The sequence below is a fragment of the Arachis stenosperma genome, chromosome 3, assembly GCF_014773155.1.
Source record: "Arachis stenosperma cultivar V10309 chromosome 3, arast.V10309.gnm1.PFL2, whole genome shotgun sequence".
Taxonomy (NCBI): domain Eukaryota; kingdom Viridiplantae; phylum Streptophyta; class Magnoliopsida; order Fabales; family Fabaceae; genus Arachis; species Arachis stenosperma.
The window spans coordinates 52,053,772-52,117,851 of record NC_080379.1 but is presented as its reverse complement, the minus strand read 5'-3'; the positions used below and the strand labels follow the sequence as shown (position 1 = coordinate 52,117,851).

At 39.8% G+C, this 64,080-nt stretch overlaps 1 protein-coding gene across 1 annotated transcript; it reads left to right on the top strand.

The window, feature by feature from the left end:
• The first annotated feature begins 28,511 nt into the window (after positions 1-28,511).
• On the top strand, positions 28,512-41,133 carry LOC130966104 (uncharacterized). Its single transcript, XM_057890870.1, has 2 exons — positions 28,512-28,823; positions 40,783-41,133. Exons 1-2 carry the CDS (start codon positions 28,512-28,514, stop codon positions 41,131-41,133), a joined length of 663 nt encoding a protein of 220 aa, XP_057746853.1.
• Positions 41,134-64,080: the final 22,947 nt, after the last annotated feature.

The following is a 64,080-nucleotide window of genomic DNA, read 5'->3' as shown; positions in this document are numbered from 1 at the left end:
GAAACTTTTGCTTACGTAAAGGACAAGGTCACTAAAAAACTGAACTATTGGAAAAAAAATCTACTGTCTGTCAGCGGAAGAGAAATCCTAATCAAAGCAATTAGCAATGCTATTCCTATATACTCGCTAAGTTGTTTTAAGCTTCCTGAGACATTAATTGAAGACCTACATAGGTTGATGATGAACTTTTGGTGGGGATAGAAACATAATGAAAGGAAGATGCACTGGATTAGCTGGGATACGGTAAGCAGAGATAAACAGAAAGGTGGTTTGGGATTCAAAGACCTAAAAGCTTTCAATCTAGCAATGTTGGCAAAACAGGGGTGGGGATTATTAACCAAGCCACATTCTCTATTCTACAAAATCTTTAAAAATAAATACTACAGACTAACCTCCTTCCTTGAAGTAAAAAAAAAAGAGAGTAGACCATCTTGGGCATGACAGAGTCTCTTGGAAAGAAGAAATGTCCTCGAAAAGGGCGTAAAATAGGTAGTCTCTCGGCAAGGGATAGTAAAGATATAGGAAGACCCTTGGTTTGGAGATGAACCCCCCTTTCAAATTCCACCAAATGAGCCGAGCAACCAACAATTGCTATGGGTTAAACAACTGATGGATGCCTCAGGAAAATGAAACCTGGACAAAATTAACGCAATTTTCAAATAGTGGAATCAGTTCCAAATTATGCTAAACAAATATTGAAGAGGATAAAGACAAATTAATCTGGATACATACTAGCTTCGGTGAGTACTCTGCAAAATTTGGATACAACATTGCATATCTCATTTTCCATCCAACTTTAGTGATACTTCATGAACGATTTGGAGAAAAAAGGATCTAGAAAGCCATCTGGAAGACTAATTGTTAGCCAAAAATTAGAATTTTCATCTGGATATTAATTCACAACGACCTACCGGTGAAAGAAAAGCTTCATGAGCGTATATCTCAGGCAAATCCGAGTTGTCCTCGATGTTCCACCGCTTCGGAATCAGCCCTGCATATGCTGGTTTTTTGTCCACAAATTGCAAAAATATGGAACAACTCCCCAATGGCAAGTGTAATTCCCAGGAAAAATCTTCTTCAACCTTGGCAACGCTGGATTGATGTTGTGGAAGCGGTGAGAAATGGAAGTGAGGCCAGATTCAATATGACTAGAATAGCTTACCTTCTTTGGGGCATTTGGTTGGATAGAAACTCTTTGGTATTCGAAGGAAGCAGAAAAGAACCTGGGGAAATTCTGGCCCAGGCAATGAATCTCGCGGTAGAATTCAGAAGGAGTAGAAATCAGCAGCACTGAATTGATTCTTGAGTTTTGATACCCAGGAATCAGAAACTGCACCCTTGGAAATGGTGGGTTCGGCGAAGCACAAAGAAGAAAGGATTCAAGAGCTTGACTAAGTCAAGTGGGTTTCCATAGCCATAGAAGACGAAGATGCAAGAAGACTTTCTGTTTCTCTTTTATTTGAAGACCTAATCTCTTAAGCTTGCTATTATTAATTTTTTGGGAGTGACCCTAATTTATGTTTTATTGCTTCTGTACCCCTAATTGTGGTAATTGTAATAGAACTCCTTTTATTGCAATAAAAGTACTACCTCAGAAAAAACAAAACAACCCATGTAAAGCGACTAAAATCATCAACGATAGTTAAGAAATATTTATGATTATGAATAGAATTTTGTCGAAATGGGCCCCAAATATCAAAATATAATAAATAAAAAATTGCATTATCTTTATTAAAGTTTTGAGAAAATGAAAGTTTCTTTAGCTTAGAAAAATGACAAATATCACAAGTTTTATTATGATGCACATAAATAAAAGGAAATTGCTTATGTAAATAATTAAGTCTTTGTTCAGAAAAATGGCCCAAACAAAAATTCCATAGGTCGGATGATGTAATGGCTGATTTTGTTTTGATAGTATGAATGGAATGTAAAGTTGATGGAGTGTGAGTGAGAGTACTTTCAACAACATACAAGCCTTCTCTCATTCTACCCAAACCAATCGTCCTCAAAGTGTTGGCCTGTAAAGTACAAGAAGAAGATGAAAAAGTGAGTTGAGATTGAAGATTGGAAGTAATTTTGGATATGAAGATAATGTTAAAATTGAAGTAAGGCAGAAAAAGAACATCATGAAGGATTAAGGATGAAGAAAATTGCACAACATCCTTATAGGAAGCAATGACTTTAGTGTTATTTGGTAAGTGAATGATAATGGAAGAGACTTTGTAATATGAAATAAACCAAGATAAATTTGACGCAATATGATCTGTGGCATCAGAATTAATAATCCAAGAATTGAAAAAGGTATTTTTGTTGGAAAAATCATTTAAAACCCATTTTGATTTAAAGAACAAAGATAATGAGTACTCAGACTAGGCAAAAACCCATTTTGATTTGATGAACCATTATCTCTATATTCTCAAGAGGGAGACTCAACTTTTTTAAGAAGTGCTATGAGAGCTTGTTGTTGGGCTAGTGAGAGGTCCAAAATTGAGTTTGAATTGGTTTGCTGGGTATGCCCTTCAACATGACCTAGGGATGCCCTCTCATCATGAACTGGAGGGGCGATAGAAGGAGGAGTGGCGGCGATAGCTTTGGCGGAGGCAGCGGAGTGATACATGGTGACGTGGATGCCCTGGTGGGTACCAATGTTTCGAATAGCAGACTTCAATCGTGTGGCCACTACGACCACAATGCGTACAGAACTTAGACGAACCACCACATCCTGCGCCAAAGGGGAAACCACCACGACTCTTGCTGGACTACGACTGCGACCTTGTGAGGGGTGCCACAAATTGACGGCAGCAGTGATGGAACGTGGATCGTCTAGAATCCAGCGGTGACTTGTAGCTATCATTCATGTTGGATGACCAATTTAAAAACTCTGGTTACTGAAGGTAATGGGTCTAGGAGAAGTACTTGAGATCCCACCAGCAAAAACTATTCATCCAATCCCTTAAGAAAGCAAATTATGAAATCTTGTGATCTGTATGATGTTGCTGGACATGAACAGACCGGGAGAGCACGAGAACTGACGAGTTCCACCCAAAGAGACTTCAGTGATGTGTAGAACTCGGTAACAGACAGAGTGCCCTACTTGAGTGCATAGATTTCTTCTTACAACTCAGCAATTTGGAGAAGATCATTCTGAGCAAATCGTTCTTTCAAATCAGTCCAAACAGAGGAGGTAGTGGCAAAATAGATGACACTTTGGGTGATAGAAGGGGACAAAGAATGGAACAACTAAGATAGGACCAAGTTGTTGCAACTTTTCCAAGCCGAGAAAAGAGGATCATTAGGTAGAGGAGAGGAGATAAAACCGGTAAGAAATCCATATTTGTTTTTGAAAATCATAGCCATAGTGAAGGATCTGTTCCATGAATGGTAGTTGTTTTCTGTGAGTACAGGGGTAACCAAGACTGAGGTAGGATTTTCGCTTGGATGAATATAATAGGGATTGGTTGTATCCTGAGCTAAATTGGAAGGTTGATTAGTCATGGTAGGGGGGAGAGTTGAAGGGGTTTTAGGATCTGAATTGGTTGGTTTATCCATGGATGTCAGTAGAGCTCAAGAGGAGCTATGATATCATAATAAAATTGAAAGAGTACATAAAGAGCATGCAAAGATAAAGAACACTTTGTTATGTATTCTTGGTTGAATGAATTATAAAAGTAAAACTAAATATATATAGAGTATTGCCTACGAAAGATAAAAGCAAAGATAAGATAAGAAGGTAACATAAAGATAAGATAAGATGATAAAGGCTAAAACTAAAATTGAATTTATGTATTTTTTTGGAATGAATTTATGAGCCGTGAGACTTCTTTATTGTTGTCATGGGCTAAGGTAGAAGAATGGTTTAATACCAACTTCAATGAAACAATGAGAAAAGAACAGCAAAAATAGCAAAAACTCATATCGAAAAAAACAAAAAGGAATCACCTTTTCATCTATATAAGTGGCCCAAAAGCGAGCAATTGCTCTGTTATAAGGATCAGAAGGAAGGATTGAAGGGGCGTTATTATTGGACCAAATTTGATCAATGTATTCAAATATGATGAGAGACTCAGAGATGGGTTTGCCTTGTGGATTAGAACAGGGACCATGGCATACACATGATTAGACCACTCTTCAAAGTCTTCAAGTTCAATGGACTTGATTCTAGCTACGCCTCAACAGATATGCCAAAGTATTCAAAATTGAAAACACCTATGCAAATATAAAAATATGAACACAAAAAGGTTTTTGTCAAATAGAAAGTTAACATAACATTCGATTTACAAACTGTACTTATACCATTTCTGAAAGAAATAATACATTCTTTTGCCAAAAATGATTTCTCAAAGAAAAAATATACCTACCGAGGGTCTATGCTTCTTCGGCCTTGGCCGACTCTTTTTTCCTTCCGCAAGAAGACTTGTAATTGAAGAAGCAGCTGAACTCAATATAGCTATTAAAATGTTTCCTTTCTCTTTATTCTGAAAAATAAAGAAAAAATATGTAGCTGTAGAAAAATATCTAATAAGAACAGCAAAACACAATTTCTTGGAACTCTACTCTATGCTTTGTTCGTCACTATAAACAGCAAAACATAAAGTTTAATAAGAATACGTGTCCATAAACATTGTTAAAAAATGTAAATACTTCAGAAATTAAAAATTACCATGAGTTTAGCAAGATATAGCACTCTGTTTTTAATTTACTGCTCCTTGAGGCAAAAAAAAAAAAAAAAAAAACAAAATACATACATTAGCATAACTCAAAGAAACATAACTCAGAAATAGTTCAAGCAATTGTACCCCAAAATATAAGAAATAAATATATTTCCAATAAGAACATAATTTAATCTCTTTAAAAAAATCACATCATGAATATAAAAAAATCGTTATCTTCACAATTTTCAGATCTCAGATCTGGAGAATTCAAATGACTAGAAAATTATGATAATCATAAGCTCGAGACTCCCAAAAAATGACTTCAACCCACTATTCTATATTATCATCTTCAGCACCACCGCTTATCCTCCGAAGAACCGAAAAAATGTCAAAAAGGGGGAAAAATCATAGGTTCGCAATAAAATCGAAATAGGAGAAGGGCAACCAAGATCCAAATCACAATGAAAAATATGGCACCTCACCTGGAAAAACTGGTCGAAATCCTCGCTTGTGACCAGACAGCTACAGAAAAGGAGCCTGATAAATGTTGAACCCGAATTCTCCGTAACCGTCACCATCTATCGGACCAAACTCTTCGCCGGAGCTGATTGCACCGACCTAGACCAGAGAAACTGCAAACGGTAGTTGGCCAGAGATTGAGAGAGAGCAGACCAGCGAGAGTAGGGAATACCATAAAATGAAAGAAAGAGAACAAGAAGGAGAATATGAGTGAGAGAGATTAGTATTATGGAGAAAAGAAGAATAGAAGAGAAACCATGGGAGCTAGGGTTCGAAGTAACCATCACCTATGGAACCAAATCCCCAAAAGCAGCGACATGTGGGAGGAAATTCGGAGTAGTATCCCCAAAAGCAGCGACATGCTGGAGGAAATTCGGAGAAGTGACATTGGAGCGGCAGAATCAGAAGCGAACACGTGAATTGTTGAAGAGGAGATGCCATGAAGGAAGGGAACTTCCACATCGGATGCGAACCGGCCTAAAACGCGGGGAGCTCTCTAACTCGAAGATGAATCCACGCAAATTCTATTGTTTGTATATATATATATATATATATATATATATATATTTCAAGTGGATGTTGAACCAAGGATCTCTTACTAAATGCAAAAGATTCTTAGTCACTAGGAGAAGATCATTAATTGATAATTTAATTTTTTTACATAAAAATCAGTTCTATTTTAAATTATTATCAAGTTGTATAATAATGTTGCATCTTTTTAGTAACCCACGGGTTAAGAACGGATAGAGTTAAAGTTGGGATATTTTCAACCCGCGAATAGAGTAGGGTTGAGTTATATAAAAATCTCAACCCGCGAATAGGGTTAAGGTTGGATCCAAACCCTGCCCTACCCATTGTCACTCCTAGCAAGAAGGAGCCGTGTTTGCCGCCATCCATCGCAGTCAAAGGCTTGTCTCCTCGAGTCTTCATGCATCGCAGTCAGGGGAATTGTCCAAGTCTTCGATTTGTTCGCAGTCACTAGTCGCAGGCGCGCTGCTTCTTCTTCGAGCTCGGTGGTTGTCGTCTGTCGCCATCCCTCCGTCCTCCTCTGTGGTTGAAGATCAGTGACTCAGAGCTCACTTGTCCAATATTTCTATTTACATTTTGTTAAGTAAAGAGGCAAGGCTGCGAAGTTCCTTAAATTCATGCATTTTTTCTGCATCAAATCCTCCTGGAAACTGCATAAATGATTAATAGTTATACCTCTACCATGTTTAATAACGATTCTACAGAAAGTTATTGGGATATGTATGAACTAAAAACCTCAAAAGGATAGATAAAGGTGCTAAATTATAAATTATAAAATTGGACAAACCTGATGGATCCTAAAAGAAAATCTCACTCCTTGGAGAAGTATGTAATCCATTGTTGAATCTTTTTCTAGTGATGAATTTGCTTGCAGTTCCATAGCCACCCTTTTCATATACTTTTTCCCAATTTAACCGATCCTAGCTTTATCTGCAAATGTATTTGTTGGATCAAAGATCTTATGAAAGTATACGGCTTGCTGGATGATTACATTGCTCTGTTATTGTACCTTGCCAATGATTCCATTATCAAGCATCCATTCTAAAGGAATTTGAAACTCCTTGCAATTACGCATCAAAGAGTCCTTTGTGCGATGAAGGTTGTAAACGTTACGCTCCATCCTAACAATGAATTCGAACACAAACATAGGAATTTAGAATTTTTTCTCCTCTATAATCAAACTATTCTATCCTACTAGAACTCTATCAATTTCTATAGAATTCTTTTCTAGTTCATCTTGCTTATTCTTCTGTATATGTTAACTGATAAAGTAGTAAATGTTTAAATTTGTTTAAAACATATCAGATATCAAATTAGTTGGTTCTAAAATTTTTAACATTGAGGTGGTTTTTTGTAGAACAAAATAATCATCAATTTAGAGACCAACTAATATTTAAATATAGATTAGACTAAAGGACTGAAGGACTTAATTAGTGCCATTTTAAATAGAGAGGCTAAATTGATGTACAAAATATTTAGAGTGTAAAGAACCAATTTGATGGTGCTAAAATCTTTGGAGAATTAAATTGAGCTTTTACTTTCATTTTATATCATTTTATATGTAAATTTGTGCAAATTTTGATGATTGATGACAATTTTATGTTGGAATTTTATATTTAGATTTAAGTTTGTACTTATTTTAAAGATCTTAAGACTTTAATTGATGATATTTTACGTATTACTTTAAATTTAGAAGATATTTTTAAAGTTTATATTAGATTATAATTATATTTTAGAGTGTTTATTTATAAATTATTTATTATTTTATTATAAAAGTTTTTTTAATTGGAATACGATTGAATTAGTTGGACTAGTAAATTAATGAATCAGTAACTAGAGCGGTTCGATGACCGATCCAGTTTTCAAAATCTTAGTTAAAATACACATATGTATAATTTTTTATAATTAAAAATTATTAAATATTTTAAATTTATTATTTTTATTATACATACTTTTACATATTTTTAAATGCTTTGAAAGTTTAATTATTCTTGTAAACACTAAATTTCGTATATTATAACTAAATATATTTTTATTAAAGAAAAGTTTTTAAATAATATTTTTTAAGTTTTATTTTTGTAAAAATAATTATCAAAATTTTACTAATCTAGTATGGTACTGAGCTCAATTTAAGAGTTTGTTGCTGGCCATTGGGTTGCTACATATGCATAAGGCGGGATTTGAACTCCCGACACTTGCTTAAGCAGATTAGAGAGCTAACCACTAGACCAACCCAATTTGGTTGGGTGTTATCGTTGATGATGATAGATAGTGTTGTGCTGGTAGAATGAGTTGAGGGGACTGCGATGATAATGGTAAGATGAAGTGAAGGTGCGACTTTGATCGGGGTGGTAGGGTGGGATTGTAAAGATTGAAGGGTTGGATCTTTAAAAAATTAGGGTTTGGGATAAAATTAAAAGAATAAAATAAAAATATTATTGCTATGGTGGGTAACCGGAGATTAATGGGCTGGACTTGTTAGGATGGCCCAACTGTCTGAAGGAGGTAGTCTCCGACTTTGTGTGCATCCGGGAGCCGCAGTTCGACTTGTGTGTATGAAGGAATAGGGGGTGATACCTGCAAAGACACTCCGATGCCTAAGTCAGCAAGGGATTTTAGCAGGTTTAGAGAGTATTGGAACTTAAAGATACCTGAGGGGCGTCAGTGTATTTATAGTGGTGAACCAATAATCACCGTTGGAGTAGCTCCACCTTTTAAGGTGGATAACCGTCCCTTTATCTTAGGGAAGTTGAGATATGGTTCCTGGAAGTAGGTTGAGAGATTTTAGGGACAGTTACTTATTTGAATAAGTGTTATCTTCCAGCTAATTATTAATCCCGACTTCCTTAAAACGGAGTTTGTGTCGAGTTCTGACCTCGTCTGAGGAGGTTGGTGATAAACCCATATTTTATGATATATTCTGTACTTAATTTGAGTGATTTATTCAATTCTTCACCCACTTATTCATGTAAATTGCATGGTTTTACTTTCCCTTCGTTATTATGTAAAAAATGTTTCCTATGCTTTGAAATTAATTATTTTAATTACCCTTTATTATCATTCGATGCCGTGATTGGTGTGTTGAGTTGTTCTAGATCTCCTAAGGCAAGAATGGCTTAAAGGATGGAAAGGAAACATACAAAAATGGAAGGAAAGCATAAAACGGAGTTTGTGAAGAAACGGGCAGTGACGCGACCGCATGGACGACGCGGCCGCATGCCAAGCACGAAGAAGCAGCGACGTGGCCGCATGACTGACGAGACCGCGCGCCTAAAGAAGAACACCTATGACGCGGCCGCATGACTGACGCAACCGCGTGACAAGAAAAATTCCAATTGATGCAACCGCGTGACCTACGCGGACGCGTGACAGAGGCCACTGATGAGCGGATAATTTATACGCTTTTTGGCATTGTTTTTAGTATGTTTTTAGTATGTTTTAGTTAGTTTTTATTATATTTTTATTAGTTTTTAGTTAAAATTTACTTTTCTGGACTCTACTATGCGTTTGTGTATTTTTTTGTGATTTCAGGTATTTTCTGGCTGAAATTGAGGGACCTGAGCAAAAATCTGATTCAGAGGCTGAAAAGGACTGCAGATGCTGTTGGATTCTGACTTCCCTGCACTCGAAGTGGATTTTCTGGAGCTACAGAAGCTCAATTGGCGTGCTCTCAAATGCGTTGGAAATTAGACATCTTGGGCTTTCCAGAAATATATAATAGTTCATACTTTGCTTGAGATTTGATGGCCCAAACCGGCGTTCCAAATCAGCTCAAGACTGCCCGGTGTTAAACGCCAGAACTGGCACAAAAGTGGGAGTTAAACGCCCAAACTGGCACAAAAACTGGCGTTTAACTCCAAGAAAAGTCTCTACACATGAAAGCTTCAATGCTCAGCCCAAGCACACACCAAGTGGGCTCGGAAGTGGATTTTTATGTCATTTACTCATCTTTGTAAACCCTAAGCTACTAGTTCTCTACAAATAGGACCTTTTGCTATTGTATTTTCATCTTTGGATCACTTTAGATCCTTTGATCATCTTTGATCAGTCCTATGCTATCTTAGATCACATTTTGGGGGCTGGCCTCTCGGCCATGCCTAGACCTTGTTCTTATGTATTTTCAACGGTGGAGTTTCTACACACCATAGATTAAGGTGTGGAGCTCTGCTGTACCTCGAGTATTAATGCAATTACAATTGTTCTTCTATTCAATTCAGCTTATTCTTGTTCTAAGATATCACTTGTTCCTCAACTTGATGAATGTGATGATCCGTGACACTCATCATCATTCTCACCTATGAACGTGTGCCTGACAACCACCTCCGTGCTACCTTAGATTGAGTGGATATCTCTTGGATTCCTTAATCAGAATCTTCGTGGTATAAGCTAGAATTGATGGCGGTATTCAAGAGAATCCGGAAGGTCTAAACCTTGTCTGTGGTATTCTGAGTAGGATTCAAGGATTGAATGACTGTGACGAGCTTCAAACTCGCGATTGTGGGGCGTTAGTGATAGACACAAAAGAATCACTGGATTCTATTCCGACATGATCGAGAACCGACAGTTGATTAGCCGTGCTGTGACAGAGCGCGTTGAACATTTTCACTGAGAGGACGGGACTGTAGCCATTGACAACGGTGATGCCCAACATACAGCTTGCCATGGAAAGGAGTAAGAAGGATTGGATGAAGACAGTAGGAAAGTAGAGAGACAGAAGGGACAAAGCATCTCCATACGCTTATCTGAAATTCTCACCAATGAATTACATAAGTATCTCTATCTTTATTTTATGTTTTATTTATCTTTTAAATAATTAATCCTCCGTAACCATTTGAATCCACCTGACTGAGATTTACAAGATGACCATAGCTTGCTTCATACCAACAATCTCCGTGGGATCGACCCTTACTCGCGTAAGGTTTATTACTTGGACGACCCAGTGCACTTGCTGGTTAGTTGTGCGAAGTTGTGATAAAGAGTTGAGATTACAATTGAGCGTACCATGTTGATGGCGTGATTGATGATCACAATTTTGTGCACCATGTTTTTGGCGTCGTTGCTGGGGATTGTTTGAGTTTGGACAACTGACGGTTCATCTTGTTGCTTAGATTAGGTATTTTTCTTCAGAATTTTTGAGAATGAATTCTAGAGTTTCAAGGTGATATTTTCATCATCACCAAAGCTGATTGATTCTCATCAATTTAGCTCTTGAATGTAATGTCCTGCTGAAGCTTGGCTAGCCATGTCTAATTTCTTTAGACTAACATTGCATGATTCTTGGAATTCTTATTAAAAATTTTGAATCTCTTTATTTTCTTTTCCATATAATTTTCGAAAAATACAAAAAAATTATAAAATCATAAAAACCAAAAATATTTTATGTTTCTTGTTGAGTCTAGTGTCTCATTTTAAGTTTGGTGTCAATTGCATGTTTCTATTCTTCTTGCATTTTTTTGAATTCAATCATGTGTCTTCATTGATCTTCAAGTTGTTCTTGATGATTTCCTTACTCTGATCTTTAAATTCCCTTGTCTTGAGTGTTTTGTTGTTTCTCATATGCATTCTCAATTTGTTAGTGTCAATAGTATACAAACTTCTAAGTTTGGTGTCTTGCATGCATTGTTTATTTTATTTTAGTTGCATTTTGATTATTTCTCATCATAAAAAATTCAAAAAAAAATTTTTCTTTGTGTCTTTTCAAGTCAATAATACAGAGAATTGAAGATTCAGAACATACAGCAGAGTAATTACACAGAAAAAGCTGGGCGTTCAAAACGCCCAGTGAAGAAGGAAAACTGGCGTTTGAACGCCAGCCAGGGTACCTGGCTGGGCATTTAACGCCCAAAAAGGTAGAGTTTTGGGCGTTAAACGCCAGAATGGATACCATTCTGGGCGTTTAATGCCAGGATGGCACAAGAGGGAAGATTTTGTTTTTAATTCAGATTTTTTTTTCAAGTTTTCATAATTTTTCAAAATCAAATCTTTTTCAAATCATATCTTTTCAATCATATATTTTCAAAATCAATTTCTTTCCATTTTCAAAAATACTTGCTAACAATTAATGATTTGATTCAAACATTTCAAGTATGTTGCCTTTTCTGTTGAGAAAGGTTTAATGTCTGAATCATATCTTTTAAGGAAGGTGCTTGGTGACTTTACTGCACCTACTCCCGACTTCTATGGGAGAAGCATCTCTATCCCTGCCATTGGAGCAAACAACTTTGAGCTTAAGCCTCAATTAGTTTCTCTAATGCAACAGAATTGCAAGTTCCATGGACTTCCATTGGAAGATCCTCATCAGTTTTTAGCTGAATTCTTGCAAATCTGTGACACTGTCAAGACTAATGGGGTTGACCCTGAGGTCTACAGACTTATGCTATTCCCTTTTGCTGTAAGAGACAGAGCTAGGATATGGTTGGACTCACAACCTAAAGAAAGCCTGAACTCTTGGGAAAAGCTAGTCAATGCCTTATTGGCAAAGTTCTTTCCACCTCAAAAATTGAGTAAGCTTAGAGTGGAAGTCCAAACCTTCAGACAGAAGGAAGGTGAATCCCTCTATGAAGCTTAGAAAAGATACAAACAATTGATCAGAAAGTGTCCTTCTGACATGCTTTTTGAATGGAGCATCATAGGTATCTTCTATGATGGTCTGTCTGAACTGTCTAAGATGTCATTAGACAGCTCTGCTGGAGGATCTCTTCATCTGAAGAAGACGCATGCAGAAGCTCAAGAACTCATTGAAATGGTTGCAAATAACCAATTCATGTACACTTTTGAAAGGAATCCTATGAACAATGGGACGAATCAGAAGAAAGGGGTTCTTGAGATTGATACTCTGAATGCCATATTGGCTTAGAACAAAATATTGACTCAACAAGTCAATATGATTTCTCAAAGTCTGTTTGGAATGCAAGCTGCACCAGGCAGTACTAAGGACGCTTCATTTGAAGAAGAAGCTTATGATCCTGAAAACCCTTCAATGGAAGAGGTGAATTACATGGGAGAACCCTATGGAAACACCTATAATCCTTCATGGAGAAATTATCCAAATCTCTCATGGAAGGATCAACAGAGACCTCAACAAGGTTTCAACAACAATAATGGTAGAAGAAACAGGTTTAGCAATGGCAAGCCTTTTCCATCATCTTCTCAGCAACAGACAGAGAATTCTAAGCAGAGCCACTCTGACTTAGCAACCATGGTCTCTGATCTAATCAAAACCACTCAAAGTTTCATAACTGAAACAAGGTCCTCCATTAGAAACTTGGAGGCACAAGTAGGTCAGCTGAGTAAGAAAGTTACTGAACTCCCTCCTAACACTCTTCCAAGCAATACAGAAGAAAATCCAAAAGGAGAGTGTAAGGCCATCAACATGGCCGAATTTGGAGAAGAGGAAGAGGCAGTGAGCGCCACTGAGAAAGACCTCAATGGATGTCCACTGGCCTCCAATGAGTTCCCTAATGAGGAACCATGGGAATCTGAGGCTCACACTGAGACCATAGAGATTCCATTGGATTTACTTCTGCCATTCATGATCTCTGATGAGTATTCTTCCGCCGAAGAGGACGAAGATGTCACTGAAGAGCAAGTTGCTAAGTACCGTGGAGCAATCATGAAGATAAATGACAAGTTATTTGGTAATGAGACTTGGGAGGATGAACCCCCTTTCCTCACCAAAGAACTGGATGACTTGACTAGGCAGAGATTACCTCAAAAGAAACAGGACCCTGGGAAGTTCTCAATACCTTGTACCATAGGCACCATGACCTTTGAGAAGGCTCTGTGTGACCTAGGGTCAAGCATAAACCTCATGCCTCTCTCTGTAATGGAGAAGCTAGGGATCTTTGAGGTGCAAGCTGTAAGAATCTCACTAGAGATGGCAGACAATTCAAGAAAACAAGCTTATAGACTTGTAGAGGATGTTCTGGTAAAGATTGAAGACCATTACATCCCTGCTGATTTCATAATCCTAGAGACTGGGAAGTGCATGGATGAATCCATCATCCTTGGCAAACCCTTCCTAGTCACAGCAAAGGTTGTGATTGATGTTGACAGAGGAGAATTGATCATCCATATGAATGAAGAATCCTTTGTGTTTAAGGCTCAAGGATATCCTTCTGTAACCATGGAAAGGAAGCATGAAGAGCTTCTCTCAAACCAGAGTCAAACAGAGCCCCTACAGTCAAACTCTAAGTTTGGTGTTGGGAGGCCACAACCAAATTCTAAGTTTGGTGTTGAACCCCCACATTCAAACTCTAAGTTTGGTGTTGGGAGGTTCCAACATTACTCTGAACATCTGTGAGGCTCCATGAGAGCCTACTGTCAAGCTATTGCAACCCAATGTTATATTTATCTATTTTCCATTGTTATTTTATGTTTTCTATAGATTGATGATCATATGAAGTCACAAAAACAGTTGAAAAAGCAAAAACAGAATGAAAAACAGAAAGAAAAATAGCACACCCTGGAGGAAAAGCTTGCTGGCGTTTAAACGCCAGTAAGGGCAGCAAATGGGCGTTTAACGCCCAGTCTGGCACCATTCTGGGCGTTTAACGCCAGAAAGGGGCACCAGACTAGCGTTTAACGCCAGAAAGGGGCACCAGACTGGCGTTTAACGCCAGAAAAGGGCACCAGCCCGGCGTTTAACGCTAGGATTGGCACAAGGAGCATTTTTGCTCGCCACTTGGTGCAGGATGAATTATCCTTGACACCTCAGGATCTGTGGACCCCACAGGATCCCCACCTACCCCACCACTCTCTCTTCTTTACCCATTCACCAATCACCTCAACACCTCTTCCCCAAAAACCCCTCACCTATCAAATCCCACCATTCTCTTCACCACTCACATCCATCCTTCATAAACCCCCACCTACCTCACCATTCAAATTCAAACCACTTTCCCTCCCAAACCCACCCATAATGGCCGAACCATACACCCCCTCTCCACTCCTATATAAACCCATCTTCACTCCTTCATTTTCACACAACCTAAACACTACTTCTCCCCCTTGGCCGAAACACAAAGCCCCCCTCCATCTCCTCTATTTCTTCTTCTTCTACTCTTCTTTCTTCTTTTTGCTCGAGGACGAGCAAACCTTCTAAGTTTGGTGTGGTAAAAGCATTGCTTTTTATTTTTTCATAACCATTTATGGCACCAAAGGCCGGAGAAACCTCTAGAAAGAGGAAAAGAAAGGCAAAAGCTTCCACCTCCGAGTCATGGGAGATGGAGAGATTCATCTCAAGGGTGCATCAAGACCACTTCTATGAAGTTGTGGCCATGAAGAAGGTGATCCCTGAGGTCCCTTTCAAACTCAAAAAGAGTGAATATCTGGAGATCCGACATGATATCCAAAGAAGAGGTTGGGAAGTTCTTACCAACCCCATTCAACAAGTCGAAATCTTAAGGGTTCAAGAGTTCTATGCCAATGCATGGATCACCAAGAACCATGATCAAAGTGTGAACCCGGACCCAAAGAATTGGCTTACAATGGTTCGGGGGAAATGCTTAGATTTTAGTCCGGAAAATGTAAGGTTGGCATTCAACTTGCCCATGATGCAAGGAGATGAACACCCCTACACTAGAAGGGTCAACTTTGATCAAAGGTTGGACTAAGTTCTCATAGACATTTGTGAAGAGGGCACTCAATGGAAGAGAGATTCAAGAGGGAAGCCGGTTCAACTAAGAAGGCATGACCTCAAGCCCGTGGCTAGGGGATGGTTGGAGTTTATCCAACGCTCAATCATTCCCACTAGCAACCGATCCGAAGTTACTATAGACCGGGCTATCATGATTCATAGCATCATGATTGGAGAGGAAGTAGAAGTTCATGAGGTTATATCCCAAGAACTTTATAAGGTGGTAGACAAGTCCTCTACCTTGGCAAGGTTAGCCTTCCCTCATCTCATTTGTCACCTCTGTAATTCAGTTGGAATTGACATAGAGGGAGACATCCTCATTGATGAGGACAAGCCCATCACTAAGAAAAGGATGGGGCAAACAAGAGATCCCACTCATGGACATGAGGAAATTCCTCATCATGAAATCCCTGAGATACCTCAAGGGATGCACTTTCCTCCACAAAATTATTGGGAGCAAATCAACACCTCCCTAGGAGAATTGAGTTCCAACATGGGACAACTAAGGGTGGAGCACCAAGAACATTCCATCCTCCTCCATGAAATTAGAAAAGATCAAAGAATCATGAGAGAGGAGCAACAAAGGCAAGGAAGAGACATTGAGGAGCTCAAGCACTCCATAAGATCTTCAAGAGGAAGAACAAGCCGCCATCACTAAGGTGGACCCGTTCTTTAATCTCCTTGTTCTTTATTTTTCTGTTTTTCAAATTTTCATGCTTATGTTTATCTATGTTTGTGTCTTATGATCATTAGTGTCTTAGTGTCTATGCCTTAAAGTTATGAATGTCCTATGAATCCATCACCTTTCTTAAATGAAAAATGTTCTTAATTGAAAAAGAGAAGAATTGCATGAATTTTGAATTTTATAACAAATTAATTATTTTGATGTGGTGGCAATACTTTGACTTCTGAATGTATGCTTGAACAGTGCATATGTATTTTGAATTTGTTGTTCATGAATGTTGGCTCTTGAAAGAATGATGAAAAAAGGAGACATGTTACTGAGGATCTGAAAAATCATAAAAATGATTCTTGAAGCAAGAAAAAGCAATGAATACAAAAAAAAGAGAGATTATGTTCGAGAAAAAAAAAAGAGAGAGAAAGCAAGCAGAAAAAGCCAATAGCCCTTTAAACCAAAAGGCAAACCAAAAGGCAAGGGTAAAAATAAAGTCGTGATCCAAGGCAAAAAGAGTGTGCTTAAGAACCCTGGACACCTCTAATTGGGAACTCTAGCAAAGCTGAGTCACAATCTGAAAAGGTTCACCCAATTATGTGGCTGTGGCATGTATGTATCCGGTGGTAATATTGGAAGACAGAGTGCTTTGGGCCACGGCCAAGACTCATAAAGTAGTTGTGTTCAAGAATCATCATACTTAACTAGGAGAATCAATAACACTATCTGGATTCTGAGTTTCTATAGAAGCCAATCATTCTGAATTTCAAAGGATAGAGTGAGATGCCAAAACTGTTCAGAGGTAAAAAGCTAAAAGCCCCGCTCATCTAATTAATACTGATCTTCATAGATGTTTTTGGAATTCATTGCATATTCTCTTCTTTTTATCTTATTTGATTTTCAGTTGCTTGGGGACAAGCAACAATTTAAGTTTGGTGTTGTGATGAGCGGATAATTTATACGCTTTTTGGCATTGTTTTTAGTATGTTTTTAGTATGTTTTAGTTAGTTTTTATTATATTTTTTTTAGTTTTTAGTTAAAATTCACTTTTCTGGACTCTACTATGAGTTTGTGTATTTTTCTGTGATTTCAGGAATTTTCTGGCTGAAATTGAGGGACCTGAGCAAAAATCTGATTCAGAGGCTGAAAAGGACTGCAGATGCTGTTGGATTCTGACCTCCCTACACTCGAAGTGGATTTTCTGGAGCTACAGAAGCCCAATTGGTGCACTCTTAATTGCGTTAGAAAGTAGACATCCTGGGCTTTCCATCAATATATAATAGTCTATACTTTGCCCGAGATTTGATAGCTCAAACCGGCATTTCAAATCAGCTCAAGACTGCCCGGCGTTAAACGCCGGAACTAGCACAAAAGTGGGAGTTAAACGCCCAAACTGGCACAAAAGCTGGCGTTTAACTCCAAGAAAAGTCTCTACACATGAAAGCTTCAATGCTCAGCCCAAGCACACACCAAGTGGGCCCGGAAGTGGATTTTTATGTCATTTACTCATCTTTGTAAACCCTAAGCTACTAGTTCTCTACAAATAGGACCTTTTGCTATTGTATTTTCATCTTTGGATCACTTTAGATCCTTTGATCATATTTGATCAGTCCTATGCTATCTTAGATCACATTTTGGGGGCTGGCCTCTTGGCCATGCCTAGACCTTGTTCTTATGTATTTTCAACGGTGGAGTTTCTACACACCATAGATTAAGGTGTGGAGCTCTGCTGTACCTCGAGTATTAATGCAATTACTATTGTTCTTCTATTCAATTCAGCTTATTCTTGTTCTAAGATATCACTTGTTCCTCAACTTGATGAATGTGATGATCCGTGACTCATCATCATTCTCACCTATGAACGTGTGCCTGACAACCACCTCCGTTCTACCTTAGATTGAGTGGATATCTCTTGGATTCCTTAATCAGAATCTTCGTGGTATAAGCTAGAATTGATGGCGGCATTCAAGAGAATCCGGAAGGTCTAAACCTTGTCTGTGGTATTTTGAGTAGGATTCAAGGATTGAATGAATGTGACAAGCTTCAAACTCGCGATTGTAGGGCGTTAGTGACAGACGCAAAAGAATCACTGGATTCTATTCCGACATGATCGAGAACCGACAGCTGATTAGTCGTGCTGTGACAGAGCGCGTTGAACATTTTCACTGAGAGGACGGGACTGTAGCCATTGACAACGGTAATGCCCAACATACAGCTTGCCATGGAAAGGAGTAAGAAGGATTGGATGAAGACAGTAGGAAAGCAGAGAGACGGAAGGGACAAAGCATCTCCATACGCTTATCTGAAATTCTCACCAATGAATTACATAAGTATCTCTATCTTTATTTTATGTTTTATTTATCTTTTAAATCATTAATCCTCCATAACCATTTGAATCCGCCTGACTGAGATTTACAAGATGACTATAGCTTGCTTCATACCAACAATCTCCATGGGATCGACCCTTACTCGCGTAAGGTTTATTACTTGGACGACCCAGTGCACTTGCTGGTTAGTTGTGCGAAGTTGTGATAAAGAGTTGAGATTACAATTGAGCGTACCATGTTGATGGCGCCATTGATGATCACAATTTTGTGCACCAGCCACGCACCAGAAATTGCAGAAAATGCTCATAGCGAATTCTGAAGTCTTTTTTTACCCAAATCCAAGTCTAGAAGGCATAGACCAGAGGTTATGAAGTGAGGGAATGCATCCATTCAGGGGACTCTCGAATTTTAGTCACTTTCCATGATTTAGATTTAGTTTTGGAGAGAGGTTCTCTCCTCTCTCTCTTAGGATTAGGATTTAGGATTTCTCTTAGGTTTTAGGAGTGACTCTCAATCCCAGGTTCAATATTCTTTTACTTTATATTTATCTCTTATTTTCAGATACTTTAATGCTTATATTAGTTATGTTGCCTATTTGGCTTATGCAACATTCATGTTATGATTTTCTTTGAATTAATATTATTTGAGGTATTTCAGTTATTATTGCTTTCTTTTATTTACATGATTATTGCTTCCCATCTGAAGGCATTTTTATTCCAGTAGATTTACTTTTCCCCTTTTGGTCTTGGTTAAGAAATCAGTAACTCAGGAGTTATCCAATTCAACACAATTGACAATTGTTATCTTTGCTAATTTTATTGAACTTCAATAATCCCAATCTTTTTTTTTAGAAAATAAATAGGATTCGAAGATCAGACTAATTAATCCCTTGACCTTCCCTTGCCTTAGTAAGGGTTAACAAAATGGAATTAAGATTCAATTTTCATTATCATTGATAAGGATAACTAAGACTGGACTTCCAATTTCTCATACCTTGCCAAAAGTTTACTTTACAGTTATTTATTTATTTTACCTGCCATTTAAATTACTTGTTCCTCATCATTAAAAACCCCGATTTACAATCTTCATAACCAATAATAAGAACATACCTCCCTGCAATTCCTTGAGAAGACGACCCGAGGTTTAAATACTTTGGTTATCAATTTATTTAGGGGTTTGTTACTTGTGACAACCAAAATGTTTGCACGAAGGGATTTTTGTTGGTTTAGAAATTATATCTACAACACGACTTTATAAAATTCTTTACTAGCGAAAATCCTAACCTCAAAATGGCGCCGTTGCCGGAGAATTGCAAACGTGTGCCTTATTATTGGTTATTGTAAATATTTTTCAAAAAAAAATATTTTTCTTTTACTTGTTTATTTGTTTTCTGTCTTCCCTCTTATTTCTGATAGCTACTATGAATTCTCACCTCTCTCACTTTGAGTTTGGTTCTAATTTTGTTGCAAGGAATGGAAGCTAAACAAGACTATGCATCAAGGTCTAAGCAATCAAAGATGGATGGAGCCATGAGGATCTGATCAACCCTTTAGGCAACAACATCCTCCTAGATATTATGGACAGAGACCATTTTACAATGCATGCCCAACTGATAGATTTGGTGGACCGCCTTGTAACCACCAACAAGCCCCACCCTGTGCTCAGAGACCATCCTCTCGACACAATTTCGAACCACCACACTCACAAGCTTCCTTTCACCATTCGCCACCATATGATCCTTATCCGCCCCAACGCCAATCCAATTACTCCCAAGAACCACCACTCTCCTACGCATCATGTCCATATCCATCAAGCCAAAAATCACAGGTTCGCTTTGAGGAATCAGTAAACCAGTTCAATGCAACCCTTCACCAACTGGAGCAAGCAATAAATCAATTATCTTCCAGATGTTCAGACACTCAACAGACTCCCATGGCTTCATGTGGAGAATCTAATAAAGAACGCAACACGAAGAAGACACTAGAGACTCCAGTGGACATCATAGAGCATAACTTCGTACTGGAACAAGTAGAGGACGCTGTCATTGTAGAAGAAGAAGAGTTGGTTGAAGATTTAGGAGATGCTGAACCTCCTAGGAAATACAGAGTCATGGAAGACCCCGTCAAGGATGTTACAATTGACGCTAAAGAGGAGGTTGCACAGCCTCCAATGCAGATATATTATGAAGAACTGGACGAAGTAACTCAAGACGCATGTTTCCTTGATGATGATAGTCACCAGTCAAGTCCTCCTAGTGATGAACTTGCACCCGCAAGTGAATTCTTTGAGACAGAAGAATCTTTCCCAAGTAAATACGAAGATGATACAGAGGTCGACTTTTCTCAACCTCCTAATTATGACTCAAGTGATGAGGAAGATATGGAAGACTTTGACCAGGACATGGCTGGAATGGAAAAGGTTTGCATAGAAGTGGAGGAATTCACTGAAGAACACAAGGGAGTAGAGCTTGCAGAATCACTAAAAACACTGATTCCAAGGCCACTGCCAACCAACACAGACTTCAAGTGGGTAAAATCCTTGACGCTTATCTTTACTTTTCCACTTGAATATGGTTTGCTTGAAACAGATGGCCAGCTTAGAGCTCTTTGCTGCTTTAAGAGAAAAAGGAAAATGACTCGCATTCAGAGCTGGTGCGCAAGACTCAACAAGGTTTCACACTTCAATTTGAGGTGCAAGGATTGGTGTCAAGCTCAGTTAAACGGATCTCGGAAGCTGTTTGGTCATTACAGTGAGAATTCAGATCACTTACCACCCGGTTGGAAAAATACAGATCAAGACAGAAACGGGTGTAAAAGTAGAAATTGGGATCCTGGAATCTATTCCGACAGTCGTCACCCCGGGAGCCTGAGCATATGTCTGAAGCTGCTTAGAAGCTTTACATGCCTAATTTGGGACCCCGGAGGATGCTGGCATTCCAAACACTGGTGGAGATTTCTGGACGAATTCAAGCATAAGCCACCATAGCAGGAAGCTCATCTAATGTCCAACTTAAGGACTTTAACTAAAAGTGCTAGGTGGGAGACAACCCACCATGGTATGATCGCTCCTGTTTCCATTTTCTTTCGTTTTGTTTATTTTATATTGTTTATTTCTATTGAACCTGGATGTTATTCATAACAATTGCATTTAGCACTGCATACTGCATAATTACATACCTGTATATCAGATAAAAAAAAGAAGAAGGCGTGCGACGCGACCGCATCGATCATGCGATCGCGTCAGTTGCGACAAAACACCTTCCACGCGTCCGCGTCATCCACGCGGTCGCGTGACCTGGAAATCGGCGTAAAAATCCAACACTCAGAAAGTTGGGCTGGAATCGTGTGGCCATTGTGCGTTTCACACAAAATGAACCACGCGGTCGCGTCCCTGACGTGATCGTGTCACATGCACAAACAATAATCCCACGCAACAGCGTGAGCGACGCGATCGCGTCGCGTGGATAGCACACCACCCCAAAGGAGACAGAGAGTTGCGCTGAAGCGACGCTGGAATTGTGCGTTTCGCACGACTTCCAGTGACGTGATCGCGTCACCTATGCGATCGCGCCATTCATTATTTACCAATTCCATGCGATCACGTCATCCAAGCGATCGTGTCAACCCCCATTTCACCCCAGCCACGCGACCGCGTGCCCTACGCGATCGCGTGGATTCAAATTTACTAACCCCCCAGTCACGCGAACTCTACCCATTCGCGTCACCCCCCAAACCCCTCTCCTCCCTCTCTCCTTCTCCGATCACACCACCACCACCCAGCTACCATCACCGAACGGCCGCTACCCCGTGATGAGCGGATAATTTATACGCTTTTTGGCATTATTTTTAGGTAGTTTTTAGTAAGTTCAAGCTACTTTTAGGGATGTTTTCCTTAGTTTTTATGTTAAATTCACATTTCTGGACTTTACTATGAGTTTGTGTGTTTTTCTGTGATTTCAGGTAAATTCTGACTGAAATTGAGGGACTTGAGCAAAACTCTGAAAAAGGCTGACAAAAGGACTGCTGATGCTGTTGGAATCTGACCTCCCTGCACTCAAAATGGATTTTCTGGAGCTACAAAACTCCAAATGGCGCGCTCTCAACGGCGTTGGAAAGTAGACATCCAGAGCTTTCCAGCAATATATAATAGTCCATACTTTATTCGGAAACTGCCGACATAACTTGGCGTTGAACGCCAAGTACATGCTACTGTCTGGAGTTAAACGCCAGAAAAACGTCATGATCCGGAGTTGAACGCCCAAAACACGTCATAACTCGGAGTTCAACTCCAAGAGAAGCCTCAGCTCGTGGATTGATCAAGCTCAGCCCAAGCATACACCAAGTGGGCCCCGGAAGTGGATTTGTGCATCAATTACTTACTCATGTAAACCCTAGGAGCTAGTTTATTATAAATAGGATGATTTACTAATGTATTAGACATCTTTGGTCTCAGTTTTGTTTTATTCTTCATCCTAAGAGGCTATTGATCACGTTTTAGGGGGCTGGCCATTCGGCCATGCCTGAACCTTTTACTTATGTATTTTCAACGGTGGAGTTTCTGCACACCATAGATTAAGGGTGTGGAGCTCTGCTATACCTCAAGTTTCAATACAAATTACTATTACTTTTTATTCAATTCTCTCTTATTCTTATTCCAAGATATTCATTCGCACCCAAGAACATGATGAATGTGATGATTATGTGACGCTCATCATCATTCTCACCTATGAACGCACGTGATTGACAACCACCTTCGTTCTACATGCAACCGAGCTTGAATGTGTATCTCTTAGATTCTCCAACAGAATCTTCGTGGTATAAGCTAGATAGATGGCGGCATTCATGAGGATCCGGAAAGTCTCACCTTGTCTGTGGTATTCCGAGTAGGATCCTGGGAATCCGGAAAGTCTAACCTTGTCTGTGGTATTCCGAGTAGGATTCCGGTAATGAATGACTGTGACGTGCTTCAGACTTGCAAGTGCTGGGCGTTAGTGACAGACGCAAAAGAATCAAGGGATTCTATTCCAGCAGGAGCGGGAACCAACCAGTGATTAGCCGTGCTGTGACAGAGCGCGTGAGCGTAGTTTTCACTGCGAGGATGGGATGTAGCCTTCGGCCAGTGTGATGCCTCCAGACGATTAGCCATGCGAGTGACAGCGCAGAGGACCATTTTCCAGAGAGGATACAAAGTAGCCATCGTCGAACGGTGAACCCCTATACACAGCTTGCCATGAAAAGGAGTAAGAAGGATTGAGTTGAAGCAATAGGAAAGTAGGCGTTCTTGAGCCATACAGTATCTCCATTCGCTTATCTGAAATTCCCACCAATGAATCTGCATAAGTATCCCTTTTATTATTTCTTCTTATTATTTCTATTTTCGAAACCATAAACCAATTTAATCTGCCTAACTGAGATTTACAAGGTGACCATAGCTTGCTTCATACCAACAATCTCTGTGGGATCGACCCTTACTCACGTAAGGTTTATTACTTGGACGACCCAGTACACTTGCTGGTTAGTTGAACGGAGTTGTGTTCACTCGTGCCAATTTCAAATTCCATAAAAGTACAAGGAGTACAACTTAAAGAATATGGATCACAATTTCGTCCACCAAGTTTTTGGCGCCGTTGCCGGGGATTGTTCGAGTATGGACAACTGACGGTTCATCTTGTTGCTCAGATTAGGTAATTTTCTTTTCAAAAATCTTTTTCAAAATTTTTCTTTTATTTTTCGTTTTTCTAAACTTTATTTTCGAAAAAATTAATAAAAAGTCAAAAAAATTCATAAAATCATAAAAATAAAAAAATTATTTTGTGTTTCTTGTTTGAGTTTTGAGTCAATTTTTAAGTTTGGTGTCAATTGCATGCTTTAAAAATTTTTCTTGCATTTTTTCGAAAATCCCATGCATTCATGGTGTTCTTCATGATCTTCAAGTTGTTCTTGACAAGTCTTCTTGTTTGATCTTGATGTTTTCTTGCTTTGTGTTGTTTGTTATTTTTCATATGCATTTTTCGTTTGTTAGAGTCCATACATTAAAGATTTCTAAGTTTGGTGTCTTGCATGTTTTCTTTGCATTAAAAATTTTTCAAAAATATGTTCTTGATGTTCATCATGATCTTCAAAGTGTTCTTGGTGTTCATCTTGACATTCATAGTGTTCTTGCATGCATCATGTGTTTTGATCCAAAATTTTCATGTTTTGGGTCATTTTTATGTTTTTCTCTCTCATCATTAAAAATTCAAAAAAATTCAAAAAAATATCTTTTCCTTAATTTTCTCCAAATTTTCGAAAATTTGGATTGACTTGGTAAAAAAATTTTAAAAATTAGTTGTTTCTTACAAGTCAAGTCAAATTTTCAATTTTAAAAATCTTATCTTTTCAAAATCTTTTTCAAAAATCACATCTTTTTCATTTTTTTATAATTTTCGAAATTTTTTATTTTAAAATATTTTTCAAAATCTTTTTCTTATCTTTTACATCATATTTTCGAAAATATAATCAATAATTAATGTTTTGATTCAAAAATTTGAAGTTTGTTACTTTCTTGCTAAGAAAGGTTCAATCTTTAAGTTCTAGAATCTTATCTTGTAGTTTCTTGTTAGTGAAGTAAATAATTTCAAATTTTTAAATTAAATCTTTTTTATCTCTTATCTTATCTTTTTCAAAAAAAAAATAAAAATTTTTTTTTATCTTTTTATCTTATCTTTTTTTGATTTCAAAATATCTTATCTAAACTTCTTATCTTCTTATCTTTTCAAATTTGATTTCAAATCTTTTTCAATCAACTAACTAACTTGTTGTTTATTTCTTATCTTTTTCAAAACCACCTAACTACTTTTCCCTCTCTAATTTTCGAAAATATCTCACCTCTTTTTCAAAAATTCTTTTTGTTTTAAATTTTAATTTTAATCTTATCTTATCTTTAATTTTCAAAAATTACTAACTCCTTTTCAAAAATATTTTCGAAAATCCCTCTCTCATCTTCTTCTATTTATTTATTTATTTACTAACACTTCTCTTCATCTCTTATCACCTCCCCTATTCTTACTCTTTATACAGACTATTCATCCCTCTCCTTCCATTATCCCCTTTCTTCTTCTACTAATAATAAGGATCCTCTTTACTATGACATAGAGGATTCCTCTTCCTTTTCTTTTCCTCCTCTCTTTCATATGAGCAGGAACAAGGAAAAAGACATTCTTGTTGAAGCTGATCCAGAACCTGAAAAGACTCTGAAGAGGAAACTAAGAGAAACTGAATTACAACAATTCAGAGATATAGAAGAGCTCAAGGACATTAATGGTCCTTCAAGAAGGCGCCACCCTCACTAAAGGTGGATTCATTCCTTGTTCTTTATTTCTTTCTATTTTCGGTTTTTAATGTTGTGTTTATCTATGTTTTGTGTCTTTACTTCATGATCATTAGTATGTAACCATGCCTTAAAGCTATGAATAAAATCCATTAACCCTTCACCTCTCTTAAATGAAAAATGTTTTAATTCAAAAGAACAAGAAGTACATGAATTTCGAATTTATCCTTGAATTTAATTTAATTATATTGATGTGGTGACAATACTTTTTGTTTTCTGAATGAATGCTTGAACAGTGCATATGTCTTTTGATCTTGTTGTTTATGAATGTTAAAACTGTTGGCTCTTGAAAGAATGATGAACAAAGAGAAATGTTATTAATGATCTGAAAAATCATGAAATTGATTCTTGAAGCAAGAAAAAGCAGTGAATGGCGAAAAAAAAAAAAGAAAGAGCAGTAGAAAAAGCCAATAGCCCTTAAAACCAAAAGGCAAGGGTAAAAAGGATCCAAGGCTTTGAGCATCAATGGATAGGAGGGCCCAAGGAAATTAAATCCAGGCCTAAGCGGCTAAATCAAGCTGTCCCTAACCATATGCTTGTGTCATGAAGGTCCAAGTGAAAAGCTTGAGACTGAGTGGTTAAAGTCGTGATCCAAAGCAAAAGAGTGTGCTTAAGAGCTCTGGACACCTCTAACTGGGGACTTTAGCAAAGCTAAGTCACAATCTGAAAAGGTTCACCCAGTCATGTGTCTGTGGCATTTATGTATCCGGTGGTAATACTGGAAAACAAAATGCTTAGGGCCACGGCCAAGACTCATAAGTAGCTGTGTTCAAGAATCAACATGCTTAACTAGGAAAGTCAATAACACTATCCAAAATTCTAAGTTCCTAGAGAAGCCAATCATTCTAAACTTCAAAGGAAAAAGTGAGATGCCAAAACTGTTCAGAAGCAAAAAGCTACAAGTCCCGCTCATCTAATTATAATTAATATTCATTGATATTCTGGAATTTATAGTATATTCTCTTCTTTTATCCTATTTGATTTTCAGTTGCTTGGGGACAAGCAACAATTTAAGTTTGGTGTTGTGATGAGCGGATAATTTATACGCTTTTTGGCATTGTTTTTAGGTAGTTTTTAGTAAGTTGAAGCTACTTTTAGGGATGTTTTCCTTAGTTTTTATGTTAAATTCACATTTCTGGACTTTACTATGAGTTTGTGTGTTTTTTTGTGATTTCAGGTAAATTCTGACTGAAATTGAGGGACTTGAGCAAAACTCTGAAAAAGGCTGACAAAAGGACTGCTGATGCTGTTGGAATCTGACCTTCCTGCACTCAAAATGGATTTTCTGGAGCTACAGAACTCCAAATGGCGCGCTCTCAACGGCGTTGGAAAGTAGACATCCAGAGCTTTCCAGAAATATATAATAGTCCATACTTTATTCGGAAACTGACGACGTAACTTGGCGTTGAACGCCAAGTACATGCTGCTGTCTGGAGTTAAACGCCAGAAAAACGTCATGATCCGGAGTTGAACGCCCAAAACACGTCATAACTCGGAGTTCAACTCCAAGAGAAGCCTCAGCTCGTGGATTGATCAAGCTCAGCACAAGCATACACCAAGTGGGCCCCGGAAGTGGATTTATGCATCAATTATTTACTCATGTAAACCCTAGGAGCTAGTTTATTATAAATAGGATGATTTACTAATGTATTAGACATCTTTGGTCTCAGTTTTGTTTTATTCTTCATCCTAAGAGGCTATTGATCACGTTTTAGGGGGCTGGCCATTCGGCCATGCCTGAACCTTTTACTTATGTATTTTCAACGGTGGAGTTTCTGCACACCATAGATTAAGGGTGTGGTGCTCTGCTGTACCTCAAGTTTCAATACAAATTACTATTACTTTTTATTCAATTCTCTCTTATTCTTATTCCAAGATATTCATTCGCACTCAAGAACATGATGAATGTGATGATTATGTGACGCTCATCATCATTCTCACCTATGAACGCACGTGATTGACAACCCCCTTCGTTCTACATGCAACCGAGCTTGAATGTGTATCTCTTAGATTCCCCAACAGAATCTTCGTGGTATAAGCTAGATAGATGGCGGCATTCATGAGGATCCGGAAAGTCTCACCTTGTCTGTGGTATTCCGAGTAGGATCCTGGGAATCCGGAAAGTCTAACCTTGTCTGTGGTATTCCGAGTAGGATTCCGGTAATGAATGACTGTGACGTGCTTCAGACTTGCAAGTGCTGGGCGTTAGTGACAGACGCAAAAGAATCAAGGGATTCTATTCCAGCAGGAGCGGGAACCAACCAGTGATTAGCCGTGCTGTGACAGAGCGCGTGAGCGTAGTTTTCACTGCGAGGATGGGATGTAGCCTTCGGCCAGTGTGATGCCTCCAGACGATTAGCCATGCGAGTGACAGCGCAGAGGACCATTTTCCAGAGAGGATACAAAGTAGCCATCGTCGAACGGTGAACCCCTATACACAGCTTGCCATGAAAAGGAGTAAGAAGGATTGAGTTGAAGCAATAGGAAAGTAGGCGTTCTTGAGCCATACAGTATCTCCATTCGCTTATCTGAAATTCCCACCAATGAATCTGCATAAGTATCCCTTTTATTATTTCTTCTTATTATTTCTATTTTCGAAACCATAAACCAATTTAATCTGCCTAACTGAGATTTACAAGGTGACCATAGCTTGCTTCATACCAACAATCTCTGTGGGATCGACCCTTACTCACGTAAGGTTTATTACTTGGACGACCCAGTACACTTGCTGGTTAGTTGAACGGAGTTGTGTTCACTCGTGCCAATTTTAAATTCCATAAAAGTACAAGGAGTACAACTTAAAGAATATGGATCACAATTTCGTCCACCACCCCGCCGACCACCCAGACCCCGTCGCCACCCATCCCCCTTCCTTCCCCCTTCTTTCTTCTTCTTCCTCCTTCTTCCACCCTCCACCGCCACTGCCCCCCTCCACAATCACCACCACCGCGCCGCCGTCACCGCCTAGCGCCACCCACGCCCCCTTCCTTCCCCTATCCCCCCCATACCCTCATTACACCTACCTTTCCCTCCCTGCTCCCAAACAGCAGCCACCGCCGCCGCGCCACCCTCCTTCGTCGCGCCAGACGCCACCACCACTATTATCCAATCACCTCTCTGTCCCACTCTCCTTAATTCCACCCTTCTCTCATTCATAGTTAATTTCATCTTTTTCTATTTATGTTCATCATTAGGTTAGTTAGATATGCATGTTGTAGTGGATTTTAGGTTGTTAGGTAGCCTAGGATGTGGTTAGTGGATTTAAGCCTGATAATTGCACTGTTCGTGTTTCTTGCTTTATGATTTTCGTAATTTTGATGTTTCTATGATGTTGCTATTGTTCATATGCTGTACTTTCTTGTTTCATGCTACTTTTTACATTGCCTTTTCATGTTCATACTCCTTATATGTGATTGCAGCTATGTTTTAATTTTCATTCATGTGAACTATTTTGTTGCTATTTATTTTCTGGGACAATCCAATTTTAGCCGGAATGCTGCCCAAATTTCTGTAAAATGTTTCCATTCTTGTCTTGGTTTTGGCATTTTCAACTGTGCTTTCCTTAGATTCCCCCAAACCAATTCATGAATGCCAGGGCACACATTCTTATTCTCTTTGATCTCCTGGTTCATAAATTGTATTTTTGATGTTTGATTCCAATTTTTGCTATTTCTATATCTATCTGAATCAACATCAACCTGTTTTCCTTGTTTGGTTATGAGTTACCTGTAGCTTCTAATTTGAATGCTTTTTACTTAGAAACTTATCCTTATGCCACTTACCTTAACAAGAACAACTTAAAAATCAAGGAAGAACCAAGAACACTAACACGAGATTTTCAAAGAAAATATAAAATATGCAATTAACACCAAACTTAGAATAAGACACTAAACTCACAAAAAATTAACACTTAATTAAGAAAAATAATATTTTTGAAAAGAAACTATCCTATCAAAGTTTGATGACTCTATAATAACAATAAATTATTCCTAATCTAAGAAATAAAATATGCCTTCAATTGTTCAAACTCAATAATCCCCGGCAACGGCGCCAAAAACTTGGTGCACGAAATTGTGATTCGCACAACTAACCAGCAAGTGCACTGGGTCGTCCAAGTAATACCTTACGTGAGTAAGGGTCGATCTCACGGAGATTATTGGCTTGAAGCAATCAATGTTTATTTTATTAATCTTAGTCAGGAGGCCAATAGGATTAAAAGTGAAATTACCAGATTTGATTATAAAAATAAAAGAGAATAACAGTGTTACTTGTTGTGCAGTAATGAGAAACATGTTGGAGTTTTAGAGATGCTTTGTCCTTTGAATTTCTACTTTTCCTTGAAATCCTCTTCCCACACGCAAGGTTCCTTCCATGGCAAGCTCTATGTAGGGTGTCACCGTTGTCAATGGCTACCTCCCATCCTCTCAGTGAAAACGTTCCTATGCTCTGTCACAGCACGACTAATCATCTGTCGGTTCTCAATCAGGTTGGAATAGAATCCATTGATTCTTTTGCGTCTGTCACTAACGCCCAGCCTTCAGGAGTTTGAAGCTCGTCACAGTCATTCAATCCCAGAATCCTACTCGGAATACCACAGACAAGGTTTAGACCTTCCGGATTCTCATGAATGCCGCCATCAATCCAGCTTATACCACGAAGATTCTGTGTAATGAATCTAAGAGATACTCATTCAGTCTGATGTAGAACGGAGGTGGTTGTCAGACACACGTTCATGGTTTGGGGAAGGTGATGAGTGTCACGGATCATCACCTTCTCCACAGTTAAGCGCGAATGAACATCTTAGATAAGAACAAGCGTGTTTGAATGGAAAATAACGGAATTGTATTAGTTCATCGAGACGCTGCAGAGCTCCTCACCCCCAACAATGGAGTTTAGAGACTCATGCCATCAAAAAGTATGTAATTCAGATCTGAAAATGTCATGAGGTACAGAATAATTCTCTAAAAGTTGTTTAAATAGTAAACTAGTAACCTAGGTTTACAGAATATGAGTAAACTAAGATAATTGGTGCAGAAATCCACTTCTGGGGCCCACTTGGTGTGTGCTGGGGCTGAGACTAAAGCTATCCACGAGTAGAGGCTTTTCTTGGAGTTAAACTCCAAGTTATGACGTGTTTTGGGCGTTCAACTCCGGATCATGACGTGTTTCTGGCGTTTAACTCCAGACAGCAGCATGTACTTGGCGTTCAACGCCAAGTTACGTCGTCTATCTTCGCGCAAAGTATAGACTATTATATATTGCTGGAAAGCCCTGGATGGCTACTTTCCAACGCCGTTGAGAGCGCGCCAATTGGACTCCTGTAGCTCCAGAAAATCCATTTCGAGTGCAGGGAGGTCAGGATCCAACAGCATCAGCAGTCCTTTTTCAGCCTAAGTCAGATTTTGCTCAGCTTCCTCAATTTCAGCCAGAAAATACCTGAAATCACAGAAAAATACACACACTCATAGTAAAGTCCAGAAATATGATTTTTGCCTAAAAACTAATAAAATTTAACTAAAAACTAATTAAAACATACTAAAATCTACATGAAATTATCCCCAAAAAGCGTATAAAATATCCGCTCATCACAACACCAAACTTAAACTGTTGCTTGTCCTCAAGCAACTAGATAAATAAAATAGGATGAAAAGAAATTAAGAAACAATAATATCTCAGAGTTTCAAGTGAAGCTCAGATTCTAATTAGATGAGCGGGGCTAGTAGCTTTTTGCTCCTGAACAGTTTTGGCATCTCACTTTATCCTTTGAAATTCAGAATGGTTGGCATCCATAGGAACTCAGAATTCAGATAGTATTATTGATTCTCCTAGTTTAGTATGTTGATTCTTGAACACAGCTACTTTATGAGTCTTGGCCGTGGCCCTAAGCACTTTGTTTTCCAGTATTACCACCGGATACATAAATGCCACAGACACATAATTGGGTGAACCTTTTCAGATTGTGACTCAGCTTTGCTAGAGTCCCCAATTAGAGGTGTCCAGAGTTCTTAAGCACACTCTTTTACTTTGGATCACGACTTTAACCACTCAGTCTCAAGCTCTTCACTTGGACCTGCATGCCACAAGCACATGGTTAGGGACAGCTTGATTTAGCCGCTTAGGCCTGGATTTATTTCCTTGGGCCCTCCTATCCATTAATGATCAAAGCCTTGGATCCTTTTCACCCTTGCCTTTTGGTTTTAAGGGCTGTTTGGCTTTTATTCCTTTTGATCCAAATATTATTTTTTTTTTCCGCAAGAAATTTTTTTTTTCACTGCTTTTTCTTGCTTCAAGAATCAATTTCATGATTTTTCAGATCATCAATAACATTTCTCTTGTTCATCATTCTTTCAGGAGCCAACAATTTTAACATTCATAAAATTCAATATAAAAAATATGCACTGTTCAAGCATTCATTCAGAAAACAAAAAGTATTGCCACCACATATAAATAATTAGAATTTGCCTTATTAAGAACTCGAAAAAATTAAATTGCCTCTTTATTCTACAAATCTACTATTTTATTCATGTTTGATGATGATGAGAAAAATAAGTTATAACTTAATTGGAAATAAAGCCAAAATAGATATGCTAATTACTACTACTCCTATATAACTTCTAAGGTAAAATCCTATAATAATACTATCACAGAGTTAAAGCTAGAATTAGAACTTAACAACCTGTATTTTGGGAAGTGGATGTTCCTCTAGTCTGTGGGGTGCCTTCAAGAATTAATTTCTGACGCTTCAGCTCCCTTAAGTTCACATCCTTGCTCTTCCTGTTCCCTTAGGTGCCATGATCTTGATGAGTTTTAGCTCAGTGATCATGGCAAATCACACCAAACTTAGAGGTTTGCTTGTCCTCAAGCAAAAGAAAGGAAAGGAGAGGAATAGAAGGAGAGGCAGTTTCGAAAAAAGATAAGATGAGTTTAAAAAGATATGAGAAGAAATTAAAAATATTTGAAAAAGAATTGGATTGGAAAAAGATTTGTGTTTATAAATTAAGATACATTTGATATTTTTGAAAAAGGGATTTTAGAAATTAGGGTTCTTAGAAAACTAATTTGATTTTGAAGAATGACATTTTGAAACATGTTTATGCAAGAAATCATGAATTGAAACATAAAAATTTAGAAAAATTGTAAAGAAAAACGAATTTTACCTCCTCCCCACCATCCTGGCGTTAAACGCCCAAACGATGCATGTTTTGGGCGTTTAACGCCCAAATGCTGCTTCTCCTGGGCGTTCAACGCCCAGCTGATGCTTCTTTATGGCGTTGAACGCCAGGAAGTCCTTTGTCACTGGGCGTTTTTCTGAACGCACAGGATGCTAACAATCTGGCGTTAAACGCCCAGAAGGTGCTTCTTTCTGGCGTTCAACGCCCAGAAGATGCTCCTTTCTGGCGTTTAACGCCCAGATGGCTACCCTTACTGGCGTTGAACGCCCAGTGGGTGCTTCTTTTGGGCGTTCAACGCCCAAAATGTTTCTTACTGGCTTTTTCACGCCAGTGAGCTTCCAAATTTCCCTGTAACTCTGTGAATTCAATCAATTGCTATTTTTACCCTTTGAAGATACTTGGACACATACCTGTAAAAAAAGGAAATTTATTTAATTAGTAAATAAACTTTGTAAATGGCTGGGTTGCCTCCCAGCAAGCGCTTCTTTATTGTCTTTAGCTGGACTACCACTGAGCTCTAATCAAGTCACAGTTTTGAGCATTCTTGCTCGAAGTTACTTTCAAGATAATGTTTAATTCTCTGTCCATTAACAATGAACTTTTTGTTAGAGTCATTATCCTGAAGCTCTACGTATCCATATGGTGATACACTTGTAATGACATATGGACCTCTCCACCGGGATTTTAATTTCCCGGGAAATAATTTGAGCCTAGAATTAAATAGCAGAACTTTCTGCCCCGGCTCGAAGACTCTGGATGACAATTTCTTATCATGCCATCTTTTCGCTTTCTCTTTATAAATCTTTGCATTCTCGAAAGCATTGAGTCTAAATTCCTCTAGCTCATTTAACTGAAGCAATCGTTTTTCTCCAGCTAATTTGGCATCAAGGTTTAGGAATCTGGTTGCCCAGTAGGCCTTATGTTCCAGTTCCACTGGCAAGTGACATGCCTTTCCATACACAAGCTGGTATGGAGAGGTCCCTATAGGGGTCTTGAATGCTGTTCTGTATGCCCACAGAGCATCATCCAAGCTCCTTGCCCAATCCTTTCTACGGTTAATTACAGTCCGTTCCAGGATTCTTTTGAGTTCTCTATTTGAGACTTCAGCTTGCCCATTAGTCTGTGGGTGATATGGAGTAGCTACCCTGTGGCTAACTCCATAACGCACCAGAGCAGAGTAAAGCTGTTTATTGCAGAAATGAGTGCCCCCATCACTGATTAACACTCTAGGGATACCAAATCTGCTGAAGATATATTTCTGGAGGAACTTTAACACTGTTTTAGTGTCATTAGTGGGTGTTGCAATAGCCTCCACCCACTTGGATACATAATCCACTGCCACCAGAATATAGGTGTTTGAGTATGATGGTGGGAAAGGTCCCATGAAGTCAATACCCCATACATCAAACAACTCAATCTCCAAGATTCCCTGTTGAGGCATGGCATAACTGTGGGGTAGGTTGCCTGATCTTTGGCAACTGTCACAATTGAGCACAAAAGCTCGGGAATCTTTGTAGAGAGTGGGCCAGTAGAAGCCACTTTGGAGGACTCTTGTGGCTGTTCGCTCACTTCCAAAATGTCCTCCGTACTGTGATCCATGGCAGTGCCAAAGGATCTTCTGTGCTTCTTCTTTAGGCACACATCTACGGATTACTCCGTCTGCACATCTCTTGAAGAGATATGGTTCATCCCAAAGATAGTACTTTGCATCTGTGATTAATTTCTTTGATTGCACCCTACTGTACTCTTTGGGTATGAATCTCACTGCCTTGTAGTTTGCAATGTCTGCAAACCATGGCACTTCCTGGATGGCAAACAACTGCTCATCCGGAAAGGTTTCAGAGATCTCAGTGAGAGGGAGGGACGCCCCTTCCACTGGTCCTATTCGGGACAGGTGATCTGCCACTTGATTCTCTGTCCCTTTTCTGTCTCTTATTTCTATATCAAACTCTTACAGAAGCAACACCCATCTGATGAGTCTAGGTTTTGAATCCTGCTTTGTGAGTAGATATTTAAGAGCAGCATGGTCAGTGTACACAATCACTTTTGATCCTACTAAATAGGATCTGAATTTGTCAATGGCGTAGACCACTGCAAGTAGCTCTTTTTCTGTGGTTGTGTAGTTCTTCTGTGCGTCATTTAGAACACGGCTAGCATAATAAATGACGTGCAGAAGCTTGTCATGCCTTTGTCCCAACACTGCACCAGTGGCATGGTCACTGGCATCACACATCAACTCAAATGGTAAAGTCCAGTCTGGTGCAGAGATGATTGGTGCTGTAACCAATTTAGCTTTCAGAGTCTCAAATGCCTGCAGACACTCTTCATCAAAGATAAATGGCGTGTCAGCAGCTAGCAGGTTGCTCAGAGGTTTGGCGATTTTTGAAAAATCCTTTATAAACCTCCTATAGAATCCTGCATGCCCCAGAAAGCTTCTGATTGCCTTAACATTGGCAGGTGGTGGTAATTTTTCAATTACTTCTACCTTAGCTTGATCCACCTCTATTCCCTTGTTCGAAATTTTGTGCCCAAGGACAATTCCTTCAGTCACCATAAAGTGACATTTTTCCCAGTTTAAAACCAGGTTAGTCTCTTGGCATCTTTTCAGAACAAGTGCTAAATGGTTAAGGCATGAGCTGAATGAGTCTCCAAATACTGAAAAGTCATCCATGAAGACTTCCAGAAATTTTTCCACCATATCAGAGAAAATGGAGAGCATGCACCTCTGAAAGGTTGCCGGTGCATTGCACAGGCCAAATGGCATCCTTCTGTATGCAAATACTCCAGATGGGCATGTGAACGCCGTTTTCTCCTGATCCTGGGGATCTACTGCAATTTGATTATAACCTGAATATCCATCCAAGAAGCAGTAGTATTCATGACCTGGTAGTCTTTCTAGCATTTAGTCTATGAATGGTAAAGGAAAATGATCCTTTCTGGTGGCTGTATTGAGTCTTCTATAATCAATACACATACGCCACCCTGTAACTGTTCTTGTAGGAACCAGTTCATTTTTTTCATTATGAACCACTGTCATGCCTCCCTTCTTAGGGACAACTTGGACAGGGCTTACCCAGGGGCTGTCAGAAATAGGATAAATAATCCCAGCCTCTAGTAATTTAGTGACCTCCTTCTGCACCACTTCTTTCATAGCTGGATTCAGCCGCCTTTGTGGTTGAACCACTGGCTTGGCGTCATCCTCCAGTAAGATCTTGTGCATGCATCTGGCTGGGCTAATGCCCTTAAGATCACTGATGGACCACCCAAGAGCTGTCTTGTGTGTCCTTAGCACTTGAATTAGTGCTTCCTCTTCCTGTGGCTCTAAGGTAGAGCTTATAATTACAGGAAAGGTATCACCTCCTCCCAAAAATGCATATTTCAGGGATGGTGGTAATGGTTTGAGTTCGGGTTTTGGAGGTTTCTCCTCTTCTTGAGGGATTTTCAGAGGTCCTATTATCTTCTCTGATTCCTCCAATTCAGGCTGAACATCTTTAAAGATGTCCTCTAGCTCTGATTCGAGACTCTCAGCCATATTGACCTCTCTTACCAGAGAGTCAATAATATCAACACTCATGCAGTCATTTGGGGTGTCTGGATGTTGCATGGCTTTGACAACATTCAACTTGAACTCCTCCTCATATTTCCAGCACCACAAAGTCAGTAGGAAAGGCAAATGGCCCAACCTTGACAATCATGTCTTCAATCACGCCTGATGGGTATTTAATGGAGCCATCAGCAAGTTGCAGACATATCCTGGTTGGTTTAATTTCTTCAGTTAAACCAAGCTTTCTGATAGTAGATGCAGGTATTAAGTTGATACTTGCCCCAAGATCACATAAAGCTTGCTTGGTACAAGTACCCTCTAATGTGTATGGTATCATAAAGCTCCCAGGATCTTTAAGCTTCTCAGGTAAGCTTTTCAGAATGACTGCACTGCATTCTTCAGTGAGGTAAACTTTTTCAGTTTCCCTCCAATCTTTCTTATGACTTAAGATCTCTTTCATGAACTTAGCATAAGAAGGTATTTGCTCAAGTGCTTCTGCAAACGGAATCTTTATTTCAAGAGTCCTGAGATAGTCTGCAAAGCGGGCAAATTGCTTATCCTGTTCCGCTTGGCGGAGTTTTTGAGGATAAGGCATTTTGGCTTTGTATTCCTCAACCTTAGTTGCTGCAGGTTTATCACCTACAGGAGTAGGTTGGGAAGCCTTTTTAGAAAGGTCAGCACTTGTATGTGACTGATTCCCCATTGGCATTTGAATGCCAGTGGTGGGAGCTGGAGTGGCGTTAGACGCCACTTCCTTGTTTGTTACTGGCGTTTGAACGCCAGAACCATGCCCCTTTTGGGCGTTCAACGCCAGATTCATGCTTGTTTCTGGCGTTGAACGCCAGGAATGAGCATGGTCTGGGCGTTCAGCGCCAGCTTTGTTCCTCTCTGGGCTCTGATTGTCCTCAGAGGGATTTTGAGTATCCTCTTGTTCATTTCTTGGTTTCCTGCTGCTTTGAAGTGAGGTATTTAATGTTTTCCCACTTCTTAATTGAACTGCTTGGCATTCTTCTGTTATTTGTTTTGACAGTTGCTTTTCTGTCTGCTTTAATTGTACTTCCATGTTCCTGTTAGCCATTCTTGTTTCCTGTAATATTTCCTTGAATTCGGCTAGCTGCTGAGTTAGAAAATCTAATTGCTGATTGAATTCATTAGCCTGATCCACCGGACTGAGTTCAGCAGTTACTGTTTTAGCTTCTTCTTTCACAGAAGATTCACTGCTTAGGTACAAATGCTGATTTCTGGCAACTGTATCAATAAGCTCTTGAGCTTCTTCATTTGTTTTTCTCATATGTATAGATCCACCAGCTGAGTGGTCTAGAGAAATCTGAGCTTTTTCTGTAAGCCCATAGTAGAAGATGTCTAATTGCACCCATTCCGAAAACATTTCAGAGGGGCATTTTCTTAGCATCTCTCTGTGTCTCTCCCAGGCATCATAAAGAGATTCATTATCTCCTTGTTTGAAGCCTTGGATGCTTAGCCTTAGCTGTGTCATCCGTTTTGGAGGGAAATAGTGATTCAGGAATTTTTCTGACAGCTGCTTCCATGTTTTTATGCTGTTCTTAGGCTGGTTATTTAACCACCTCTTAGCTTGATCTTTTACAGCAAATGGAAACAGTAATAATCTGTAGACATCTTGGTCCACTTCCTTATCATGTACTGTGTCAGCAATTTGTAAAAATTGTGCCAGAAATTCTGTAGGTTCTTCATGTGGAAGACCAGAATACTGGCAGTTTTGCTGCACCATGATAATGAGCTGAGGATTCAGCTCAAAGCTACTAACTCCAATGGAGGGTATACAGATACTACTCCCATATGAAGCAGTAGTGGGGTTAGCATATGACCCCAGAGTTCTCTTGTCTTGTCCATTCATACTTACTTCCATAATGGAATACAAGAGTGATGATATGTATGTTGATATTATTTATTTTATAATAGTGGAATAACTAAAAATGGAATATATGAAAAATATTTTGAAAATACTTTGTGAAAATTTTTCGAAAAATTTGAAATTGAAATTTGGATTTTATATTAAAAATTTCGAAAATGTAGTTTTAAAATTGGTTAGAAAATAAATTTTTTTTTGAATTTTATGATGAAAGAGAAAAAAAACACACAAAAGACACAAGACTTAAAATTTTTAGATTTAGTGCTCCTTATTTTCGAAAATTTTTTGAGGGAAAACACCAAGGAATACCAAACTTAAAAATTTTAAGATCAAGACACAAGAAAAACTCAAGAACACCTTGAAGATTCACAAGAACACCAGGAACAAAAGAAAGAACACCAAACTTAAAATTTTTAGAAAACCAAGACAAATTTTCGAAAATTAAAGAAAGATTAACAAGAAAACACCAAACTTAAAGTTTGGCACAAGATTAAATCAAGAAAAATTATTTTTGAAAAAGGTTCCAAAGGGTATAACCAATTATCAAGAACAACTTAAAAATCAAGGAAGAACCAAGAACACTAACACGAGATTTTCAAAGAAAATATAAAATATGCAATTAACACCAAACTTAGAATAAGACACTAAACTCACAAAAAATTAACACTTAATTAAGAAAAATAATATTTTTGAAAAGAAATTTTTGAAAAGAAACTATCCTATCAAAGTTTGATGACTCTATAATAACAATAAATTATTCCTAATCTAAGAAATAAAATATGCCTTCAATTGTTCAAACTCAATAATCCCCGGCAACGGCGCCAAAAACTTGGTGCACGAAATTGTGATTCGCACAACTAACCAGCAAGTGCACTGGGTCGTCCAAGTAATACCTTACGTGAGTAAGGGTCGATCCCACGGAGATTATTGGCTTGAAGCAATCAATGTTTATTTTATTAATCTTAGTCAGGAGGCCAATAGGATTAAAAGTGAAATTACCAGATTTGATTATAAAAATAAAAGAGAATCACAGTGTTACTTGTTGTGCAGTAATGAGAAACATGTTGGAGTTTTGGAGATGCTTTGTCCTTTGAATTTCTACTTTTCCTTGAAATCCTCTTCCCACACGCAAGGTTCCTTCCATGGCAAGCTCTATGTAGGGTGTCACCGTTGTCAATGGCTACCTCCCATCCTCTCAGTGAAAACGTTCCTATGCTCTGTCACAGCACGGCTAATCATCTGTCGGTTCTCAATCAGGTTGGAATAGAATCCATTGATTCTTTTGCGTCTGTCACTAACGCCCAGCCTTCAGGAGTTTGAAGCTCGTCACAGTCATTCAATCCCAGAATCCTACTCGGAATACCACAGACAAGGTTTAGACCTTCCGGATTCTCATGAATGCCGCCATCAATCCAGCTTATACCACGAAGATTCTGTGTAATGAATCTAAGAGATACTCATTCAGTCTGATGTAGAACGGAGGTGGTTGTCAGACACACGTTCATGGTTTGGGGAAGGTGATGAGTGTCACGGATCATCACCTTCTCCACAGTTAAGCGCGAATGAACATCTTAGATAAGAACAAGCGTGTTTGAATGGAAAATAACGGAATTGTATTAGTTCATCGAGACGCTGCAGAGCTCCTCACCCCCAACAATGGAGTTTAGAGACTCATGCCATCAAAAAGTATGTAATTCAGATCTGAAAATGTCATGAGGTATAGAATAATTCTCTAAAAGTTGTTTAAATAGTAAACTAGTAACCTAGGTTTACAGAATATGAGTAAACTAAGATAATTGGTGCAGAAATCGACTTCTGGGGCCCACTTGGTGTGTGCTGGGGCTGAGACTAAAGCTATCCACGAGTAGAGGCTTTTCTTGGAGTTAAACTCCAAGTTATGACGTGTTTTGGGCGTTCAACTCCGGATCATGACGTGTTTCTGGCGTTTAACTCCAGACAGCAGCATGTACTTGGCGTTCAACGCCAAGTTACGTCGTCTATCTTCGCGCAAAGTATAAACTATTATATATTGCTGGAAAGCCCTGGATGTCTACTTTCCAACGCCGTTGAGAGCGCGCCAATTGGACTCCTGTAGCTCCAGAAAATCCATTTCGAGTGCAGGGAGGTCAGGATCCAACAGCATCAGCAGTCCTTTTTCAGCCTAAGTCAGATTTTTGCTCAGCTTCCTCAATTTCAGCCAGAAAATACCTGAAATCACAGAAAAATACACACACTCATAGTAAAGTCCAGAAATATGATTTTTGCCTAAAAACTAATAAAATTTAACTAAAAACTAATTAAAACATACTAAAATCTACATGAAATTATCCCCAAAAAGCGTATAAAATATCCGCTCATCATTTGCAAACCGATACTGCGAGTTGAAATATCCGGCGTTTGCAACCTCTAGGAACTTGTACTTAGAGCGGACTCTGAAAATTCCAAAAGAACTCCAGCAATACACCTCTGATCAGATCAAAGACAGAGGCTGGTTCTTCTTGGAGAGAAAACTTATAGCGGTCAATGCATCTTGGGTAAGGGAATTTTACTGCAATTACTTCAACACTTCCCTAGATGCAGTGATCCTAAGAGGGAAGCAGATTCTGGTCACTAAAGAGGCCATTGAGGACATTTTGCAGCTTCCGCATAAATCCGATCAGCCTGATGGGTACAAAAAGGCTGAGGAGGACATGCGTTTCATGAAATTTGATTGGGATGCTGTCAAGGCAAGGATAGCCCTTGACCCGACTGTTCCATGGGAAATGGGTCAGGATACCACCATGCCTAAGGGAATCAAGTGGATTTACTTAAATGATGAGGCTTGACTATGGCATCAGATCTTGAGCAACTATGTTATGCCAAGTACCTATGAGACAGAGATACCGGCCGCTATGATCACCCTCCTTTGGTGTGTAATGGAGGGTAAGGACCTGTACCTGCCACGTTTTATCCGGTCCTACATGGCCAGGGTCCACATTCGTGGCACTCTCCCCTTTCCGTATCTGATTACCCAGCTCGGACGTCGAGCTGACGTACCGTGGGAGGATGCTGATGAAAGGCCACCTGCTGCAGAATACAGGAAGATTATCCCTCACAGCAAGAACTTTTGAGCTTTGGGCTACAGAGCTCCATTCCTCTCATCTTCCGGTGATACAGCCACACCATCTGCTGGTCATTCTTCCTCCACAGCTACCCCAGCTACCCCTGCTACCACTACTGCACCTCCACCTGCCTCAGAGCCAGTTTATCACCTCGTGCACTGCTTGTTTCAGCAGTTGAACAGGATGGAGTGCCGCAACTGGCACCGGTATGAGAGATCTGAGCATCGCAGCAGGCGACGCTATGAGCACCTGAAGCTGTTGATACGCTCTGGCGGCGACTTCCCCTCCGAGCCTGACACACCATCAGAGCCATCTGAGGAGGAGGCGGATGAGCACGAGGAGGAGACCCATCCACAGAGAGAGGCTGCACAGGCAGGCTCAGAGCAGACTGCACCCCAGCAGGAGGACCCACCTCAGATTCAGGCTGCAGATCCTGAGATCCCTATTCAGACAGCCCCTCCTCTACAGCAGCCAGATCCTCAGACCACCACCACAGAGACTCCAGCTACCCAGCCTCTCAGTGATGACACTCCTTCACACCCTGCTTGAGTGAGCATCGGGGACGATGATATTATTTAAGTGTGGGGAGGTTGCCATCTCTGGCATATCTTAATTTTGGTGAACCACTACAAACTCTCTCTTATTTTGTTCATTTTCTGTATTTTTGCATATTTTTCTCTTTTTGCTTTTTATTGTACTTTTTGCATTTTGCACTTTGAGCTATATGTATACTATTTTGGATATTTTAGCTTGATTTGCACATTAGTTTACTAGTTATATTTTAAGTGGATTAATTAGTATAGTTTACCCTTTTTAGTATATGATAGTTGACTTGATTGAAAATAAAAAGGAAATAAGCTAGAGACCTTAACAGAATCAATCCACACACCTTGTATATATAGCATTACATGTTAGTTAGTTAACAACATTTCATCAAGGAGAAACACTAGAACTTTAAAGCCACCTTAAGTTTTACATTGAGAATAATGGGAATTTTTAACTAAACCTGCATGACATATATGAATGATATATGATTTTTGAGTTAGAGAACACGCAGCCTGTGAGTTTTGAGTTTCATTGTATGGTTACATTTAAGCCATAATATTTTATTCCTGTGTGTTTCGCCCTTCTTATTTATTCTGGTGTTCTTTACTTTGTTTTAATCTATATGTCCGATTATAGAATATAGATACATGCCAAGAAAGTGATTGAGGCCATTGTTTGATTTTAACTCACTTATCCCAAATAAAGCCTACCTTTTACATCACCCTTGTTAGCTGGTATGCGAAATTGTGATCACTACTTTTCACAACTCAAATAATCCCTAGGAATGGCCCCAAAGACTTGGTGCTCAATACCATGGCATAAACACAACTTCGCACAACTAACCAGCAAGTGCACTGGGTCGTCCAAGTAATAAACCTTACGCGAGTAAGGGTCGATCCCACGGAGATTGTTGGTATGAAGTAAGCTATGGTCACCTTGTAAATCTTAGTCAGGCAGACTCAAATGGTTATGGATGATATATGACTAAAACATAAAGATAAGGATAGAGATACTTATGCAATTCATTGGTGAGAACTTCAGATAAGCGAATGGAGATGCTTTGTCCCTTCTGTCTCTCTGCTTTCCTACTGTCTTCATCCAATCCTTCTTACTCCTTTCCATGGCAAGCTGTATGCAAGGGTTTCACCGTTGTCAGTGGCTACTGACAAACCCCAATTTGAGGTTTTGTCTTGTATTGAAATTAGAGTATTTTGATAACCTTTTGTCACATTTAGCCTATAAATTAGCATGGTTTTGTTATCTCTCCCGTATTTGTGCCTAAGTGTAAAAACATGCCTTTTAAGCCTTATTTTGGTAAATTCTAGTTCTTCTTTGATACCATAAGATGCCTTGATGTGTTTGTTAGTAATCTCAGGATGAAATAGGCTAAGCATGGATCAAAGAAAGCAAGGAAGGAAGCATGCAAGTGGAGAGAAGCACAAAAAGCCAAAGAATTGATTTCGGCCAAGCACGCGCACGCGCACAAGGCGCTCGCGCGCACATTGCGAAATCGGCCAGGGACGCGCACGCGTACCGTGCGCGCACTCGTCGATGATCGCACATGACTTCATTAAGGCAACACGTGCCTGGCGATTTTGGAAGGTTTCAACAACCAACTTTGGCGCCCAAAATGCATAAAAGAGCCAAGGATTGAAGGGGATTAAGACACATTCACATCCATAGATTAAGGCAAGAAGATTAGATAGATAGTTTTTAGTTAGAATTAGTTTCTAGAGAGAGAAGCTCTCACTTCTCTCTAGAATTAGGATTAGGATTAGGTTTAGTTCTTAGATGGAGATTTAGATTCATCTTCTTCTACTTCTATCTTCTCAAATCCTTGTTGTTACATTCATTCTTCTTCCATTCTTCTATTGCAATTTCCTTTATGTTGTTCTTATATTTTGTTGTAGATCTAGCATTGTTTCTTTTACTCTTTTCCAATTCAATAAAGGTAATTCATAATAAATGTGTTTCTTTTGATTGTTGTTGTTAACTCCTTTCAATAATTGTTGTTAGATTTCATTCTTGTTGTTGATTTACTATGTTTTTCTTTTATGCCTTCCAAGTGTTTGATGAAATGCTTGGTTGGATTTTAGTGTAGGTTTTGTTCCTCTTGGCCTAGGTAGAGTAATTAGTGACTCTTGAGTTATCTAATTCCTTTATTGATTGATAATTAGAAGTTGCTAATTGATTTGAATGCCTCTAAAGCTAGTCTTTCCTTTAGGAGTTGATTAGGACTTGAGGAATCAAATTGATTCATCCACTTGACTTTCCTCCATGGTTAGAGGTTAACTAAGTGGGAGCAATGGACAATTTGTTATCACAATTGAAGAGGATAACTAGGATAGGACTTCTAATTCTCATATCTTGCCAAGAGCTTTGTTAGTTGTAGTTTGTTTTCTTGCCATTTATATTTCTTGTCCAAAATCTTAAAAACCCCAATCATAACTCACAACCAATAACAAGACACTTTATTGTAAATCCTAGGGAGAACGACCCGAGGTTTAAATACTTCGGTTTATAGATTTTAGGGGTTTGTACTTGTGACAAACAAATTTTTGTATGAAAGGATTAGCGATTGGTTTAGAGACTATACTTGCAACGAGAATTCATTTGTGAAATTCTAAACCGTCAAAAATCCAATCGTCAAAATGGCGCCGTTGCCGGGGACTTGCAATGGTGTTATGTTATTGGTTATTGTACATATGTGAATATTGTGAATATGTTTGTCTTTTGCTTGTTTGTTAGTTTTTGCTAGGTTTAGGACTTCGTTGCTTATCTTTGTTAATTTTTGTTTTCTTTGCTATTATGAATTCTCATCCTCACTTTGGCTATGAGTTTGGCTCTAATTGTGTTGTAGGAAATGTGGACTCTAATGGCAACATGTACCATGGATGGAACCATCAAAGATGGGAGGAGCCTCAAGGAATTGATCACTCCTATTGGCAACAACCTCCGGATACTTATAGGTATAATTTCCATCCTAATGCATGCCAATTTAATGGTTATGATGATTCTTTTTGTGACACTCAAAAACCACCATCATATGCCTATGAATGTCGTCCTCAACATGAACCTCAACCATTCTCACAAGCCTTTCATTACCAAGCACCTTCCTATGATCCATATCCACCATATGACCAAACCCCCGTACCATACTCTTATGACCATTATGAGCAAGAACCTTTAGAACCACCACAACCCTATCAAGATTACTACCAAGAGCCACCTCAATGCACACCACCTCCACAATCTCACCAAGAAGAAGAAAAAGAACCACCTTCCTACCATGAACCCTCTCTCCAAAATGATGAACCCTTCTACCCACCACAAGCCCCAATAGACGATTCTCTCACTTTGTTACTTCAAGGACAAGAGGCCATGAAGCGGGATACACTTGAGTTCGTGACCAATTTGACCAAGGTGGTGCACACTTTAGCCCACCAATGCTTGAATACTCAAGGCACTTCCGTGACCACATGTGAAAAACCTAAAGAAGAGCAAAGCATGAAGGAGAAATTGGAAAATTCGGTGGAAAAGGAGGAGTCGAATTTTGTGTTGGAACAATTGGAGAAGCCTATGATCATTGAAGAAAAGGAAGAGGTGGTTGAAGATTTAGGAGATGTTGAAAATCCATGGGAATGTAGCATCATGAAGAACTCTTCCAAGAAGCTTGATATTGATATAGAGGAGGGTGCGCAACCTCCAAGGCATATCATCGTTGTTGACTTGGAAGAGGCTTATCAAGAGATGGATTCAATCATGAATAAATTCCTCTCTATAGTGGAATCCTCTCCCATTGGACATGAAGTTGAAACTATAAAAGAGTGTGCACAACCTCCCAAGGAAGACGAGAATGGCATGGCGTATACTGAAATTGAAGAATATGAAGAGGTTGATCAAGAGATGAACTCATTCATCAATGAATTTCTATCCAAAATAGAATCGCCTCTCGTTAGACAAGATGAAGTTCTTGAAGATAACACCAAGCCACGTAACAAAGACGATGAGGTTGAAATTGAAGAAAATTATAAAGAGGTGGAAATACACAAAGAAGAGCACAAGGAAGTGGACCTTGCATTGTCTAAGTGTGGGGAAGCCTCCCTTCCCAAGTTACCATCCAACACAACATTCAAGTGGGTAAAATTCTTATCCATAAGCTTTGTTTTCTCGCTTGAATATGGTTTGATTGAAACGGATGGACAACTTAGAGCTCTTTGTGGAATTAAAAACAAGAATGAGTTGTGTAGTGGTTGGAAGTTTGGAATTAAGCTCATTGAGGTCAAAGCTTCAAAATGTGGGAACTATGATTGGATGCATGCTACCTTGTGTCGGTCTAGAAGGAAGCATTGGTGGAATAAAGAGAATTCTATGTGTCAATCACCTTTATGCCAACCGCTCATCCGGCAAAATCATGAAACTCAACTGACGGATGGATGCGAAAATAAGATATGGGATCCCGGATCACAGCATGTCAACCAACTATGGGAGCTCATTTCTTGGGTAGAACTTTGCCCAAGGATGGCGAATTTGTTTGGAATTTCTGTCAACCAATTGAGAAGCAAAGATCCTTGGAGATTCAAGGATGAGTACAAGCATAAGCCACCATGACAAGGATCGTCTCAAAATGTCCAACTTAAGGACTTAAACTAAAAGTGCTAGGTGGGAGACACCCCACCATGGTAAACTCTTTCCATTCTTTTAAATTTACTTAATAAGTGATTTGAGTTACCATTGTAGGTAGATGTTTCATACAAATTTGTTTGTACAACTTAATTGTTAGCTTAGTCACATGCATGTTGTGTTTAGTAGTAGATGAATAATATCAAAAATTGTATTTTTGTGAATTGTATGATGGTTGAGTGAATAAGAGTTGTGAACACTGAGGGGAGCACCCAGCAATTTGTTTTCTGAAAAAAAAAAAAAGAGAAGAGAGAAGAAGGGAGTGGACACGCGCGCACCATGAACGCGCACGCGTCCCTGTGTGGATGCACCATGAGCCACACTCCCGAGAGTTGGGCCTCCCTTGGGCAAACATTATGCCTTGAGCCCAACACGACCCACGCGGACGCGCACTACGTGCGTGCGCGCCGTTTATGAGAACATGGAAGTTCGCGCGGACGCGCACTTGCCGCGTCCGCACCGATTCGCTGCTGCAAATGATTGAGCCAATCCACAGAGAGTTGAGCCAGTTCTGGGCCAACCTCAAGCCCCTGGCCCAACTTGCTTCGCGCGGACGCGCACTAGCCGCGTGCGCGCCATCTTGTCCTAAATCATCAACTTACGCGGACGCGCACTTGCCGCGCGCGCCTCCTTGCGTGCTGCCACCAAACTAAGCCACGGACCCGAGAGTTGGGCGTGCCTCAAGCCCATTCTAAGCCTCAAGCCCAATCTCTTGTATGCGTGCGCGCGCTGTACGCGCACGCGCCTATGCCTATTATGCCATCCCATGCTAGAGCGCACTGCACGCTCAGGCGTGGATCTCCATTCCTCTCAATGCGCGCGGACGCGTACATGCCGCGTGCGCGCAGATCCGGTGGCGAGACTCCTAGGCCATTCTCCAGAGAGTTAGCCCTGAGTTGGGCCAACTCTAAGCCCCTAGCCCATCCCCATGCACGCGTGCGCGCACTGTACGCGCACGCGTCCCTTCCCATTTTGCTCATCCACGCTTAAGCGCGCTGTACGCGCACGCGTAGATCCCAAGTTTCCTCAAGGGACGCGGACGCGCAAGGTACGCGCGCGCGCCGATTTAAAAATAGGGATAACCCTAATGCGCGACGCGCTGCGCAGTCGCGCACACTCCTTCCCCAACCTCCATTTTCTTTTTCTCCTCCCCTCCACAACCGCCGTTGCTTCGCCGCCCACCACCACACGGCCGCACCCTCTCTCTCTCACCCATTCACTTCCCCCACTCGTCCTCGTTCTCTCTCTCTCCTCCAGTCACTCTCTTTCTCTCTCCCTCAACCTTACCCTTGCCCGTGGCCACCACCGCCGCCGTCCACTGCGGCCGCCACTGCTCGCCGCCTCACTCTCTCTCTCATCTGCTCTCTGCCCCCGTCCCTCACCTTCACAGCTGTCCGAAGCTCCCACCGCCGCCACTCTCCGGCCGAACCACCGCGCCGGCAGTCTTCACCGCCACCGTCCACGGCGGCGCAAGTGCTGCTTCTACTGCCCCAACCCCCATTTCTCTTCCACACTCAGTTCCTTTGCTCCCAGGTTCCACTCGATTTTTTTCTGTTTTTCTTTCAATCTTTAATTTCTGTTAGTTAGTCTAATTGTATGTTAGTTAGTTAAATTCAAATTTTGTATGCTAGGTTAGATAGATATACTTGCGGTTAGGTAGCTAGGGCTGGATAGAGGATTCTAGGCCTGATAAGTGCTCCGTTTGTGCTTAAATTGCTGTCTGCTATTTGGATGTTGTATGCTGATTTTTGGACTGTTTTTATGCATTTTTTGCTGCCTGAATCCTATACCATTGTTGCTGTACTTACTTGATGTTGTTTTCTATGCTTCTTGTGCTAATTTGCTAGACGGGAACGTCCGATTTTAAGCCGGAATGCTGCCCGATTTTCAAGGAAATTAGTTTCATTTTGGTCCTCATTTTAATTTTGGGCAGATTTCCGTTTTCCCTTTTGACTTCCCAGATCTGCACAATCTTTGTGAACATGAACCATATCTCCTCTTTTCATTACGCATACATATCATCATATCACTAACCTACTTTTCTAACCACTAATTTCTTTAACCATCTAACTTCCACTCAACTCTAACCATCTTTAACAATTCTTTCAATTATATGATGATATTATTGCCCTTTGAATAAGAGTTGTTGATTTTAATGAAGCTTGCCTTCTTGGTTTACTTGTTCACTTTTGCATATTCACTGCAACATCATGAGTATTCTTTGATAATTGTATCCTGAACATGCCTTCTTTGTTACATGCTAAATGTTTTATATATTCTATCATATTTTTTTTTCAGGATGTCGGATAAAGGCAAAGCCATAGCCACTGCCTCCAAGAAGAGAAAACACTCTACCCCTTCCATTCCTTCCATCTACAAGCATTATGCTAAGAACCCATTGAATGATGAGGAAAAAGAAAACCAGTTATTGCCTTCCACCAACCCGGACAAATTCCCCAACCTATACTGTGAGCTCCGGTTTTCTAGATATCGAACCACAAGGCTAAACATTGAGAAGAAGTTGCTTCTACCTAATGATGTGAGACGGTCCCATTACCGGTCGGATCCTTGATTTGGGCATTGACTTTGTTGACCGGGAATTGGGTGATATCAATATATCTTGGGTGAAGGAATTCTACTGCAACTTCTTCCGCCCAACTTTGGATTCGGTTCAGGTGAGGGGTAGGGAGATTATGATTACTGGGACTGCGATTGAGGAGGCGCTACAGTGCCGCCATGTCCCCGATGAGCTGTGTGCCCATCAGCAGGCTGAGTTAGCCATACACAGCATGACTTTTGATTATGAGGCACTCAGGACTGTTATTGGGATACCAGATGCCACATGGGTTATGGATGCCAACAACACCAAGCCGAAAGGGATGCTATTTACTCATCTGACTCGTGAGGCCAAGACTTGGCAGATGATATTCGCTTGCTATGTCCTACCCACCACCCATTTTTCTGAGATCCCTATGGAGATGCTCCTGCTGATTGGGTGTGTTATGGAGGGGAAGGAGGTCTCTTTCCCTAGGCTTATCCGACAGTGTATGTGGCGGGCGCATATTCGTGGCCTACTCCCATTTCCTACGTTGGTCACGAGTATGGCGGCCCTGGCTGAGGTTCCATGGTTGGACGATGATGTGCGACCACCACCCCTTGATGCTGATGACAGGGAGGTTACTATCCCCTGGGGTGGTTGGGTGCACGAGAGGCCACTTGCTAGACACCGCTCTCGGGCTAGAGCTGTCATCGGGACACCGTCACCATCAGCCCCTACAGCTGCCCCATCATCATCCACAGCAGCTCCTTCATCATCTACAGATCCTCCAGCAGCACCTGAGCCTACCTATCTCTTGGTCCAACGTCTATTCCGATTCTTAGAGCGCGAGAGACGCCATGTCAGACGCAGATTAGATCGGATGGACCAGGCTCTTATTTCTTTGGGTGCTGAGCTACCTCCGCTTCCCGATTCTCCGGCCTCCGATGAGCAGGATCATCAGGAGAAGGATGCGGAGGCACCGGTTCAGCAGGATGCCCCTGACACTACAGAGCCGCCACAGACTCAGGAGGCGCCGGTCCCACAGCCACAGTCAGAGCCAGCACCTATCGTTGTACCTCCCACTGATCCTCCGGTTTAGCATCGAGGACGATGCTTGGTTTTAAGTGTGGGGAGGGCACCGGTAGCATTGTTTGGGAACCGGTGAACTTTTCAGCCTAGTTATCCTATTTTGAACATTTTGTATATATTTTGATGCATTTTTAGTTTGCTTGGATACTTTTATTGGTTATTTTGGATTTTAGATATTTTGATGCTTTTGGATATTTTTAGATGTTTTTGATGATAGATTTCGTACTTTTAGTTGGATTTTTCTTTATACATTTTTGTTTATCTTTATTTTTAGTTCGTAGTTGTGATTAGAAATCGTACTTTGGATTGCAAATTTTTAGTCACCCTTTTTGCATAACATATTGGTTTTAAGTGAAAAAGGAAAGGGTGAACTAAGAAATTTTTAAACTTTTCAATCACAACAATGCTTAGTCAAACATTGAGATTTTTCAAGAAGCTTAAATATAGGGCATTAACCCAATTGATTGAAAGAGAATTTTTGAAAACTTGCTTGAATTTCATACCTTGTGAAGCATGTATTGAATTGAGAACACAAGCTTGTGAGACTTGAGCCTATTGATGTGGTTACATTTTATAACCACTTATTTTCCATTCTTGTGTGAAAATGTTCTCTTTCTATAATTATGATCCTAAATTTGCTTGATTCTATATATCCATTTATTCCTTGTATTTATGCATTTATATGATTGAGGCCATTATTTCATTAGCCACTTACCCAAATGGCCAACCCTTTTATATCCCTTTGTTAGCCAATTTGAGCCTATGATTAACCAACTTATTCTCAATTTAGCTCATTACAAGCCTAAGGCGGAAAAAAAAACCAATGAAAAGTCCGTGTTTGAATCTTTGATTGGCCTAGGCTAGTGAGAGTGTTTATTATTCAAAGTTGGTGAGGCTTGGGAACATTGGATGGGATAAAAAGGGTAGTACACTTTCATGTTTAAGGAATTGGGAACATACTCATGTATTGATTAAATGTATAGACCTTATGCATTGATGTTCTTGTATATAATTTGAAAAAAAAAAGAAAAAAAATGAAAAAAAAGGGGAGAAAAGAAAAGGAAAAAAAATGTGTGTAGAAAAAAAAAAGAGAAAGAAAAAGAAAAGCAATAAAGGGGACAAAATGTCCCAAAGTGAAGTCAATAAAAAGGAATCAATGCATAGGTGTTATGAATCAAATAAGAAAATGCATGAGTATGTGAAAAAAAGTGAAGAATGGGTAGTTAGATGAGTACTTAATTGTATAGATCATTAATTAGGTTAGGTGGGAAAGTCTATACTAATCAAAGATTCAAATCCTAGCCCACTTAACCATAAATGATCCTACCTTGACCCTAACCCCATTACAACCTAAATGAAAGACCTCATGATGAATGTATGCATGCATTAAATAAGTGTTGATTGTTAGAAGAAAATCAAATTTAGGAAAACATGATTAGAAGAGAATTGAGCGGATTGACCCTTAAACACTTGAGTGAATAGAGCGGATACACTTCCGGTGAGGGTTCAAAAGTTCAATCACATGTATTCACCCATATTATTTATATTCTTGCAAGTTTGAACTCTTTTTGATAATTCAATACAATTGTGGTTTGGACTTAATCCCTATTGCCTAGCCCTGGTGCTTACACATGCTCTCTTGGGAATTGATTGGTTTGAACTAAGCATTTCCAATTGCTTTAGATAGTTGCATTTAGATAGGATTCACATAGTTTAGTTGCATTCAAATAAATGTCATAACCCTTTAGTTCCCTCTTATTTTAGCATGAGGACATGCTAAGGCTTAAGTGTGGGGAGGTTGACAAACCCCAATTTGAGGTTTTGTCTTGTATTGAAATTAGAGTATTTTGATAACCTTTTGTCACATTTAGCCTATAAATTAGCATGGTTTTGTTATCTCTCCCGTATTTGTGCCTAAGTGTAAAAACATGCCTTTTAAGCCTTATTTTGGTGAATTCTAGTTCTTCTTTGATTCCATAAGATGCCTTGATGTGTTTGTTAGTAATCTCAGGATGAAATAGGCTAAGCATGGATCAAAGAAAGCAAGGAAGGAAGCATGCAAGTGGAGAGAAGCACAAAAAGCCAAAGAATTGATTTCGGCCAAGCACGCGCACGTGCACAAGGCGCTCGCGCGCACATTGCGAAATCGGCCAGGGACGCGCACGCGTACCGTGCGTGCACGCGTCGATGATCGCACATGACTTCATTAAGGCAACACGTGCCTGGCGATTTTGGAAGGTTTCAACAACCAACTTTGGCGCCCAAAATGCATAAAAGAGCCAAGGATTGAAGGGGATTAAGACACATTCACATCCATAGATTAAGGCAAGAAGATTAGATAGATAGTTTTTAGTTAGAATTAGTTTCTAGAGAGAGAAGCTCTCACTTCTCTCTAGAATTAGGATTAGGATTAGGTTTAGTTCTTAGATGGAGATTTGGATTCATCTTCTTCTACTTCTATCTTCTCAAATCCTTGTTGTTACATTCATTCTTCTTCCATTCTTCTATTGCAATTTCCTTTATGTTGTTCTTATATTTTGTTGTAGATCTAGCATTGTTTCTTTTACTCTTTTCCAATTCAATAAAGGTAATTCATAATAAATGTGTTTCTTTTGATTGTTGTTGTTAACTCCTTTCAATAATTGTTGTTAGATTTCATTCTTGTTGTTGATTTACTATGTTTTCCTTTTATGCCTTCCAAGTGTTTGATGAAATGCTTGGTTGGATTTTAGTGTAGGTTTTGTTCCTCTTGGCCTAGGTAGAGTAATTAGTGACTCTTGAGTTATCTAATTCCTTTATTGATTGATAATTAGAAGTTGCTAATTGATTTGAATGCCTCTAAAGCTAGTCTTTCCTTTAGGAGTTGATTAGGACTTGAGGAATCAAATTGATTCATCCACTTGACTTTCCTCCATGGTTAGAGGTTAACTAAGTGGGAGCAATGGACAATTTGTTATCACAATTGAAGAGGATAACTAGGATAGGACTTCTAATTCTCATATATTGCCAAGAGCTTTGTTAGTTGTAGTTTGTTTTCTTGCCATTTATATTTCTTGTCCAAAATCTTAAAAACCCCAATCATAACTCACAACCAATAACAAGACACTTTATTGTAAATCCTAGGGAGAACAACCCGAGGTTTAAATACTTCGGTTTATAGATTTTAGGGATTTGTACTTGTGACAAACAAATTTTTGTATGAAAGGATTAACGATTGGTTTAGAGACTATACTTGCAACGAGAATTCATTTGTGAAATTCTAAACCGTCAAAAATCCAATCGTCAGCTACCTCCCATCCTCTCAGTGGAAATGTTCAACGCACCCTGTCACGGCACGGCTATCCAGCTGTCGGTTCTCGATCATGTCGGAATAGAATCCAGTGATTCTTTTGCGTCTGTCACTAACGCCCCACAATCGCGAGTTTGAAGCTCGTCACAGTCATTCAATCATTGAATCCTACTCAGAATACCACAGACAAGGTTTAGACCTTCCGGATTCTCTTGAATACCGCCATCAATTCTAGCTTATACCACGAAGATTCCGGTTAAAGAACCCAAGAGATAAACATTAGAGCCTTGTTTGCTTGTAGAACAGAAGTGGTTGTCAGTCACTTGTTCATAAGTGAGAATGATGATGAGCGTCACATAATCATCACATTCATCAAGTTCTTGAGTGCGAATGAATATCTTGGAATAAGAACAAGCTGAATTGAATAGAAGAACAATAGTAATTGCATTAATACTCGAGGTACAGCAGAGCTCCACACCTTAATCTATGGTGTGTAAAAACTCCAACGTTGAAAATACATAAGAACAAGGTCTAGGCATGGCCGTGAGGCCAGCCCCCAGTGATCAAAAGATTCAAAGATCTCAAGATGTCAAATAAAATAGTAAAAGGTCCTATTTATAGGGAACTAGTAGCTTAAGAATTACAAAGATGAGTAAATGACATAAAAATCCACTTCCGGGCCCACTTGGTGTGTGCTTGGGCTGAGCATTGAAGTATTTTCGTGTAGAGACTCTTCTTGGAGTTAAACGCCAGCTTTTGTGCCAGTTTGGGCGTTTAACTCCCATTTTGGTGCCAGTTCCGGCGTTTAACGCTGGGAATTCTGAAGGTGACTTTGAACGCCGGTTTGGGCCATCAAATCTTGGGCAAAGTATGGACTATCATATATTGCTGGAAAGCCCAGAATGTCTACTTTCCAACGCCATTGAGAGCGCGCCAATTGGGCTTCTGTAGCTCCAGAAAATCCACTTCGAGTGCAGGGAGGTCAGAATCCAACAGCATCTGCAGTCATTTTCAGTCTCTGAATCAGATTTTTGCTCAGGTCCCTCAATTTCAGCCAAAAAATACCTGAAATCACAGAAAAACACACAAAATCATAGTAAAGTCTAGAAAAGTGAATTTTAATTAAAAACTAGTAAAAATATACTAAAAACTAACTAAATCATACTAAAAACATACTAAAAACAATGCCAAAAAGCGTACAAATTATCCGCTCATCACAACACCAAACTTAAATTGTTGCTTGTCCTCAAGCAACTGAAAATCAAATAAGATAAAGAAGAGATATGCAATGAATTCCAAAAACATCTATGAAGATCAGTATTAATTAGATGAGCGGGGCTTTTAGCTTTTTGCCTCTGAACAGTTTTGGCATCTCACTCTATCCTTTGAAATTCAGAATGATTGGCTTCTTTAGGAACTCAGAATCCAGATAGTGTTATTGATTCTCCTAGTTAAGTACGATGATTCTTGAACACAGCTACTTTATGAGTCTTGGCCGTGGCCCAAAGCACTCTGTCTTCCAGTATTACCACCGGATACATACATGCCACAGACACATAATTGGGTGAACCTTTTCAGATTGTGACTCAGCTTTGCTAGAGTCCCCAATTAGAGGTGTCCAGGGTTCTTAAGCACACTCTTTTTGCCTTGGATCACAACTTTATTTCTTTCTTTTTTTTTCTTTTTCTCTTTCTCCTTCTTTTTTTTCGTTCTTTTTTTCTCTTTTTTTTTCTTTTTTTTTTGTATTCACTGCTTTTTCTTGCTTCAAGAATTATTTTTATGATTTTTCAGATCCTCAGTAACATGTCTCCTTTTTCATCATTCTTTCAAGAGCCAACAATTTTAACATTCATGAACCACAAATTCAAAAGACATATGCACTGTTCAGGCATACATTCAGAAAACAAAAGTATTGCCACCACATCAAAATAATTAATCTGTTATAAATTTCAAAATTCATGCAATTCTTCTCTTTTTCAATTAAGAACATTGTTTATTTAAGAGAGGTGATGGATTCATAGGACATTCATAACTTTAAGGCATAGACACTAGTGCGCGAAATTGTGATCACTACACAACTTTGCACAACTAACCAGCAAGTGCACTGGGTCGTCCAAGTAATACCTTACGTGAGTAAGGGTCGATCCCACGGAGATTGTTGGTATGAAGCAAGCTATGGTCACCTTGTAAATCTCAGTCAGGCAGACTCAAATGGGTGTAGATGATGAATAAAACATAAAGATAAAGATAGAGATACTTATGTATATCATTGGTGAGAGCTTCAGATAAGCATATGAAGATGCTTTCCCTTCCGTCTCTCTGCTTTTCTACTGTCTTCATCCAATCCTTCTTACTCCTTTCCATGGCAAGCTTATGCAAGGGTTTCACCGTTGTCAGTGGCTACCTCCCATCCTCTCATTGGAAATGTTCAACGCACCCTGTCACGGCACGGCTATCCATCTGTCGGTTCTCAATCAGGCCGGAATAGAATCCAGTGATTCTTTTGCGTCTGTCACTAACGCCCCGCCCTCAGGAGTTTGAAGCACGTCACAGTCATTCAATCATTGAATCCTACTCAGAATACCACAGACAAGGTTAGATCTTCCGGATTCTCTTGAATGCCGCCATCAGTTCTTGCCTATACCACGAAGACTCTGATCTCACGGAATGGCTGGCTCGTTTGTCAGGCGAGCACTCGGTTGTCAGGCGATCAACCATGCATCGTGTATCAGGAATCCAAGAGATATTCACCCAATCTAAGGTAGAACGGAGGTGGTTGTCAGTCACACGTTCATAGGTGAGAATGATGATGAGTGTCACGGATCATCACATTCATCAAGTTGAAGAACAAGTGATATCTTGGACAAAGAACAAGCGGAATTGAATAGAAGAACAATAGTAATTGCATTAATACTCGAGGTACAGCAGAGCTCCACACCTTAATCTATGGTGTGTAGAAACTCCACCGTTGAAAATACATAAGAACAAGGTCTAGGCATGGCCATGAGGCCAGCCCCCAAATGATCTAAGAACTAGATGTCCAAAGATCCGAAGATGATCTAGAGATCTAAAGTGATCAAAAGATGTAAAGATCAAAAGATTCCAAAGATCAGAAGATGAAAATACAATAGTAAAAGGTCCTATATATAGAAAACTAGTAGCCTAGGGTGTACAGAGATGAGTAAATGACATAAAAATCCACTTCCGGGCCCACTTGGTGTGTGCTTGGGCTGAGCAATGAAGCATTTTCGTGTAGAGACTCTTCTTGGAGTTAAACGCCAGCTTTTATGCCAGTTTGGGCGTTTAACTCCCATTTAGGTGCCAGTTCCGGCGTTTAACGCTGGGAAATCTGAAGGTGAATTTGAACGCCGGTTTGGGCCATCAAATCTTGGGCAACGTATGGACTATCATATATTGCTGGAAAGCCCAGGATGTCTACTTTCCAACGCCGTTGAGAGCGCGCCAATTGGGCTTCTGTAGCTCCAGAAAATCCACTTCGAGTGCAGGGAGGTCAGAATCCAACAGCATCTGCAGTCCTTTTCAGTCTCTGGATCAGATTTTTGCTCAGGTCCCTTAATTTCAGCCAGAAAATACCTGAAATCACAGAAAAACACACAAACTCATAGTAAAGTCCAGAAAAGTGAATTTTAACTAAAAACTAATAAAAATATACTAAAAACTAACTAGATCATACTAAAAACATACTAAAAACAATGCCAAAAAGCGTACAAATTATCCGCTCATCACAACACCAAACTTAAATTGTTGCTTGTCCTCAAGCAACTGAAAATCAAATAAGATAAAAAGAAGAGAATATGCAATGAACTCCAAAAACATCTATGAAGATCAGTATTAATTAGATGAGCGGGACTTTTAGCTTTTTGCCTCTGAATAGTTTTGGCATCTCACTCTATCCTTTGAAATTCAGAATGATTGGCTTCTTTAGGAACTTAGAATCCAGATAGTGTTATTGAATCTCCTAGTTGAGTATGATGATTCTTGAACACAGCTACTTATTGAGTCTTGGCCGTGGCCCAAAGCACTCTGTCTTCCAGTATTACCACCGGATACATACATGCCACAGACACATAACTGGGTGAACCTTTTCAGATTGTGACTCAGCTTTGCTAGAGTCCCCAATTAGAGGTGTCCAGGGTTCTTAAGCACACTCTTTTTTGCCTTGGATCACAACTTTATTTCTTTCTTTTTTTCTTTCTTTTTCTCTTTCTCTTTTTTTTTCGTTTTCTTTTCTCTTCTTTTTTTTTCTTTCGTTTTTCTCCTTTTTTTTTTGTATTCACTGCTTTTTCTTGCTTCAAGAATCATTTTTATGATTTTTCAGATCCTCAGTAACATGTCTCCTTTTTCATCATTCTTTCAAGAGCCAACATTCATGAACCACACATTCAAAAGACATATGCACTGTTTAAGCATACATTCAGGAAACAAAAGTGTTGCCACCACATCAAAATAATTAAACTGTTATAAAATCCAAAATTCATGCAATTCTTTTCTTTTTCAATTAAGAACATTGTTTATTTAAGAAAGGTGATGGATTCATAGGACATTCATAACTTTAAGGCATAGACACTAATGATCATAAGACACAAACATGGACAAACATAAAGCATAATTTTCGAAAAACAGAAAAATAAAGAACAAGGGGATTAAAGAACGGGTCCACCTTAGTGATGGCGGCTTGTTCTTCCTCTTGAAGGCCTTATGGAGTGCTTGAGCTCCTCAATGTCTCTTCCTTGTCTTTGTTGCTCCTCTCTCATGATTCTTTGATCTTCTCTAATTTCATGGAGGAGAATGGAGTGTTCTTGGTGCTCCACCCTTAGTTGTCCCATGTTGGAACTTAATTCTCCTAGGGAGGTGTTAATTTGCTCCCAATAGTCTTGTGGAGGAAAGTGCATCCCTTGAGGCATCTCAGGGATCTCATGATGAGAGGGGTCTCTTGTTTGCTCCATCCTTTTCTTAGTGATGGGCTTGTCCTCATCAATGGGGATGTCTCCCTCTATGTCAACTCCAACTGAATAACAGAGGTGACAAATGAGATGAGGAAAGGCTAACCTTGCTAAGGTAGAGGACTTGTCCGCCACCTTATAGAGTTCTTGGGCTATAACCTTATGAACTTCTACTTCTTCTCCAATCATGATGCTATGGATCATGATGGCCCGGTCTAGAGTAACTTCGGACCGGTTGCTAGTGGGAACGATTGAGCGTTGGATAAACTCCAACCATCCTCTAGCCACGGGTTTGAGGTCATGCCTTCTCAATTGAACCGGCTTCCCTCTTGAATCTCTCTTTCATTGGGCGCCCTCTTCACAAATGTCAGTGAGGACTTGGTCCAACCTTTGATCAAAGTTGACCCTTCTAGTGTAAGGATGTTCATCTCCTTGCATCATAGGCAAGTTGAATGCCAACCTCACATTTTCCGGACTAAAATCCAAGTATTTCCCCCGAACCATAGTAAGCCAATTCTTTGGATCCGGGTTCACACTTTGATCATGGTTCTTGGTGATCCATGCATTGGCATAGAACTCTTGAACCATTAAGATTCCGACTTGTTGAATGGGGTTGGTGAGAACTTCCCAACCTCTTCTTCGAATCTCATGTCGGATCTCTGGATATTCACTCTTTTTGAGTGAAAAAGGGACCTCGGGGATCACCTTCTTCAAGGCCACAACTTCATAGAAGTGGTCTTGATGCACCCTTGAGATGAATCTCTCCATCTCCCATGACTCGGAGGTGGAAGCTTTTGCCTTCCCTTTCCTCTTTCTAGAGGTTTCTCCGGCCTTGGATGCCATAAATGGTTATGGAAAAACAAAAATCAATGCTTTTACCACACCAAACTTAAAAGGTTTGCTCGTCCACGAGCAAAAGAAGAAAGAAGAGAGTAGAAGAAGAAGAAATGAGGAAGAAGGGTATGGCTTTGTGTTCGGCCAAAGAGGGGGATAAGTGGTGTTTAGGTTGTGTAAAAATGAAGGGGTGAAGAAGGGTTTATATAGGAGAGGTGGGGCTTATGGTTCGGCCATGTATGGGTGGGTTTGGGAGGGAAAGTGGTTTAAATTTGAAGGGTGAGGTAGGTGGGGTTTTATGAAGGATGGATGTGAGTGGTGAAGAAAAAGATGGGATTTGATAGGTGAAGGGATTTTGGGGAAGAGGTGTTGAGGTGATTGGTGAGTGGGTGAAGAAGAAGAGAGAGAGGTGGGTTGGTGGGGATCCTGTGGGGTCCACAGATCCTGAGGTGTCAAGGAAAAGTCATCCCTGCACCAAATGGCATGCAAAAACACGTTTTGTGCCAAATCTGGCGTTAAACGCCGGGCTGGTGCCCATTTCTGGCGTTTAACGCCAGCTTCTTGCCCTTTCCTGGCGTTTAACGCCAGTCTGGTGCCCCTTTCTGGCGTTAAACGCTCAGAATGGTGCCAGACTGGGCGTTAAACGCCCAACTGCTAGCCTCACTGGCGTTTAAACGCCAGTAGGTTCTTCCTCCAGGGTGTGCTGTTTTTCTTCCTGTTTTTCATTCTGTTTTTGCTTTTTCAATTGATTTTGTGACTTCTTATGATCATCAACCTACAAAAAACATAAAATAACAAAAGAAAATATAACATTGGGTTGCCTCCCAACAAGCGCTTCTTTAATGTCAGTAGCTTGACAGAGGGCTCTCATGGAGCCTCACAGATACTCAGAGCAATGTTGGAACCTCCCAACACCAAACTTAGAGTTTGAATGTGGGGGTTTAACACCAAACTTAGAGTTTGGTTGTGGCCTCCCAACACCAAACTTAGAGTTTGACTGTGGGGGCTCTGCTTGACTCTGATTTGAGAGAAGCTCTTCATGCTTCCTCTCCATGGTGACAGAGGGATATCCTTGAGCCTTAAACACAAAGGATTTTTCATTCACTTGAATGATCAGTTCACCTCTATCAACATCAATCACAGCCTTTGCTGTGGCTAGGAAGGGTCTGCCAAGGATGATGGATTCATCCATGCACTTCCCAGTCTCTAGGACTATGAAATCAGCAGGGATGTAATGGTCTTCAATCTTCACCAAGACATCCTCTACAAGTCCATAAGCTTGTTTTCTTGAGTTGTCTGCCATCTCTAGTGAGATTCTTGCAGCTTGTACCTCAAAGATCCCTAGCTTCTCCATTACAGAGAGAGGCATGAGGTTTACACTTGACCCTAAGTCACACAGAGCCTTGTTGAAGGTCATGGTGCCTATGGTACAAGGTATGGAAAACTTCCCAGGATCTTGTCTCTTTTGAGGTAATTTCTGCCTAGACAAGTCATCCAGTTCTTTGGTGAGCAAAGGAGGTTCATCCCCCAAGTCTCATTTCCAAATAACTTGTCATTTAGCTTCATGATTGCTCCAAGATATTTAGCAACTTGCTCTTCAGTGACATACTCATCCTCTTCAGGGGAAGAATACTCATCAGAGCTCATGAAAGGCAGAAGTAAGTCCAATGGAATCTCTATGGTCTCGTTTTGAGCCTCAGATTCCCATGGTTCCTCATTAGGGAACTCATTGGAGGCTAGTGCACGCCCATTGAGGTCTTCCTCAGTGGCGTTCACTGTCTCTTCCTCCTCTCCAAATTTGGCCATGTTGATAGCCTTGCACTCTCCTTTTGGATTTTCTTCTGTATTGCTTGGGAGAGTACTAGGAGGGAGTTCAGTAACTTTCTTGCTCAGCTGTCCCACTTGTGCCTCCAAATTCCTAATGGAGGACCTTGTTTCAGTCATGAAACTTTGAGTGGTTTTGATTAGATCAGAGACCATGGTTGCTAAGTCAGAGGTGTTCTGCTTAGAACTCTCTGTCTGTTGCTGAGAAGATGATGGAAAAGGCTTGCCATTGCTAAACCTGTTTCTTCCACCATTATTGTTGAAACCTTGTTGAGGTCTCTCTTGATTCTTCCATGAGAAATTTGGGTGATTTCTCCATGAAGAATTATAGGTGTTTCCATAGGGTTCTTGGTGCGCGAAATTGTGATCACTACACAACTTTGCACAACTAACCAGCAAGTGCACTGGGTCGTCCAAGTAATAAACCTTACGCGAGTAAGGGTCGATCCCACGGAGATTGTTGGTATGAAGCAGCTATGGTCACCTTGTAAATCTTAGTCAGGCAGACTCAAATGGGTATAGTGATATACGAATAAAGCATAAAGATAAAGATAGAGGTACTTATGTAATTCATTGGTAGGAACTTCAGATAAGCGTATGAAGATGCCTTCCCTTCCGTCTCTCTGCTTTCCTACTGTCTTCATCCAATCCTTCTTACTCCTTTCCATGGCAAGCTTATGTAGGGTTTCACCGTTGTCAGTGGCTACCTCCCATCCTCTCAGTGAAAATGTTCCTATGCTCTGTCACAGCATATGGCTAATCAGCTATCGTTCTCGGTCAGGCGGAATAGAATCCAGTGATTCTTTTGCGTCTGTCACTAACGCCCGCCTGCTAGGAGTTGAAAGCACGTCACAGTCATTCAATCATTGAATCCTACTCAGAATACCACAGACAAGGTTAGACCTTCCGGATTCTCTTGAATGCCGCCATCAGTTCTTGCCTATCCACGAAGACTCTGATCTCACGGAATGGCTGGCTCGTTTGTCAGGCGAGCACTCGGTTGTCAGGCGATCAACCATGCATCGTGTATCAGGAATCCAAGAGATTTCACTAGAGCCTTGATTGCTTGTAGAACAAAAGGGTTGTCAGTCACCTTGTTCATAGGTGAGAATGATGATGAGTGTCACGGATCATCATTCATCAAGTTGAAGAACAAGTGATATCTTGGACAAAGAACAGCGGAATTGATAGAAGAACAATAGTAATTGCATTAATACTCGAGGTATAGCAGAGCTCCACACCTTAATCTATGGTGTAGAAACTCCACCGTTGAAATACATAAGAACAAGGTCTAGGCATGGCCGAATGGCCAGCCTCCCAATGATCTAAGAACTAGATGTCCCAAAGATGAAATACAATAGTAAGAGGTCCTATTTATAAGAAACTAGTAGCCTAGGGTGTACAGAGATGAGTAAATGACATAAAAATCCACTTCCGGGCCCACTTGGTGTGTGCTTGGGCTGAGCAATGAAGCAATTTCGTGTAGAGATCTTCTTGGAGTTAAACGCCAGCTTTTATGCCAGTTTGGGCGTTTAACTCCCATTTAGGTGCCAGTTCCGGCGTTTTAAACGCTGGGATTTGAGGGTGATTTGAACGCCGGTTTGGGCCATCAAATCTTGGGCAAAGTATGGCTATCATATATTGGGAAAGCCCAGGATGTCTACTTTCCAACGCCATTGAGAGCGCGCCAATTGGGGTTCTGTAGCTCCAGAAAATCCACATTCGAGTGTAGGGAGGTCAGAATCCAACAGCATCTACAGTCCTTTTCAGTCTCTGGATCAGATTTTTGCTCAGGTCCCTCAATTTCAGCCAGAAAATACCTGAAATCACAGAAAAACACACAACTCATAGTAAAGTCCAGAAAAGTGAATTTAACTAAAAACTAATAAAAATATACTAAGAACTTAACTAAACTACTAAAAATATACTAAAAAACAATGCCAAAAAGGGTACAAATTATCGCTCATCACAACACCAACTTAAATTGTTGCTTGTCCCCAAGCAACTGAAAATCAAATAAGATAAAAGAAGAGATATATAGACCTCCAAATTATCAATGAAACTTAGCTCCAAATTAGATGAGCGGGACTAGTAGCTTTTTGCCTCCAAACAGTTTTGGCATCTCACTTTATCCTTTGAAATTCAGAATGATTGGCTTCTTTAGGAACTCAGAATCCAGATAATGTTATTGATTCACCTAGTTAAGTATGATGATTCTTGAACACAGCTACTTATTGAGTCTTGGCCGTGGCCCAAAGCACTCTGTCTTCCAGTATTACCACCGGATACATACAGCCCAGACACATAATTGGGTGAACCTTTTCAGATTATGGCTCAGCTTTGCTAAAGTCCCCAATTAGAGGTGTCCAGGGTTCTTAAGCACACTCTTTTTGCCTTGGATCACAACTTTATTTCTTTCTTTTTCTTTCTTTTTCTCTTTCTCCTCTTTTTTTTTCGTTTTTTTTTGTATTCACTGCTTTTTCTTGCTTCAAGAATCATTTTTATGATTTTTCAGATCCTCAGTAACATGTCTCCTTTTTCATCATTCTTTCTAGAGCCAACAATTTTAACATTCATGAACAACAAATTCAAAAGACATATGCACTGTTCAAGCATACATTCAGAAAACAAAAAGTATTGTCACCACATCAAACTAATTAAGCTAGTTTTAAAGATGAATTTGAAATCCTGTACTTCTTGTTCTTTTGTAATAAAAACAGTTTTCATTTAAGAAAGGTGATGGATTCATAGGACATTCATAACTTTAAGGCATAGACACTAAGACACTAATGATCACAAGACACAAACATGGACAAACATAAGCATTAATTCACGAAAAACAGGAATTAAAGAACAAGAGATTAAAGAACGGTCCACCTTAGTGATGGCGGCTTTCTTCCTCT

Coding starts and splice junctions, on each gene's coding strand:
- LOC130966104 (XM_057890870.1), top strand. CDS start 28,512: ATGGATCACAATTTCGTCCACCACCCCGCCGACCACCCAGACCCCGTC. Junction 28,824..40,782: donor TATTATCCAATCACCTCTCT/GTCCCACTCTCC, acceptor ACCTCTGATCAG/ATCAAAGACAGAGGCTGGTT.